Source organism: Cavia porcellus, unplaced genomic scaffold (assembly GCF_034190915.1).
Source record: "Cavia porcellus strain 051 isolate PalLab524CR breed Dunkin Hartley unplaced genomic scaffold, mCavPor4.1 scaffold_11, whole genome shotgun sequence".
Taxonomy (NCBI): Eukaryota; Metazoa; Chordata; class Mammalia; order Rodentia; family Caviidae; genus Cavia; species Cavia porcellus.
The window spans coordinates 36,258,688-36,328,792 of record NW_026947494.1 but is presented as its reverse complement, the minus strand read 5'-3'; positions in this window follow the sequence as shown (position 1 = coordinate 36,328,792).

The window sequence follows — 70,105 nt, the reverse complement described above, 5'->3', positions numbered from 1 at the left end:
AACAGTAAGAGATCAACACACGTTAATATATTCCACATGGTTATCTGAGAAGTCATTGCTCGAGCTACAAAATCAAGGCCAAACAGTTCCACAGTCAGTCCATGAAGCCATGAGCGCAACCTCTTCTTGTTGCTGAACCATCAGAGAATGACTAGTATGGTTATCTGTGTGGCACACTTAAAGGTACATACAGTGAGGGCTGCATAGCTACACGATGTTCTTTCCTTTGGAGCACTCTCTTTCCCTTTCTTTAGGACAATCTCTGTGGTAGATTTTGGATCTTCTTAGTCTTTCAGGTTTTGATTTATTTCATACACTAGAGCGGCGATACCACAGTTACAAATGTGAGTCTGATTGGGTTCACCTGTCGGTAGTGTAGCCTGGGGGGGCCGCTGTGGAATCCACTATGGAGATTCCGCACAAAACTAGGATTGGAAGACTCCTTCAGTCCGGCTCTTCCGCTCCTGGGTATGTCTCCCCAAAGTGGAAAATGTCATGTTGCAGCCATATAGGTAGACCCATGTTCATAGCGTAAGGATTTGTAAGAGCTCAATCTTGGCAACAACCAGCAATGCCCATCAACTGCAGAATGGATGACAGCTTTGTGCTGTTTTTATACAATGCAATATTACTGGGCTACACACCAAGGATGATCTTGAGGCTTTTCTAGGGAAATGGAGGCCACTTGAGACTGCACTTCAACTTGATGTAAATCCAAGAATTTCTAAGAGGACAATGACCAAAAGAAAAACAAGCCATTCTGTCCCTCTCCCCCCACCCCTCTGTCTCTCTATCTCTCTCTCTCTCTCTCTGTTGCTCTGTCTGTAATTATCTGTCTATCCGTCTGTCTGACTCTCTCTCTGTCTCTCTGTCTCTCTCTCTCTCTCTCTCTCTCTCTCTCTCTCTCTCTCTCTCTCTCTCTTTGTCAGTACTCAAAGATCATGGGAATTGTTTCCTCAGCTATTAAGCAGACTGCTTGGCATTCTGTCCTGGATAGAAAGAATGAATTCAGAACGATCATGTCTTCGCTGTTCTTACTCCTTGCGGGTCTTACCAGCAGCTCCTTATTGAATGAGACTTGGGGAGGATGAGGAGAAGGAGGAGGAGGGGCATAGGATACTGAAGATGGTGGGAGGACCTGGGGAAAGAACCCAGTTGTGCCTTAGCAGCTAGCTACCTCTCCGGGGCTCTATTGTGTTGTGCACGGTTTTCCTTGGAGCTAGGATGTGGCCACATTGCCCAGGGGATGTCCAAACTGCATTGTTGCAGTGTGCCATTCGGACCAATGCTGGGATTAGAGGGGGATGTGGCCTGCGGTACCCTATCTTCTGATCAACTCTCAAAGGAGGCAAGGAAAAGCAAAGAGCAAAATGGTCCCCTAGAGCCACCAATGTGGCTCTCTCAAATGTCCCCCAGGTGGTCACTGTTGTGCAGATGTAGTTTTTGATACTAAAGCAGGGTTCTTTAATGGAAAAACAAAGCAAAGCACAAGCAAAGGAAAACTAAAGCAAAGCAGAGCAGAGCAGTGCAAATCACAACAATGCAAAGCAAATGCCAAAACAATACCTGGCAGAGAAAGCCACCTTTGGCATGCCAGGGAATCCAGTAGCAGCCAGGGGAAAGAGTGGGAAAAGAGTGAAAATCCTAGGCATGCTTGTGGGCTAGACTAAGGGGAAGGGAGGAAGGGCTAGGAGGTCAAGGTTGGAGGAGACCATGGCAGGAGCCTGTGAAGCCTGGGAAGAGCAGAGAAAGCAGGATGGAATGGCTGGCTGCAGGAAGCACTGTGGTGAGCACTGAGCCAGCAAAGGCTTCCACACTGTTTTGCAGCTGAGAGAGCATGTAGGGGAAATGGAAAGGAGGCTGGTGCCCTCTTTGCAGCAGGGGCAAAGGGGCAGGGGCAGGGGCAGGGGGCAAAAGACAGGAGGCAGGAGGCAGGAGGCAGGGTGGCAGCTGGCTGGGAGCCCAAGGTAGAAGGAGCAGCAGGAGGCTAGTGGGATGAAGCAGAGAGCCTGGAAGAGAGGTCTTCTGTTGGGCGGGGGGCATGCAGAGCCCTGGAGCAGAAGAGAGGGGGCCAGGTGTGTTGAGGTCAGGTGGCCTGTGTGGGCAGCTGAGCTGTGGTGGCAGGTGCTTGAGTGAGTGTCTTGGCCAAGGTCCCAGTGAGGGGAGCAGTGGGCGCTGTGGTCCTTTGCTTGGCATGGCAATGAGTCTGAGTCCCGGTGTGGGGGACTCAGTCCCAGCGCAGCCTGCCAGTGTGGTCCCACGCCCCGTGGTGGCGTCCAGTGCAGTGGGGTCCCTTGGCGGCCAGGCCCCGCAGGTGGAGCGCCAGTGGGAGGCATGGTAGTGCAGAGGGGAGGCCCAGGAGGTGCGGAGCCTAGCCCTTGCTGAGGCAGGGAGCTAAGCTCCTGTGAGCTGGCCCAGAGGCATCAGGGCCCTGCTCCCCACCCCTGCTCCGCGCCCCAGCTCCCTCCTCCCTGTCCGCGCACCGCCCCCCCCCACTCTGAGCCTCCTGTCCCCCAGCCCCTGTTGGCAGCAAAAGCAGAGGCAGACACTGGAATGCCCAAGAAGCCAGGCGCGTGCGTCTTTATTGAGCGTGCAAGAGAAGGTGGGCAAGAGGGGACAGAGGCAGGAAGTGGTGCAAGGAGAGTGGCAGGGCAAAGGCTGAGGTGGGGCAGTCTAGCAGCAGAGGGGCGCTGGGTAGGCGCACAGGCTCCCCTGTGCTGGGCGGTGGGGTGGCAGGGCGGCGGGGCTGCAGGGCGGCAGGGCGGCGGGGCGGCGGGGCAGCGGGGTGGCGGGACTGCTGGGGGGCAGGGCCGCGGGGCGGCTGGGCAGCGGGGCGGCGGGGTGGCGGGACTGCTGGGGGGCAGGGCCGCGGGGCGGCGGGGCGGCTGGCGGCGGGGCTGCGGGGCGGCGGGGCTGCGGGGTTGCGGGGCTGCGGGGCGGCGGGGCGTCGGGGCGGCGGGGCGGTGCGGTGGCTGGGCAGCCTGGAGAAGGTGCGCTGATGGCCCAGCCCAGTGAGGCACGTGGCAGAGCTGGCCCCACCAGGTGGCTCTGGGCCCCGCGGGCTGCACTAGGTGGAGCTAGGCACTGCTGAGGCCGCCTCACAGGCAGTGCGGTGTGCCCGAGAAGGAGGAGAAGCCGGTGGTTGCTGTGAAGGCTGCGGTGGCACATCAGCGGGCTTTGGTGAAGGCAACCTCGGCAGAGAAGCCAGCCTCGGAGAAGCAGGCGGCGTGGGCGGCAGAGAAGCCGGTGGCGGCGGAGATGCCAGTGGCGGTGGAGAAGCCGGTGGAGGCGGAGAAGCCGGCGGTGGAGAAGGCAGCAGCCATGCAGAAGCACTTGTGGAGGTCTGCGAAGAAGCCAGAGGCCAGGCCTGCAGGACTTCTCTAGTGCTGCCACAGCCCTGTGCTTGGTCGGCTTGCAGGGGAGGGAACTGGCTGCCTGGGGAGTCTGGGCCAGGCTCCCCCTGGGCCTGGGCCACCAAAGAGCAGCTGGCAGGGCTCCTGCCTGCCGGCCCCCTGGCCCTTGCCTGGCTGCTGCCTGCTCTGTGCTGGTGGATGGGACACCAGTCTCTTAGAAGGCCACAGGGCACAGAAGACACTCCCTGGGCCCCGGCCACACCATACCAAGCAGGGTCCCCTAGCTTGGGGAAGACAGGGAGTGGCCAGGGCCCGGAATCCTCTTGGCTCAGGCCTGGCACAGCCCTGGCTGGCTCATCCTGCTGTGCTGGCACCGAATCCCAGGCAGCTCTCACACACATACACGTGGCCAAAGGCTTCTCCATACTTGACGCCTGCACTGGGCAGGGACCAACCAAAGGACTTGGGCTGGGCTTTCTTCCTGCTCAAGATGGGTCCCGGCGGACCCTGTGTGGCACAGATGGGCGTGAGCTCTTTGCCTTGCCAGCCTCCTTCCAAAGGCGCACCTGTGGACAGCAAGACAGGAGACATGAGGGTCCTGGTGGATGAACCCAGACACAGTGCAACTGATGCCCTCCTGGCCAGCCTGATGGACTGGACCAGGAAACCGCCTGGAGGCCCAAAGAAAGAAGCATGAGAGGGCAAAAAGGAGCAAAGGAAGGATGGCCTGAAGGAGGCCAGCCAGCCAGGAAGGGAAGGGAAGGGAGGAAGAAAAAGACAAGGAGGTGTCCCAGAAAGGAAAACAAACCAACAAGCAAGCAAACTCACTCTCACTGGGGCAAGTGTCTCCCATTCCACTGCTCAGGGCCAACAGCAAATACCGGGACCCCACAGCCAAAGGAGGCCAGTTTGGTTATCATTCCCAGTTGGGACAGCTCTCAGCTCTTAAGGAGCTGGCTCCAAGGTAGGGTGGCTGGCAGAGGGGCATGGAAGACTACAGAGAATGCAGGACCTGACGAGCACAAGGCAGCAAGGAGTACCCACCAACCAAGAAGCAGCAGCAGCAGCAGCCAGCTAGCAGCAACAGCAGCGAGGAGGACACACAAGTGGCAGGAGTCAGCTAAACTTCTTCCCCACCCTTTAGCTTCCATCCAGGCTTTTCAGGCCTATAGGGTGGCACCAATCACACCTAGGCTAATTCCCATCCCAGGACTGCTGGAGGACCGCACCACGCACCACGCCCTTAATTCCAGTGAGACAGGCCCTGGATCCACACAAGCATGCTAATCCCATGGTCTAGGCAGCCCTTTGTCCTTCAACTTGACTCCGCAGACGACTCTCACACTCTCCTTTGACTGGTTCTGCATCCCTGCCTGCAAAGGACCACCAGATTTGACAAACAGGGGCCCCCCATTCCTTGGAGTGGGACCCTGAGGGTCTCACCTACATCTCTTCTGCTGGGTAGCCACAGAGGTGGGGCTCACACTCTGGTCTTCACTTGAATAAGGGATGCTGCTGCTGAAGCCTCTCTCTGTGTGTGTGTGTGTGTGTGTGTGTGTGTGTGTGTGTGTGTGTGTGTGTTTGACTGTGTGAATAGCATGCTTTGTGCAGGTGGGGGCCACACTGAGCCTCATGGCTCAATTCTTTCATGTTCACTTGGAGTGACATTTTTTCTGCTATCAGCCACCATCCAGATTGAAGGTCTTTCTGGCCCTGCCTAAATGGATCCTAGGGAAAGACTAAGGGCTGGTCCCACCGCAGGTGGCACTTTCCTTCTATCCCAGTGCCTATGGGCCACAGGTGTTCACTAGCTCCTGATGTTTGATTTGTCTGGGCTCTGGGTCCTGCTCCTCCAAAGCAAAACCACTCCCAGGAGGAAGTCAGGCCAGAGCATTCCATCCCCAAGCACCCCTTGGTGTGATCTCACTTAGAGAGTGCAGGAAAAGGACCAAAGCTGGGGAGAAAAGGGATCAGAGACACAGGGAGCTGGTGTGTCTGCTTTGGCGGGTCTTACTGTCCTCATGTCTTGCCTTTGCTTTCTCATGTCTACCAGTGATTCTTGAACCTCCCCTCTCCCCCTCAAAACACACAGCACATGATTCCTCCTGTCTGTCCAGTGCCTCCTGCAGCTCCCAAGAATTTCTTTCCTTCCTTTTGCAAACTTTATTCGTACTTTTTATTTTTACAAAGCAAAACAGAAAAAAGGGTAGAAAGAGTGTAGAGCTTCAAAACATAACAGTAAGAGATCAACACACGTTAATATATTCCACATGGTTATCTGAGAAGTCATTGCTCGAGCTACAAAATCAAGGCCAAACAGTTCCACAGTCAGTCCATGAAGCCATGAGCGCAACCTCTTCTTGTTGCTGAACCATCAGAGAATGACTAGTATGGTTATCTGTGTGGCACACTTAAAGGTACATACAGTGAGGGCTGCATAGCTACACGATGTTCTTTCCTTTGGAGCACTCTCTTTCCCTTTCTTTAGGACAATCTCTGTGGTAGATTTTGGATCTTCTTAGTCTTTCAGGTTTTGATTTATTTCATACACTAGAGCGGCGATACCACAGTTACAAATGTGAGTCTGATTGGGTTCACCTGTCGGTAGTGTAGCCTGGGGGGGCCGCTGTGGAATCCACTATGGAGATTCCGCACAAAACTAGGATTGGAAGACTCCTTCAGTCCGGCTCTTCCGCTCCTGGGTATGTCTCCCCAAAGTGGAAAATGTCATGTTGCAGCCATATAGGTAGACCCATGTTCATAGCGTAAGGATTTGTAAGAGCTCAATCTTGGCAACAACCAGCAATGCCCATCAACTGCAGAATGGATGACAGCTTTGTGCTGTTTTTATACAATGCAATATTACTGGGCTACACACCAAGGATGATCTTGAGGCTTTTCTAGGGAAATGGAGGCCACTTGAGACTGCACTTCAACTTGATGTAAATCCAAGAATTTCTAAGAGGACAATGACCAAAAGAAAAACAAGCCATTCTGTCCCTCTCCCCCCACCCCTCTGTCTCTCTATCTCTCTCTCTCTCTCTCTGTTGCTCTGTCTGTAATTATCTGTCTATCCGTCTGTCTGACTCTCTCTCTGTCTCTCTGTCTCTCTCTCTCTCTCTCTCTCTCTCTCTCTCTCTCTCTCTCTCTCTCTCTTTGTCAGTACTCAAAGATCATGGGAATTGTTTCCTCAGCTATTAAGCAGACTGCTTGGCATTCTGTCCTGGATAGAAAGAATGAATTCAGAACGATCATGTCTTCGCTGTTCTTACTCCTTGCGGGTCTTACCAGCAGCTCCTTATTGAATGAGACTTGGGGAGGATGAGGAGAAGGAGGAGGAGGGGCATAGGATACTGAAGATGGTGGGAGGACCTGGGGAAAGAACCCAGTTGTGCCTTAGCAGCTAGCTACCTCTCCGGGGCTCTATTGTGTTGTGCACGGTTTTCCTTGGAGCTAGGATGTGGCCACATTGCCCAGGGGATGTCCAAACTGCATTGTTGCAGTGTGCCATTCGGACCAATGCTGGGATTAGAGGGGGATGTGGCCTGCGGTACCCTATCTTCTGATCAACTCTCAAAGGAGGCAAGGAAAAGCAAAGAGCAAAATGGTCCCCTAGAGCCACCAATGTGGCTCTCTCAAATGTCCCCCAGGTGGTCACTGTTGTGCAGATGTAGTTTTTGATACTAAAGCAGGGTTCTTTAATGGAAAAACAAAGCAAAGCACAAGCAAAGGAAAACTAAAGCAAAGCAGAGCAGAGCAGTGCAAATCACAACAATGCAAAGCAAATGCCAAAACAATACCTGGCAGAGAAAGCCACCTTTGGCATGCCAGGGAATCCAGTAGCAGCCAGGGGAAAGAGTGGGAAAAGAGTGAAAATCCTAGGCATGCTTGTGGGCTAGACTAAGGGGAAGGGAGGAAGGGCTAGGAGGTCAAGGTTGGAGGAGACCATGGCAGGAGCCTGTGAAGCCTGGGAAGAGCAGAGAAAGCAGGATGGAATGGCTGGCTGCAGGAAGCACTGTGGTGAGCACTGAGCCAGCAAAGGCTTCCACACTGTTTTGCAGCTGAGAGAGCATGTAGGGGAAATGGAAAGGAGGCTGGTGCCCTCTTTGCAGCAGGGGCAAAGGGGCAGGGGCAGGGGCAGGGGGCAAAAGACAGGAGGCAGGAGGCAGGAGGCAGGGTGGCAGCTGGCTGGGAGCCCAAGGTAGAAGGAGCAGCAGGAGGCTAGTGGGATGAAGCAGAGAGCCTGGAAGAGAGGTCTTCTGTTGGGCGGGGGGCATGCAGAGCCCTGGAGCAGAAGAGAGGGGGCCAGGTGTGTTGAGGTCAGGTGGCCTGTGTGGGCAGCTGAGCTGTGGTGGCAGGTGCTTGAGTGAGTGTCTTGGCCAAGGTCCCAGTGAGGGGAGCAGTGGGCGCTGTGGTCCTTTGCTTGGCATGGCAATGAGTCTGAGTCCCGGTGTGGGGGACTCAGTCCCAGCGCAGCCTGCCAGTGTGGTCCCACGCCCCGTGGTGGCGTCCAGTGCAGTGGGGTCCCTTGGCGGCCAGGCCCCGCAGGTGGAGCGCCAGTGGGAGGCATGGTAGTGCAGAGGGGAGGCCCAGGAGGTGCGGAGCCTAGCCCTTGCTGAGGCAGGGAGCTAAGCTCCTGTGAGCTGGCCCAGAGGCATCAGGGCCCTGCTCCCCACCCCTGCTCCGCGCCCCAGCTCCCTCCTCCCTGTCCGCGCACCGCCCCCCCCCACTCTGAGCCTCCTGTCCCCCAGCCCCTGTTGGCAGCAAAAGCAGAGGCAGACACTGGAATGCCCAAGAAGCCAGGCGCGTGCGTCTTTATTGAGCGTGCAAGAGAAGGTGGGCAAGAGGGGACAGAGGCAGGAAGTGGTGCAAGGAGAGTGGCAGGGCAAAGGCTGAGGTGGGGCAGTCTAGCAGCAGAGGGGCGCTGGGTAGGCGCACAGGCTCCCCTGTGCTGGGCGGTGGGGTGGCAGGGCGGCGGGGCTGCAGGGCGGCAGGGCGGCGGGGCGGCGGGGCAGCGGGGTGGCGGGACTGCTGGGGGGCAGGGCCGCGGGGCGGCTGGGCAGCGGGGCGGCGGGGTGGCGGGACTGCTGGGGGGCAGGGCCGCGGGGCGGCGGGGCGGCTGGCGGCGGGGCTGCGGGGCGGCGGGGCTGCGGGGTTGCGGGGCTGCGGGGCGGCGGGGCGTCGGGGCGGCGGGGCGGTGCGGTGGCTGGGCAGCCTGGAGAAGGTGCGCTGATGGCCCAGCCCAGTGAGGCACGTGGCAGAGCTGGCCCCACCAGGTGGCTCTGGGCCCCGCGGGCTGCACTAGGTGGAGCTAGGCACTGCCGAGGCCGCCTCACAGGCAGTGCGGTGTGCCCGAGAAGGAGGAGAAGCCGGTGGTTGCTGTGAAGGCTGCGGTGGCACATCAGCGGGCTTTGGTGAAGGCAACCTCGGCAGAGAAGCCAGCCTCGGAGAAGCAGGCGGCGTGGGCGGCAGAGAAGCCGGTGGCGGCGGAGATGCCAGTGGCGGTGGAGAAGCCGGTGGAGGCGGAGAAGCCGGCGGTGGAGAAGGCAGCAGCCATGCAGAAGCACTTGTGGAGGTCTGCGAAGAAGCCAGAGGCCAGGCCTGCAGGACTTCTCTAGTGCTGCCACAGCCCTGTGCTTGGTCGGCTTGCAGGGGAGGGAACTGGCTGCCTGGGGAGTCTGGGCCAGGCTCCCCCTGGGCCTGGGCCACCAAAGAGCAGCTGGCAGGGCTCCTGCCTGCCGGCCCCCTGGCCCTTGCCTGGCTGCTGCCTGCTCTGTGCTGGTGGATGGGACACCAGTCTCTTAGAAGGCCACAGGGCACAGAAGACACTCCCTGGGCCCCGGCCACACCATACCAAGCAGGGTCCCCTAGCTTGGGGAAGACAGGGAGTGGCCAGGGCCCGGAATCCTCTTGGCTCAGGCCTGGCACAGCCCTGGCTGGCTCATCCTGCTGTGCTGGCACCGAATCCCAGGCAGCTCTCACACACATACACGTGGCCAAAGGCTTCTCCATACTTGACGCCTGCACTGGGCAGGGACCAACCAAAGGACTTGGGCTGGGCTTTCTTCCTGCTCAAGATGGGTCCCGGCGGACCCTGTGTGGCACAGATGGGCGTGAGCTCTTTGCCTTGCCAGCCTCCTTCCAAAGGCGCACCTGTGGACAGCAAGACAGGAGACATGAGGGTCCTGGTGGATGAACCCAGACACAGTGCAACTGATGCCCTCCTGGCCAGCCTGATGGACTGGACCAGGAAACCGCCTGGAGGCCCAAAGAAAGAAGCATGAGAGGGCAAAAAGGAGCAAAGGAAGGATGGCCTGAAGGAGGCCAGCCAGCCAGGAAGGGAAGGGAAGGGAGGAAGAAAAAGACAAGGAGGTGTCCCAGAAAGGAAAACAAACCAACAAGCAAGCAAACTCACTCTCACTGGGGCAAGTGTCTCCCATTCCACTGCTCAGGGCCAACAGCAAATACCGGGACCCCACAGCCAAAGGAGGCCAGTTTGGTTATCATTCCCAGTTGGGACAGCTCTCAGCTCTTAAGGAGCTGGCTCCAAGGTAGGGTGGCTGGCAGAGGGGCATGGAAGACTACAGAGAATGCAGGACCTGACGAGCACAAGGCAGCAAGGAGTACCCACCAACCAAGAAGCAGCAGCAGCAGCAGCCAGCTAGCAGCAACAGCAGCGAGGAGGACACACAAGTGGCAGGAGTCAGCTAAACTTCTTCCCCACCCTTTAGCTTCCATCCAGGCTTTTCAGGCCTATAGGGTGGCACCAATCACACCTAGGCTAATTCCCATCCCAGGACTGCTGGAGGACCGCACCACGCACCACGCCCTTAATTCCAGTGAGACAGGCCCTGGATCCACACAAGCATGCTAATCCCATGGTCTAGGCAGCCCTTTGTCCTTCAACTTGACTCCGCAGACGACTCTCACACTCTCCTTTGACTGGTTCTGCATCCCTGCCTGCAAAGGACCACCAGATTTGACAAACAGGGGCCCCCCATTCCTTGGAGTGGGACCCTGAGGGTCTCACCTACATCTCTTCTGCTGGGTAGCCACAGAGGTGGGGCTCACACTCTGGTCTTCACTTGAATAAGGGATGCTGCTGCTGAAGCCTCTCTGTGTGTGTGTGTGTGTGTGTGTGTGTGTGTGTGTGTGTGTGTGTGTGTGTTTGACTGTGTGAATAGCATGCTTTGTGCAGGTGGGGGCCACACTGAGCCTCATGGCTCAATTCTTTCATGTTCACTTGGAGTGACATTTTTTCTGCTATCAGCCACCATCCAGATTGAAGGTCTTTCTGGCCCTGCCTAAATGGATCCTAGGGAAAGACTAAGGGCTGGTCCCACCGCAGGTGGCACTTTCCTTCTATCCCAGTGCCTATGGGCCACAGGTGTTCACTAGCTCCTGATGTTTGATTTGTCTGGGCTCTGGGTCCTGCTCCTCCAAAGCAAAACCACTCCCAGGAGGAAGTCAGGCCAGAGCATTCCATCCCCAAGCACCCCTTGGTGTGATCTCACTTAGAGAGTGCAGGAAAAGGACCAAAGCTGGGGAGAAAAGGGATCAGAGACACAGGGAGCTGGTGTGTCTGCTTTGGCGGGTCTTACTGTCCTCATGTCTTGCCTTTGCTTTCTCATGTCTACCAGTGATTCTTGAACCTCTCCTCTCCCCCTCAAAACACACAGCACATGATTCCTCCTGTCTGTCCAGTGCCTCCTGCAGCTCCCAAGAATTTCTTTCCTTCCTTTTGCAAACTTTATTCGTACTTTTTATTTTTACAAAGCAAAACAGAAAAAAGGGTAGAAAGAGTGTAGAGCTTCAAAACATAACAGTAAGAGATCAACACACGTTAATATATTCCACATGGTTATCTGAGAAGTCATTGCTCGAGCTACAAAATCAAGGCCAAACAGTTCCACAGTCAGTCCATGAAGCCATGAGCGCAACCTCTTCTTGTTGCTGAACCATCAGAGAATGACTAGTATGGTTATCTGTGTGGCACACTTAAAGGTACATACAGTGAGGGCTGCATAGCTACACGATGTTCTTTCCTTTGGAGCACTCTCTTTCCCTTTCTTTAGGACAATCTCTGTGGTAGATTTTGGATCTTCTTAGTCTTTCAGGTTTTGATTTATTTCATACACTAGAGCGGCGATACCACAGTTACAAATGTGAGTCTGATTGGGTTCACCTGTCGGTAGTGTAGCCTGGGGGGGCCGCTGTGGAATCCACTATGGAGATTCCGCACAAAACTAGGATTGGAAGACTCCTTCAGTCCGGCTCTTCCGCTCCTGGGTATGTCTCCCCAAAGTGGAAAATGTCATGTTGCAGCCATATAGGTAGACCCATGTTCATAGCGTAAGGATTTGTAAGAGCTCAATCTTGGCAACAACCAGCAATGCCCATCAACTGCAGAATGGATGACAGCTTTGTGCTGTTTTTATACAATGCAATATTACTGGGCTACACACCAAGGATGATCTTGAGGCTTTTCTAGGGAAATGGAGGCCACTTGAGACTGCACTTCAACTTGATGTAAATCCAAGAATTTCTAAGAGGACAATGACCAAAAGAAAAACAAGCCATTCTGTCCCTCTCCCCCCACCCCTCTGTCTCTCTATCTCTCTCTCTCTCTCTCTGTTGCTCTGTCTGTAATTATCTGTCTATCCGTCTGTCTGACTCTCTCTCTGTCTCTCTGTCTCTCTCTCTCTCTCTCTCTCTCTCTCTCTCTCTCTCTCTCTCTTTGTCAGTACTCAAAGATCATGGGAATTGTTTCCTCAGCTATTAAGCAGACTGCTTGGCATTCTGTCCTGGATAGAAAGAATGAATTCAGAACGATCATGTCTTCGCTGTTCTTACTCCTTGCGGGTCTTACCAGCAGCTCCTTATTGAATGAGACTTGGGGAGGATGAGGAGAAGGAGGAGGAGGGGCATAGGATACTGAAGATGGTGGGAGGACCTGGGGAAAGAACCCAGTTGTGCCTTAGCAGCTAGCTACCTCTCCGGGGCTCTATTGTGTTGTGCACGGTTTTCCTTGGAGCTAGGATGTGGCCACATTGCCCAGGGGATGTCCAAACTGCATTGTTGCAGTGTGCCATTCGGACCAATGCTGGGATTAGAGGGGGATGTGGCCTGCGGTACCCTATCTTCTGATCAACTCTCAAAGGAGGCAAGGAAAAGCAAAGAGCAAAATGGTCCCCTAGAGCCAACAATGTGGCTCTCTCAAATGTCCCCCAGGTGGTCACTGTTGTGCAGATGTAGTTTTTGATACTAAAGCAGGGTTCTTTAATGGAAAAACAAAGCAAAGCACAAGCAAAGGAAAACTAAAGCAAAGCAGAGCAGAGCAGTGCAAATCACAACAATGCAAAGCAAATGCCAAAACAATACCTGGCAGAGAAAGCCACCTTTGGCATGCCAGGGAATCCAGTAGCAGCCAGGGGAAAGAGTGGGAAAAGAGTGAAAATCCTAGGCATGCTTGTGGGCTAGACTAAGGGGAAGGGAGGAAGGGCTAGGAGGTCAAGGTTGGAGGAGACCATGGCAGGAGCCTGTGAAGCCTGGGAAGAGCAGAGAAAGCAGGATGGAATGGCTGGCTGCAGGAAGCACTGTGGTGAGCACTGAGCCAGCAAAGGCTTCCACACTGTTTTGCAGCTGAGAGAGCATGTAGGGGAAATGGAAAGGAGGCTGGTGCCCTCTTTGCAGCAGGGGCAAAGGGGCAGGGGCAGGGGCAGGGGGCAAAAGACAGGAGGCAGGAGGCAGGAGGCAGGGTGGCAGCTGGCTGGGAGCCCAAGGTAGAAGGAGCAGCAGGAGGCTAGTGGGATGAAGCAGAGAGCCTGGAAGAGAGGTCTTCTGTTGGGCGGGGGGCATGCAGAGCCCTGGAGCAGAAGAGAGGGGGCCAGGTGTGTTGAGGTCAGGTGGCCTGTGTGGGCAGCTGAGCTGTGGTGGCAGGTGCTTGAGTGAGTGTCTTGGCCAAGGTCCCAGTGAGGGGAGCAGTGGGCGCTGTGGTCCTTTGCTTGGCATGGCAATGAGTCTGAGTCCCGGTGTGGGGGACTCAGTCCCAGCGCAGCCTGCCAGTGTGGTCCCACGCCCCGTGGTGGCGTCCAGTGCAGTGGGGTCCCTTGGCGGCCCGGCCCCGCAGGTGGAGCGCCAGTGGGAGGCATGGTAGTGCAGAGGGGAGGCCCAGGAGGTGCGGAGCCTAGCCCTTGCTGAGGCAGGGAGCTAAGCTCCTGTGAGCTGGCCCAGAGGCATCAGGGCCCTGCTCCCCACCCCTGCTCCGCGCCCCAGCTCCCTCCTCCCTGTCCGCGCACCGCCCCCCCCCCACTCTGAGCCTCCTGTCCCCCAGCCCCTGTTGGCAGCAAAAGCAGAGGCAGACACTGGAATGCCCAAGAAGCCAGGCGCGTGCGTCTTTATTGAGCGTGCAAGAGAAGGTGGGCAAGAGGGGACAGAGGCAGGAAGTGGTGCAAGGAGAGTGGCAGGGCAAAGGCTGAGGTGGGGCAGTCTAGCAGCAGAGGGGCGCTGGGTAGGCGCACAGGCTCCCCTGTGCTGGGCGGTGGGGTGGCAGGGCGGCGGGGCTGCAGGGCGGCAGGGCGGCGGGGCGGCGGGGCGGCGGGGCAGCGGGGTGGCGGGACTGCTGGGGGGCAGGGCCGCGGGGCGGCTGGGCAGCGGGGCGGCGGGGTGGCGGGACTGCTGGGGGGCAGGGCCGCGGGGCGGCGGGGCGGCTGGCGGCGGGGCTGCGGGGCGGCGGGGCGTCGGGGCGGCGGGGCGGTGCGGTGGCTGGGCAGCCTGGAGAAGGTGCGCTGATGGCCCAGCCCAGTGAGGCACGTGGCAGAGCTGGCCCCACCAGGTGGCTCTGGGCCCCGCGGGCTGCACTAGGTGGAGCTAGGCACTGCCGAGGCCGCCTCACAGGCAGTGCGGTGTGCCCGAGAAGGAGGAGAAGCCGGTGGTTGCTGTGAAGGCTGCGGTGGCACATCAGCGGGCTTTGGTGAAGGCAACCTCGGCAGAGAAGCCAGCCTCGGAGAAGCAGGCGGCGTGGGCGGCAGAGAAGCCGGTGGCGGCGGAGATGCCAGTGGCGGTGGAGAAGCCGGTGGAGGCGGAGAAGCCGGCGGTGGAGAAGGCAGCAGCCATGCAGAAGCACTTGTGGAGGTCTGCGAAGAAGCCAGAGGCCAGGCCTGCAGGACTTCTCTAGTGCTGCCACAGCCCTGTGCTTGGTCCGCTTGCAGGGGAGGGAACTGGCTGCCTGGGGAGTCTGGGCCAGGCTCCCCCTGGGCCTGGGCCACCAAAGAGCAGCTGGCAGGGCTCCTGCCTGCCGTCCCCTGGCCCTTGCCTGGCTGCTGCCTGCTCTGTGCTGGTGGATGGGACACCAGTCTCTTAGAAGGCCACAGGGCACAGAAGACACTCCCTGGGCCCCGGCCACACCATACCAAGCAGGGTCCCCTAGCTTGGGGAAGACAGGGAGTGGCCAGGGCCCGGAATCCTCTTGGCTCAGGCCTGGCACAGCCCTGGCTGGCTCATCCTGCTGTGCTGGCACCGAATCCCAGGCAGCTCTCACACACATACACGTGGCCAAAGGCTTCTCCATACTTGACGCCTGCACTGGGCAGGGACCAACCAAAGGACTTGGGCTGGGCTTTCTTCCTGCTCAAGATGGGTCCCGGCGGACCCTGTGTGGCACAGATGGGCGTGAGCTCTTTGCCTTGCCAGCCTCCTTCCAAAGGCGCACCTGTGGACAGCAAGACAGGAGACATGAGGGTCCTGGTGGATGAACCCAGACACAGTGCAACTGATGCCCTCCTGGCCAGCCTGATGGACTGGACCAGGAAACCGCCTGGAGGCCCAAAGAAAGAAGCATGAGAGGGCAAAAAGGAGCAAAGGAAGGATGGCCTGAAGGAGGCCAGCCAGCCAGGAAGGGAAGGGAAGGGAGGAAGAAAAAGACAAGGAGGTGTCCCAGAAAGGAAAACAAACCAACAAGCAAGCAAACTCACTCTCACTGGGGCAAGTGTCTCCCATTCCACTGCTCAGGGCCAACAGCAAATACCGGGACCCCACAGCCAAAGGAGGCCAGTTTGGTTATCATTCCCAGTTGGGACAGCTCTCAGCTCTTAAGGAGCTGGCTCCAAGGTAGGGTGGCTGGCAGAGGGGCATGGAAGACTACAGAGAATGCAGGACCTGACGAGCACAAGGCAGCAAGGAGTACCCACCAACCAAGAAGCAGCAGCAGCAGCAGCCAGCTAGCAGCAACAGCAGCGAGGAGGACACACAAGTGGCAGGAGTCAGCTAAACTTCTTCCCCACCCTTTAGCTTCCATCCAGGCTTTTCAGGCCTATAGGGTGGCACCAATCACACCTAGGCTAATTCCCATCCCAGGACTGCTGGAGGACCGCACCACGCCCTTAATTCCAGTGAGACAGGCCCTGGATCCACACAAGCATGCTAATCCCATGGTCTAGGCAGCCCTTTGTCCTTCAACTTGACTCCGCAGACGACTCTCACACTCTCCTTTGACTGGTTCTGCATCCCTGCCTGCAAAGGACCACCAGATTTGACAAACAGGGGCCCCCCATTCCTTGGAGTGGGACCCTGAGGGTCTCACCTACATCTCTTCTGCTGGGTAGCCACAGAGGTGGGGCTCACACTCTGGTCTTCACTTGAATAAGGGATGCTGCTGCTGAAGCCTCTCTCTCTCTCTCTCTCTCTCTGTGTGTGTGTGTGTGTGTGTGTGTGTGTGTGTGTGTGTGTGTGTTTGACTGTGTGAATAGCATGCTTTGTGCAGGTGGGGGCCACACTGAGCCTCATGGCTCAATTCTTTCATGTTCACTTGGAGTGACATTTTTTCTGCTATCAGCCACCATCCAGATTGAAGGTCTTTCTGGCCCTGCCTAAATGGATCCTAGGGAAAGACTAAGGGCTGGTCCCACCGCAGGTGGCACTTTCCTTCTATCCCAGTGCCTATGGGCCACAGGTGTTCACTAGCTCCTGATGTTTGATTTGTCTGGGCTCTGGGTCCTGCTCCTCCAAAGCAAAACCACTCCCAGGAGGAAGTCAGGCCAGAGCATTCCATCCCCAAGCACCCCTTGGTGTGATCTCACTTAGAGAGTGCAGGAAAAGGACCAAAGCTGGGGAGAAAAGGGATCAGAGACACAGGGAGCTGGTGTGTCTGCTTTGGCGGGTCTTACTGTCCTCATGTCTTGCCTTTGCTTTCTCATGTCTACCAGTGATTCTTGAACCTCCCCTCTCCCCCTCAAAACACACAGCACATGATTCCTCCTGTCTGTCCAGTGCCTCCTGCAGCTCCCAAGAATTTCTTTCCTTCCTTTTGCAAACTTTATTCGTACTTTTTATTTTTACAAAGCAAAACAGAAAAAAGGGTAGAAAGAGTGTAGAGCTTCAAAACATAACAGTAAGAGATCAACACACGTTAATATATTCCACATGGTTATCTGAGAAGTCATTGCTCGAGCTACAAAATCAAGGCCAAACAGTTCCACAGTCAGTCCATGAAGCCATGAGCGCAACCTCTTCTTGTTGCTGAACCATCAGAGAATGACTAGTATGGTTATCTGTGTGGCACACTTAAACGTACATACAGTGAGGGCTGCATAGCTACACGATGTTCTTTCCTTTGGAGCACTCTCTTTCCCTTTCTTTAGGACAATCTCTGTGGTAGATTTTGGATCTTCTTAGTCTTTCAGGTTTTGATTTATTTCATACACTAGAGCGGCGATACCACAGTTACAAATGTGAGTCTGATTGGGTTCACCTGTCGGTAGTGTAGCCTGGGGGGGCCGCTGTGGAATCCACTATGGAGATTCCGCACAAAACTAGGATTGGAAGACTCCTTCAGTCCGGCTCTTCCGCTCCTGGGTATGTCTCCCCAAAGTGGAAAATGTCATGTTGCAGCCATATAGGTAGACCCATGTTCATAGCGTAAGGATTTGTAAGAGCTCAATCTTGGCAACAACCAGCAATGCCCATCAACTGCAGAATGGATGACAGCTTTGTGCTGTTTTTATACAATGCAATATTACTGGGCTACACACCAAGGATGATCTTGAGGCTTTTCTAGGGAAATGGAGGCCACTTGAGACTGCACTTCAACTTGATGTAAATCCAAGAATTTCTAAGAGGACAATGACCAAAAGAAAAACAAGCCATTCTGTCCCTCTCCCCCCACCCCTCTGTCTCTCTATCTCTCTCTCTCTCTCTCTGTTGCTCTGTCTGTAATTATCTGTCTATCCGTCTGTCTGACTCTCTCTCTGTCTCTCTGTCTCTCTCTCTCTCTCTCTCTCTCTCTCTCTCTCTCTCTCTCTCTCTCTTTGTCAGTACTCAAAGATCATGGGAATTGTTTCCTCAGCTATTAAGCAGACTGCTTGGCATTCTGTCCTGGATAGAAAGAATGAATTCAGAACGATCATGTCTTCGCTGTTCTTACTCCTTGCGGGTCTTACCAGCAGCTCCTTATTGAATGAGACTTGGGGAGGATGAGGAGAAGGAGGAGGAGGGGCATAGGATACTGAAGATGGTGGGAGGACCTGGGGAAAGAACCCAGTTGTGCCTTAGCAGCTAGCTACCTCTCCGGGGCTCTATTGTGTTGTGCACGGTTTTCCTTGGAGCTAGGATGTGGCCACATTGCCCAGGGGATGTCCAAACTGCATTGTTGCAGTGTGCCATTCGGACCAATGCTGGGATTAGAGGGGGATGTGGCCTGCGGTACCCTATCTTCTGATCAACTCTCAAAGGAGGCAAGGAAAAGCAAAGAGCAAAATGGTCCCCTAGAGCCACCAATGTGGCTCTCTCAAATGTCCCCCAGGTGGTCACTGTTGTGCAGATGTAGTTTTTGATACTAAAGCAGGGTTCTTTAATGGAAAAACAAAGCAAAGCACAAGCAAAGGAAAACTAAAGCAAAGCAGAGCAGAGCAGTGCAAATCACAACAATGCAAAGCAAATGCCAAAACAATACCTGGCAGAGAAAGCCACCTTTGGCATGCCAGGGAATCCAGTAGCAGCCAGGGGAAAGAGTGGGAAAAGAGTGAAAATCCTAGGCATGCTTGTGGGCTAGACTAAGGGGAAGGGAGGAAGGGCTAGGAGGTCAAGGTTGGAGGAGACCATGGCAGGAGCCTGTGAAGCCTGGGAAGAGCAGAGAAAGCAGGATGGAATGGCTGGCTGCAGGAAGCACTGTGGTGAGCACTGAGCCAGCAAAGGCTTCCACACTGTTTTGCAGCTGAGAGAGCATGTAGGGGAAATGGAAAGGAGGCTGGTGCCCTCTTTGCAGCAGGGGCAAAGGGGCAGGGGCAGGGGCAGGGGGCAAAAGACAGGAGGCAGGAGGCAGGAGGCAGGGTGGCAGCTGGCTGGGAGCCCAAGGTAGAAGGAGCAGCAGGAGGCTAGTGGGATGAAGCAGAGAGCCTGGAAGAGAGGTCTTCTGTTGGGCGGGGGGCATGCAGAGCCCTGGAGCAGAAGAGAGGGGGCCAGGTGTGTTGAGGTCAGGTGGCCTGTGTGGGCAGCTGAGCTGTGGTGGCAGGTGCTTGAGTGAGTGTCTTGGCCAAGGTCCCAGTGAGGGGAGCAGTGGGCGCTGTGGTCCTTTGCTTGGCATGGCAATGAGTCTGAGTCCCGGTGTGGGGGACTCAGTCCCAGCGCAGCCTGCCAGTGTGGTCCCACGCCCCGTGGTGGCGTCCAGTGCAGTGGGGTCCCTTGGCGGCCAGGCCCCGCAGGTGGAGCGCCAGTGGGAGGCATGGTAGTGCAGAGGGGAGGCCCAGGAGGTGCGGAGCCTAGCCCTTGCTGAGGCAGGGAGCTAAGCTCCTGTGAGCTGGCCCAGAGGCATCAGGGCCCTGCTCCCCACCCCTGCTCCGCGCCCCAGCTCCCTCCTCCCTGTCCGCGCACCGCCCCCCCCCACTCTGAGCCTCCTGTCCCCCAGCCCCTGTTGGCAGCAAAAGCAGAGGCAGACACTGGAATGCCCAAGAAGCCAGGCGCGTGCGTCTTTATTGAGCGTGCAAGAGAAGGTGGGCAAGAGGGGACAGAGGCAGGAAGTGGTGCAAGGAGAGTGGCAGGGCAAAGGCTGAGGTGGGGCAGTCTAGCAGCAGAGGGGCGCTGGGTAGGCGCACAGGCTCCCCTGTGCTGGGCGGTGGGGTGGCAGGGCGGCGGGGCTGCAGGGCGGCAGGGCGGCGGGGCGGCGGGGCAGCGGGGTGGCGGGACTGCTGGGGGGCAGGGCCGCGGGGCGGCTGGGCAGCGGGGCGGCGGGGTGGCGGGACTGCTGGGGGGCAGGGCCGCGGGGCGGCGGGGCGGCTGGCGGCGGGGCTGCGGGGCGGCGGGGCTGCGGGGTTGCGGGGCTGCGGGGCGGCGGGGCGTCGGGGCGGCGGGGCGGTGCGGTGGCTGGGCAGCCTGGAGAAGGTGCGCTGATGGCCCAGCCCAGTGAGGCACGTGGCAGAGCTGGCCCCACCAGGTGGCTCTGGGCCCCGCGGGCTGCACTAGGTGGAGCTAGGCACTGCCGAGGCCGCCTCACAGGCAGTGCGGTGTGCCCGAGAAGGAGGAGAAGCCGGTGGTTGCTGTGAAGGCTGCGGTGGCACATCAGCGGGCTTTGGTGAAGGCAACCTCGGCAGAGAAGCCAGCCTCGGAGAAGCAGGCGGCGTGGGCGGCAGAGAAGCCGGTGGCGGCGGAGATGCCAGTGGCGGTGGAGAAGCCGGTGGAGGCGGAGAAGCCGGCGGTGGAGAAGGCAGCAGCCATGCAGAAGCACTTGTGGAGGTCTGCGAAGAAGCCAGAGGCCAGGCCTGCAGGACTTCTCTAGTGCTGCCACAGCCCTGTGCTTGGTCGGCTTGCAGGGGAGGGAACTGGCTGCCTGGGGAGTCTGGGCCAGGCTCCCCCTGGGCCTGGGCCACCAAAGAGCAGCTGGCAGGGCTCCTGCCTGCCGGCCCCCTGGCCCTTGCCTGGCTGCTGCCTGCTCTGTGCTGGTGGATGGGACACCAGTCTCTTAGAAGGCCACAGGGCACAGAAGACACTCCCTGGGCCCCGGCCACACCATACCAAGCAGGGTCCCCTAGCTTGGGGAAGACAGGGAGTGGCCAGGGCCCGGAATCCTCTTGGCTCAGGCCTGGCACAGCCCTGGCTGGCTCATCCTGCTGTGCTGGCACCGAATCCCAGGCAGCTCTCACACACATACACGTGGCCAAAGGCTTCTCCATACTTGACGCCTGCACTGGGCAGGGACCAACCAAAGGACTTGGGCTGGGCTTTCTTCCTGCTCAAGATGGGTCCCGGCGGACCCTGTGTGGCACAGATGGGCGTGAGCTCTTTGCCTTGCCAGCCTCCTTCCAAAGGCGCACCTGTGGACAGCAAGACAGGAGACATGAGGGTCCTGGTGGATGAACCCAGACACAGTGCAACTGATGCCCTCCTGGCCAGCCTGATGGACTGGACCAGGAAACCGCCTGGAGGCCCAAAGAAAGAAGCATGAGAGGGCAAAAAGGAGCAAAGGAAGGATGGCCTGAAGGAGGCCAGCCAGCCAGGAAGGGAAGGGAAGGGAGGAAGAAAAAGACAAGGAGGTGTCCCAGAAAGGAAAACAAACCAACAAGCAAGCAAACTCACTCTCACTGGGGCAAGTGTCTCCCATTCCACTGCTCAGGGCCAACAGCAAATACCGGGACCCCACAGCCAAAGGAGGCCAGTTTGGTTATCATTCCCAGTTGGGACAGCTCTCAGCTCTTAAGGAGCTGGCTCCAAGGTAGGGTGGCTGGCAGAGGGGCATGGAAGACTACAGAGAATGCAGGACCTGACGAGCACAAGGCAGCAAGGAGTACCCACCAACCAAGAAGCAGCAGCAGCAGCAGCCAGCTAGCAGCAACAGCAGCGAGGAGGACACACAAGTGGCAGGAGTCAGCTAAACTTCTTCCCCACCCTTTAGCTTCCATCCAGGCTTTTCAGGCCTATAGGGTGGCACCAATCACACCTAGGCTAATTCCCATCCCAGGACTGCTGGAGGACCGCACCACGCACCACGCCCTTAATTCCAGTGAGACAGGCCCTGGATCCACACAAGCATGCTAATCCCATGGTCTAGGCAGCCCTTTGTCCTTCAACTTGACTCCGCAGACGACTCTCACACTCTCCTTTGACTGGTTCTGCATCCCTGCCTGCAAAGGACCACCAGATTTGACAAACAGGGGCCCCCCATTCCTTGGAGTGGGACCCTGAGGGTCTCACCTACATCTCTTCTGCTGGGTAGCCACAGAGGTGGGGCTCACACTCTGGTCTTCACTTGAATAAGGGATGCTGCTGCTGAAGCCTCTCTGTGTGTGTGTGTGTGTGTGTGTGTGTGTGTGTGTGTGTGTGTTTGACTGTGTGAATAGCATGCTTTGTGCAGGTGGGGGCCACACTGAGCCTCATGGCTCAATTCTTTCATGTTCACTTGGAGTGACATTTTTTCTGCTATCAGCCACCATCCAGATTGAAGGTCTTTCTGGCCCTGCCTAAATGGATCCTAGGGAAAGACTAAGGGCTGGTCCCACCGCAGGTGGCACTTTCCTTCTATCCCAGTGCCTATGGGCCACAGGTGTTCACTAGCTCCTGATGTTTGATTTGTCTGGGCTCTGGGTCCTGCTCCTCCAAAGCAAAACCACTCCCAGGAGGAAGTCAGGCCAGAGCATTCCATCCCCAAGCACCCCTTGGTGTGATCTCACTTAGAGAGTGCAGGAAAAGGACCAAAGCTGGGGAGAAAAGGGATCAGAGACACAGGGAGCTGGTGTGTCTGCTTTGGCGGGTCTTACTGTCCTCATGTCTTGCCTTTGCTTTCTCATGTCTACCAGTGATTCTTGAACCTCCCCTCTCCCCCTCAAAACACACAGCACATGATTCCTCCTGTCTGTCCAGTGCCTCCTGCAGCTCCCAAGAATTTCTTTCCTTCCTTTTGCAAACTTTATTCGTACTTTTTATTTTTACAAAGCAAAACAGAAAAAAGGGTAGAAAGAGTGTAGAGCTTCAAAACATAACAGTAAGAGATCAACACACGTTAATATATTCCACATGGTTATCTGAGAAGTCATTGCTCGAGCTACAAAATCAAGGCCAAACAGTTCCACAGTCAGTCCATGAAGCCATGAGCGCAACCTCTTCTTGTTGCTGAACCATCAGAGAATGACTAGTATGGTTATCTGTGTGGCACACTTAAACGTACATACAGTGAGGGCTGCATAGCTACACGATGTTCTTTCCTTTGGAGCACTCTCTTTCCCTTTCTTTAGGACAATCTCTGTGGTAGATTTTGGATCTTCTTAGTCTTTCAGGTTTTGATTTATTTCATACACTAGAGCGGCGATACCACAGTTACAAATGTGAGTCTGATTGGGTTCACCTGTCGGTAGTGTAGCCTGGGGGGGCCGCTGTGGAATCCACTATGGAGATTCCGCACAAAACTAGGATTGGAAGACTCCTTCAGTCCGGCTCTTCCGCTCCTGGGTATGTCTCCCCAAAGTGGAAAATGTCATGTTGCAGCCATATAGGTAGACCCATGTTCATAGCGTAAGGATTTGTAAGAGCTCAATCTTGGCAACAACCAGCAATGCCCATCAACTGCAGAATGGATGACAGCTTTGTGCTGTTTTTATACAATGCAATATTACTGGGCTACACACCAAGGATGATCTTGAGGCTTTTCTAGGGAAATGGAGGCCACTTGAGACTGCACTTCAACTTGATGTAAATCCAAGAATTTCTAAGAGGACAATGACCAAAAGAAAAACAAGCCATTCTGTCCCTCTCCCCCCACCCCTCTGTCTCTCTATCTCTCTCTCTCTCTCTCTGTTGCTCTGTCTGTAATTATCTGTCTATCCGTCTGTCTGACTCTCTCTCTGTCTCTCTGTCTCTCTCTCTCTCTCTCTCTCTCTCTCTCTCTCTCTCTCTCTCTCTCTCTTTGTCAGTACTCAAAGATCATGGGAATTGTTTCCTCAGCTATTAAGCAGACTGCTTGGCATTCTGTCCTGGATAGAAAGAATGAATTCAGAACGATCATGTCTTCGCTGTTCTTACTCCTTGCGGGTCTTACCAGCAGCTCCTTATTGAATGAGACTTGGGGAGGATGAGGAGAAGGAGGAGGAGGGGCATAGGATACTGAAGATGGTGGGAGGACCTGGGGAAAGAACCCAGTTGTGCCTTAGCAGCTAGCTACCTCTCCGGGGCTCTATTGTGTTGTGCACGGTTTTCCTTGGAGCTAGGATGTGGCCACATTGCCCAGGGGATGTCCAAACTGCATTGTTGCAGTGTGCCATTCGGACCAATGCTGGGATTAGAGGGGGATGTGGCCTGCGGTACCCTATCTTCTGATCAACTCTCAAAGGAGGCAAGGAAAAGCAAAGAGCAAAATGGTCCCCTAGAGCCACCAATGTGGCTCTCTCAAATGTCCCCCAGGTGGTCACTGTTGTGCAGATGTAGTTTTTGATACTAAAGCAGGGTTCTTTAATGGAAAAACAAAGCAAAGCACAAGCAAAGGAAAACTAAAGCAAAGCAGAGCAGAGCAGTGCAAATCACAACAATGCAAAGCAAATGCCAAAACAATACCTGGCAGAGAAAGCCACCTTTGGCATGCCAGGGAATCCAGTAGCAGCCAGGGGAAAGAGTGGGAAAAGAGTGAAAATCCTAGGCATGCTTGTGGGCTAGACTAAGGGGAAGGGAGGAAGGGCTAGGAGGTCAAGGTTGGAGGAGACCATGGCAGGAGCCTGTGAAGCCTGGGAAGAGCAGAGAAAGCAGGATGGAATGGCTGGCTGCAGGAAGCACTGTGGTGAGCACTGAGCCAGCAAAGGCTTCCACACTGTTTTGCAGCTGAGAGAGCATGTAGGGGAAATGGAAAGGAGGCTGGTGCCCTCTTTGCAGCAGGGGCAAAGGGGCAGGGGCAGGGGCAGGGGGCAAAAGACAGGAGGCAGGAGGCAGGAGGCAGGGTGGCAGCTGGCTGGGAGCCCAAGGTAGAAGGAGCAGCAGGAGGCTAGTGGGATGAAGCAGAGAGCCTGGAAGAGAGGTCTTCTGTTGGGCGGGGGGCATGCAGAGCCCTGGAGCAGAAGAGAGGGGGCCAGGTGTGTTGAGGTCAGGTGGCCTGTGTGGGCAGCTGAGCTGTGGTGGCAGGTGCTTGAGTGAGTGTCTTGGCCAAGGTCCCAGTGAGGGGAGCAGTGGGCGCTGTGGTCCTTTGCTTGGCATGGCAATGAGTCTGAGTCCCGGTGTGGGGGACTCAGTCCCAGCGCAGCCTGCCAGTGTGGTCCCACGCCCCGTGGTGGCGTCCAGTGCAGTGGGGTCCCTTGGCGGCCAGGCCCCGCAGGTGGAGCGCCAGTGGGAGGCATGGTAGTGCAGAGGGGAGGCCCAGGAGGTGCGGAGCCTAGCCCTTGCTGAGGCAGGGAGCTAAGCTCCTGTGAGCTGGCCCAGAGGCATCAGGGCCCTGCTCCCCACCCCTGCTCCGCGCCCCAGCTCCCTCCTCCCTGTCCGCGCACCGCCCCCCCCCACTCTGAGCCTCCTGTCCCCCAGCCCCTGTTGGCAGCAAAAGCAGAGGCAGACACTGGAATGCCCAAGAAGCCAGGCGCGTGCGTCTTTATTGAGCGTGCAAGAGAAGGTGGGCAAGAGGGGACAGAGGCAGGAAGTGGTGCAAGGAGAGTGGCAGGGCAAAGGCTGAGGTGGGGCAGTCTAGCAGCAGAGGGGCGCTGGGTAGGCGCACAGGCTCCCCTGTGCTGGGCGGTGGGGTGGCAGGGCGGCGGGGCTGCAGGGCGGCAGGGCGGCGGGGCGGCGGGGCAGCGGGGTGGCGGGACTGCTGGGGGGCAGGGCCGCGGGGCGGCTGGGCAGCGGGGCGGCGGGGTGGCGGGACTGCTGGGGGGCAGGGCCGCGGGGCGGCGGGGCGGCTGGCGGCGGGGCTGCGGGGCGGCGGGGCTGCGGGGTTGCGGGGCTGCGGGGCGGCGGGGCGTCGGGGCGGCGGGGCGGTGCGGTGGCTGGGCAGCCTGGAGAAGGTGCGCTGATGGCCCAGCCCAGTGAGGCACGTGGCAGAGCTGGCCCCACCAGGTGGCTCTGGGCCCCGCGGGCTGCACTAGGTGGAGCTAGGCACTGCCGAGGCCGCCTCACAGGCAGTGCGGTGTGCCCGAGAAGGAGGAGAAGCCGGTGGTTGCTGTGAAGGCTGCGGTGGCACATCAGCGGGCTTTGGTGAAGGCAACCTCGGCAGAGAAGCCAGCCTCGGAGAAGCAGGCGGCGTGGGCGGCAGAGAAGCCGGTGGCGGCGGAGATGCCAGTGGCGGTGGAGAAGCCGGTGGAGGCAGAGAAGCCGGCGGTGGAGAAGGCAGCAGCCATGCAGAAGCACTTGTGGAGGTCTGCGAAGAAGCCAGAGGCCAGGCCTGCAGGACTTCTCTAGTGCTGCCACAGCCCTGTGCTTGGTCGGCTTGCAGGGGAGGGAACTGGCTGCCTGGGGAGTCTGGGCCAGGCTCCCCCTGGGCCTGGGCCACCAAAGAGCAGCTGGCAGGGCTCCTGCCTGCCGGCCCCCTGGCCCTTGCCTGGCTGCTGCCTGCTCTGTGCTGGTGGATGGGACACCAGTCTCTTAGAAGGCCACAGGGCACAGAAGACACTCCCTGGGCCCCGGCCACACCATACCAAGCAGGGTCCCCTAGCTTGGGGAAGACAGGGAGTGGCCAGGGCCCGGAATCCTCTTGGCTCAGGCCTGGCACAGCCCTGGCTGGCTCATCCTGCTGTGCTGGCACCGAATCCCAGGCAGCTCTCACACACATACACGTGGCCAAAGGCTTCTCCATACTTGACGCCTGCACTGGGCAGGGACCAACCAAAGGACTTGGGCTGTGCTTTCTTCCTGCTCAAGATGGGTCCCGGCGGACCCTGTGTGGCACAGATGGGCGTGAGCTCTTTGCCTTGCCAGCCTCCTTCCAAAGGCGCACCTGTGGACAGCAAGACAGGAGACATGAGGGTCCTGGTGGATGAACCCAGACACAGTGCAACTGATGCCCTCCTGGCCAGCCTGATGGACTGGACCAGGAAACCGCCTGGAGGCCCAAAGAAAGAAGCATGAGAGGGCAAAAAGGAGCAAAGGAAGGATGGCCTGAAGGAGGCCAGCCAGCCAGGAAGGGAAGGGAAGGGAGGAAGAAAAAGACAAGGAGGTGTCCCAGAAAGGAAAACAAACCAACAAGCAAGCAAACTCACTCTCACTGGGGCAAGTGTCTCCCATTCCACTGCTCAGGGCCAACAGCAAATACCGGGACCCCACAGCCAAAGGAGGCCAGTTTGGTTATCATTCCCAGTTGGGACAGCTCTCAGCTCTTAAGGAGCTGGCTCCAAGGTAGGGTGGCTGGCAGAGGGGCATGGAAGACTACAGAGAATGCAGGACCTGACGAGCACAAGGCAGCAAGGAGTACCCACCAACCAAGAAGCAGCAGCAGCAGCAGCCAGCTAGCAGCAACAGCAGCGAGGAGGACACACAAGTGGCAGGAGTCAGCTAAACTTCTTCCCCACCCTTTAGCTTCCATCCAGGCTTTTCAGGCCTATAGGGTGGCACCAATCACACCTAGGCTAATTCCCATCCCAGGACTGCTGGAGGACCGCACCACGCCCTTAATTCCAGTGAGACAGGCCCTGGATCCACACAAGCATGCTAATCCCATGGTCTAGGCAGCCCTTTGTCCTTCAACTTGACTCCGCAGACGACTCTCACACTCTCCTTTGACTGGTTCTGCATCCCTGCCTGCAAAGGACCACCAGATTTGACAAACAGGGGCCCCCCATTCCTTGGAGTGGGACCCTGAGGGTCTCACCTACATCTCTTCTGCTGGGTAGCCACAGAGGTGGGGCTCACACTCTGGTCTTCACTTGAATAAGGGATGCTGCTGCTGAAGCCTCTCTGTGTGTGTGTGTGTGTGTGTGTGTGTGTGTGTGTGTGTGTGTGTGTGTGTGTTTGACTGTGTGAATAGCATGCTTTGTGCAGGTGGGGGCCACACTGAGCCTCATGGCTCAATTCTTTCATGTTCACTTGGAGTGACATTTTTTCTGCTATCAGCCACCATCCAGATTGAAGGTCTTTCTGGCCCTGCCTAAATGGATCCTAGGGAAAGACTAAGGGCTGGTCCCACCGCAGGTGGCACTTTCCTTCTATCCCAGTGCCTATGGGCCACAGGTGTTCACTAGCTCCTGATGTTTGATTTGTCTGGGCTCTGGGTCCTGCTCCTCCAAAGCAAAACCACTCCCAGGAGGAAGTCAGGCCAGAGCATTCCATCCCCAAGCACCCCTTGGTGTGATCTCACTTAGAGAGTGCAGGAAAAGGACCAAAGCTGGGGAGAAAAGGGATCAGAGACACAGGGAGCTGGTGTGTCTGCTTTGGCGGGTCTTACTGTCCTCATGTCTTGCCTTTGCTTTCTCATGTCTACCAGTGATTCTTGAACCTCCCCTCTCCCCCTCAAAACACACAGCACATGATTCCTCCTGTCTGTCCAGTGCCTCCTGCAGCTCCCAAGAATTTCTTTCCTTCCTTTTGCAAACTTTATTCGTACTTTTTATTTTTACAAAGCAAAACAGAAAAAAGGGTAGAAAGAGTGTAGAGCTTCAAAACATAACAGTAAGAGATCAACACACGTTAATATATTCCACATGGTTATCTGAGAAGTCATTGCTCGAGCTACAAAATCAAGGCCAAACAGTTCCACAGTCAGTCCATGAAGCCATGAGCGCAACCTCTTCTTGTTGCTGAACCATCAGAGAATGACTAGTATGGTTATCTGTGTGGCACACTTAAAGGTACATACAGTGAGGGCTGCATAGCTACACGATGTTCTTTCCTTTGGAGCACTCTCTTTCCCTTTCTTTAGGACAATCTCTGTGGTAGATTTTGGATCTTCTTAGTCTTTCAGGTTTTGATTTATTTCATACACTAGAGCGGCGATACCACAGTTACAAATGTGAGTCTGATTGGGTTCACCTGTCGGTAGTGTAGCCTGGGGGGGCCGCTGTGGAATCCACTATGGAGATTCCGCACAAAACTAGGATTGGAAGACTCCTTCAGTCCGGCTCTTCCGCTCCTGGGTATGTCTCCCCAAAGTGGAAAATGTCATGTTGCAGCCATATAGGTAGACCCATGTTCATAGCGTAAGGATTTGTAAGAGCTCAATCTTGGCAACAACCAGCAATGCCCATCAACTGCAGAATGGATGACAGCTTTGTGCTGTTTTTATACAATGCAATATTACTGGGCTACACACCAAGGATGATCTTGAGGCTTTTCTAGGGAAATGGAGGCCACTTGAGACTGCACTTCAACTTGATGTAAATCCAAGAATTTCTAAGAGGACAATGACCAAAAGAAAAACAAGCCATTCTGTCCCTCTCCCCCCACCCCTCTGTCTCTCTATCTCTCTCTCTCTCTCTCTGTTGCTCTGTCTGTAATTATCTGTCTATCCGTCTGTCTGACTCTCTCTCTGTCTCTCTGTCTCTCTCTCTCTCTCTCTCTCTCTCTCTCTCTCTCTCTCTCTCTCTCTCTTTGTCAGTACTCAAAGATCATGGGAATTGTTTCCTCAGCTATTAAGCAGACTGCTTGGCATTCTGTCCTGGATAGAAAGAATGAATTCAGAACGATCATGTCTTCGCTGTTCTTACTCCTTGCGGGTCTTACCAGCAGCTCCTTATTGAATGAGACTTGGGGAGGATGAGGAGAAGGAGGAGGAGGGGCATAGGATACTGAAGATGGTGGGAGGACCTGGGGAAAGAACCCAGTTGTGCCTTAGCAGCTAGCTACCTCTCCGGGGCTCTATTGTGTTGTGCACGGTTTTCCTTGGAGCTAGGATGTGGCCACATTGCCCAGGGGATGTCCAAACTGCATTGTTGCAGTGTGCCATTCGGACCAATGCTGGGATTAGAGGGGGATGTGGCCTGCGGTACCCTATCTTCTGATCAACTCTCAAAGGAGGCAAGGAAAAGCAAAGAGCAAAATGGTCCCCTAGAGCCACCAATGTGGCTCTCTCAAATGTCCCCCAGGTGGTCACTGTTGTGCAGATGTAGTTTTTGATACTAAAGCAGGGTTCTTTAATGGAAAAACAAAGCAAAGCACAAGCAAAGGAAAACTAAAGCAAAGCAGAGCAGAGCAGTGCAAATCACAACAATGCAAAGCAAATGCCAAAACAATACCTGGCAGAGAAAGCCACCTTTGGCATGCCAGGGAATCCAGTAGCAGCCAGGGGAAAGAGTGGGAAAAGAGTGAAAATCCTAGGCATGCTTGTGGGCTAGACTAAGGGGAAGGGAGGAAGGGCTAGGAGGTCAAGGTTGGAGGAGACCATGGCAGGAGCCTGTGAAGCCTGGGAAGAGCAGAGAAAGCAGGATGGAATGGCTGGCTGCAGGAAGCACTGTGGTGAGCACTGAGCCAGCAAAGGCTTCCACACTGTTTTGCAGCTGAGAGAGCATGTAGGGGAAATGGAAAGGAGGCTGGTGCCCTCTTTGCAGCAGGGGCAAAGGGGCAGGGGCAGGGGCAGGGGGCAAAAGACAGGAGGCAGGAGGCAGGAGGCAGGGTGGCAGCTGGCTGGGAGCCCAAGGTAGAAGGAGCAGCAGGAGGCTAGTGGGATGAAGCAGAGAGCCTGGAAGAGAGGTCTTCTGTTGGGCGGGGGGCATGCAGAGCCCTGGAGCAGAAGAGAGGGGGCCAGGTGTGTTGAGGTCAGGTGGCCTGTGTGGGCAGCTGAGCTGTGGTGGCAGGTGCTTGAGTGAGTGTCTTGGCCAAGGTCCCAGTGAGGGGAGCAGTGGGCGCTGTGGTCCTTTGCTTGGCATGGCAATGAGTCTGAGTCCCGGTGTGGGGGACTCAGTCCCAGCGCAGCCTGCCAGTGTGGTCCCACGCCCCGTGGTGGCGTCCAGTGCAGTGGGGTCCCTTGGCGGCCCGGCCCCGCAGGTGGAGCGCCAGTGGGAGGCATGGTAGTGCAGAGGGGAGGCCCAGGAGGTGCGGAGCCTAGCCCTTGCTGAGGCAGGGAGCTAAGCTCCTGTGAGCTGGCCCAGAGGCATCAGGGCCCTGCTCCCCACCCCTGCTCCGCGCCCCAGCTCCCTCCTCCCTGTCCGCGCACCGCCCCCCCCCCACTCTGAGCCTCCTGTCCCCCAGCCCCTGTTGGCAGCAAAAGCAGAGGCAGACACTGGAATGCCCAAGAAGCCAGGCGCGTGCGTCTTTATTGAGCATGCAAGAGAAGGTGGGCAAGAGGGGACAGAGGCAGGAAGTGGTGCAAGGAGAGTGGCAGGGCAAAGGCTGAGGTGGGGCAGTCTAGCAGCAGAGGGGCGCTGGGTAGGCGCACAGGCTCCCCTGTGCTGGGCGGTGGGGTGGCAGGGCGGCGGGGCTGCAGGGCGGCAGGGCGGCGGGGCGGCGGGGCAGCGGGGCAGCGGGGTGGCGGGACTGCTGGGGGGCAGGGCCGCGGGGCGGCTGGGCAGCGGGGCGGCGGGGTGGCGGGACTGCTGGGGGGCAGGGCCGCGGGGCGGCGGGGCGGCTGGCGGCGGGGCTGCGGGGCGGCGGGGCGTCGGGGCGGCGGGGCGGTGCGGTGGCTGGGCAGCCTGGAGAAGGTGCGCTGATGGCCCAGCCCAGTGAGGCACGTGGCAGAGCTGGCCCCACCAGGTGGCTCTGGGCCCCGCGGGCTGCACTAGGTGGAGCTAGGCACTGCTGAGGCCGCCTCACAGGCAGTGCGGTGTGCCCGAGAAGGAGGAGAAGCCGGTGGTTGCTGTGAAGGCTGCGGTGGCACATCAGCGGGCTTTGGTGAAGGCAACCTCGGCAGAGAAGCCAGCCTCGGAGAAGCAGGCGGCGTGGGCGGCAGAGAAGCCGGTGGCGGCGGAGATGCCAGTGGCGGTGGAGAAGCCGGTGGAGGCGGAGAAGCCGGCGGTGGAGAAGGCAGCAGCCATGCAGAAGCACTTGTGGAGGTCTGCGAAGAAGCCAGAGGCCAGGCCTGCAGGACTTCTCTAGTGCTGCCACAGCCCTGTGCTTGGTCGGCTTGCAGGGGAGGGAACTGGCTGCCTGGGGAGTCTGGGCCAGGCTCCCCCTGGGCCTGGGCCACCAAAGAGCAGCTGGCAGGGCTCCTGCCTGCCGGCCCCCTGGCCCTTGCCTGGCTGCTGCCTGCTCTGTGCTGGTGGATGGGACACCAGTCTCTTAGAAGGCCACAGGGCACAGAAGACACTCCCTGGGCCCCGGCCACACCATACCAAGCAGGGTCCCCTAGCTTGGGGAAGACAGGGAGTGGCCAGGGCCCGGAATCCTCTTGGCTCAGGCCTGGCACAGCCCTGGCTGGCTCATCCTGCTGTGCTGGCACCGAATCCCAGGCAGCTCTCACACACATACACGTGGCCAAAGGCTTCTCCATACTTGACGCCTGCACTGGGCAGGGACCAACCAAAGGACTTGGGCTGGGCTTTCTTCCTGCTCAAGATGGGTCCCGGCGGACCCTGTGTGGCACAGATGGGCGTGAGCTCTTTGCCTTGCCAGCCTCCTTCCAAAGGCGCACCTGTGGACAGCAAGACAGGAGACATGAGGGTCCTGGTGGATGAACCCAGACACAGTGCAACTGATGCCCTCCTGGCCAGCCTGATGGACTGGACCAGGAAACCGCCTGGAGGCCCAAAGAAAGAAGCATGAGAGGGCAAAAAGGAGCAAAGGAAGGATGGCCTGAAGGAGGCCAGCCAGCCAGGAAGGGAAGGGAAGGGAGGAAGAAAAAGACAAGGAGGTGTCCCAGAAAGGAAAACAAACCAACAAGCAAGCAAACTCACTCTCACTGGGGCAAGTGTCTCCCATTCCACTGCTCAGGGCCAACAGCAAATACCGGGACCCCACAGCCAAAGGAGGCCAGTTTGGTTATCATTCCCAGTTGGGACAGCTCTCAGCTCTTAAGGAGCTGGCTCCAAGGTAGGGTGGCTGGCAGAGGGGCATGGAAGACTACAGAGAATGCAGGACCTGACGAGCACAAGGCAGCAAGGAGTACCCACCAACCAAGAAGCAGCAGCAGCAGCAGCCAGCTAGCAGCAACAGCAGTGAGGAGGACACACAAGTGGCAGGAGTCAGCTAAACTTCTTCCCCACCCTTTAGCTTCCATCCAGGCTTTTCAGGCCTATAGGGTGGCACCAATCACACCTAGGCTAATTCCCATCCCAGGACTGCTGGAGGACCGCACCACGCCCTTAATTCCAGTGAGACAGGCCCTGGATCCACACAAGCATGCTAATCCCATGGTCTAGGCAGCCCTTTGTCCTTCAACTTGACTCCGCAGACGACTCTCACACTCTCCTTTGACTGGTTCTGCATCCCTGCCTGCAAAGGACCACCAGATTTGACAAACAGGGGCCCCCCATTCCTTGGAGTGGGACCCTGAGGGTCTCACCTACATCTCTTCTGCTGGGTAGCCACAGAGGTTGGGCTCACACTCTGGTCTTCACTTGAATAAGGGATGCTGCTGCTGAAGCCTCTCTCTCTCTCTCTCTCTCTGTGTGTGTGTGTGTGTGTGTGTGTGTGTGTTTGACTGTGTGAATAGCATGCTTTGTGCAGGTGGGGGCCACACTGAGCCTCATGGCTCAATTCTTTCATGTTCACTTGGAGTGACATTTTTTCTGCTATCAGCCACCATCCAGATTGAAGGTCTTTCTGGCCCTGCCTAAATGGATCCTAGGGAAAGACTAAGGGCTGGTCCCACCGCAGGTGGCACTTTCCTTCTATCCCAGTGCCTATGGGCCACAGGTGTTCACTAGCTCCTGATGTTTGATTTGTCTGGGCTCTGGGTCCTGCTCCTCCAAAGCAAAACCACTCCCAGGAGGAAGTCAGGCCAGAGCATTCCATCCCCAAGCACCCCTTGGTGTGATCTCACTTAGAGAGTGCAGGAAAAGGACCAAAGCTGGGGAGAAAAGGGATCAGAGACACAGGGAGCTGGTGTGTCTGCTTTGGCGGGTCTTACTGTCCTCATGTCTTGCCTTTGCTTTCTCATGTCTACCAGTGATTCTTGAACCTCCCCTCTCCCCCTCAAAACACACAGCACATGATTCCTCCTGTCTGTCCAGTGCCTCCTGCAGCTCCCAAGAATTTCTTTCCTTCCTTTTGCAAACTTTATTCGTACTTTTTATTTTTACAAAGCAAAACAGAAAAAAGGGTAGAAAGAGTGTAGAGCTTCAAAACATAACAGTAAGAGATCAACACACGTTAATATATTCCACATGGTTATCTGAGAAGTCATTGCTCGAGCTACAAAATCAAGGCCAAACAGTTCCACAGTCAGTCCATGAAGCCATGAGCGCAACCTCTTCTTGTTGCTGAACCATCAGAGAATGACTAGTATGGTTATCTGTGTGGCACACTTAAAGGTACATACAGTGAGGGCTGCATAGCTACACGATGTTCTTTCCTTTGGAGCACTCTCTTTCCCTTTCTTTAGGACAATCTCTGTGGTAGATTTTGGATCTTCTTAGTCTTTCAGGTTTTGATTTATTTCATACACTAGAGCGGCGATACCACAGTTACAAATGTGAGTCTGATTGGGTTCACCTGTCGGTAGTGTAGCCTGGGGGGGCCGCTGTGGAAACCACTATGGAGATTCCGCACAAAACTAGGATTGGAAGACTCCTTCAGTCTGGCTCTTCCGCTCCTGGGTATGTCTCCCCAAAGTGGAAAATGTCATGTTGCAGCCATATAGGTAGACCCATGTTCATAGCGTAAGGATTTGTAAGAGCTCAATCTTGGCAACAACCAGCAATGCCCATCAACTGCAGAATGGATGACAGCTTTGTGCTGTTTTTATACAATGCAATATTACTGGGCTACACACCAAGGATGATCTTGAGGCTTTTCTAGGGAAATGGAGGCCACTTGAGACTGCACTTCAACTTGATGTAAATCCAAGAATTTCTAAGAGGACAATGACCAAAAGAAAAACAAGCCATTCTGTCCCTCTCCCCCCACCCCTCTGTCTCTCTATCTCTGTCTCTCCCTCTCTCTGTTGCTCTGTCTGTAATTATCTGTCTATCCGTCTGTCTGACTCTCTCTCTGTCTCTCTCTCTCTCTCTCTCTCTCTCTCTCTCTCTCTCTCTCTCTCTTTGTCAGTACTCAAAGATCATGGGAATTGTTTCCTCAGCTATTAAGCAGACTGCTTGGCATTCTGTCCTGGATAGAAAGAATGAATTCAGAACGATCATGTCTTCGCTGTTCTTACTCCTTGCGGGTCTTACCAGCAGCTCCTTATTGAATGAGACTTGGGGAGGATGAGGAGAAGGAGGAGGAGGGGCATAGGATACTGAAGATGGTGGGAGGACCTGGGGAAAGAACCCAGTTGTGCCTTAGCAGCTAGCTACCTCTCCGGGGCTCTATTGTGTTGTGCACGGTTTTCCTTGGAGCTAGGATGTGGCCACATTGCCCAGGGGATGTCCAAACTGCATTGTTGCAGTGTGCCATTCGGACCAATGCTGGGATTAGAGGGGGATGTGGCCTGCGGTACCCTATCTTCTGATCAACTCTCAAAGGAGGCAAGGAAAAGCAAAGAGCAAAATGGTCCCCTAGAGCCACCAATGTGGCTCTCTCAAATGTCCCCCAGGTGGTCACTGTTGTGCAGATGTAGTATTTGATAGTAAAGCAGGGTTCTTTAGTGGAAAAACAAAGCAAAGCACAAGCAAAGGAAAACTAAAGCAAAGCAGAGCAGAGCAGTGCAAATCACAACAATGCAAAGCAAATGCCAAAACAATACCTGGCAGAGAAAGCCACCTTTGGCATGCCAGGGAATCCAGTAGCAGCCAGGGGAAAGAGTGGGAAAAGAGTGAAAATCCTAGGCATGCTTGTGGGCTAGACTAAGGGGAAGGGAGGAAGGGCTAGGAGGTCAAGGTTGGAGGAGACCATGGCAGGAGCCTGTGAAGCCTGGGAAGAGCAGAGAAAGCAGGATGGAATGGCTGGCTGCAGGAAGCACTGTGGTGAGCACTGAGCCAGCAAAGGCTTCCACACTGTTTTGCAGCTGAGAGAGCATGTAGGGGAAATGGAAAGGAGGCTGGTGCCCTCTTTGCAGCAGGGGCAAAGGGGCAGGGGCAGGGGCAGGGGGCAAAAGACAGGAGGCAGGAGGCAGGAGGCAGGGTGGCAGCTGGCTGGGAGCCCAAGGTAGAAGGAGCAGCAGGAGGCTAGTGGGATGAAGCAGAGAGCCTGGAAGAGAGGTCTTCTGTTGGGCGGGGGGCATGCAGAGCCCTGGAGCAGAAGAGAGGGGGCCAGGTGTGTTGAGGTCAGGTGGCCTGTGTGGGCAGCTGAGCTGTGGTGGCAGGTGCTTGAGTGAGTGTCTTGGCCAAGGTCCCAGTGAGGGGAGCAGTGGGCGCTGTGGTCCTTTGCTTGGCATGGCAATGAGTCTGAGTCCCGGTGTGGGGGACTCAGTCCCAGCGCAGCCTGCCAGTGTGGTCCCACGCCCCGTGGTGGCGTCCAGTGCAGTGGGGTCCCTTGGCGGCCCGGCCCCGCAGGTGGAGCGCCAGTGGGAGGCATGGTAGTGCAGAGGGGAGGCCCAGGAGGTGCGGAGCCTAGCCCTTGCTGAGGCAGGGAGCTAAGCTCCTGTGAGCTGGCCCAGAGGCATCAGGGCCCTGCTCCCCACCCCTGCTCCGCGCCCCAGCTCCCTCCTCCCTGTCCGCGCACCGCCCCCCCCCCACTCTGAGCCTCCTGTCCCCCAGCCCCTGTTGGCAGCAAAAGCAGAGGCAGACACTGGAATGCCCAAGAAGCCAGGCGCGTGCGTCTTTATTGAGCGTGCAAGAGAAGGTGGGCAAGAGGGGACAGAGGCAGGAAGTGGTGCAAGGAGAGTGGCAGGGCAAAGGCTGAGGTGGGGCAGTCTAGCAGCAGAGGGGCGCTGGGTAGGCGCACAGGCTCCCCTGTGCTGGGCGGTGGGGTGGCAGGGCGGCGGGGCTGCAGGGCGGCAGGGCGGCGGGGCGGCGGGGCGGCGGGGCAGCGGGGTGGCGGGACTGCTGGGGGGCAGGGCCGCGGGGCGGCTGGGCAGCGGGGCGGCGGGGTGGCGGGACTGCTGGGGGGCAGGGCCGCGGGGCGGCGGGGCGGCTGGCGGCGGGGCTGCGGGGCGGCGGGGCGTCGGGGCGGCAGGGCGGTGCGGTGGCTGGGCAGCCTGGAGAAGGTGCGCTGATGGCCCAGCCCAGTGAGGCACGTGGCAGAGCTGGCCCCACCAGGTGGCTCTGGGCCCCGCGGGCTGCACTAGGTGGAGCTAGGCACTGCCGAGGCCGCCTCACAGGCAGTGCGGTGTGCCCGAGAAGGAGGAGAAGCCGGTGGTTGCTGTGAAGGCTGCGGTGGCACATCAGCGGGCTTTGGTGAAGGCAACCTCGGCAGAGAAGCCAGCCTCGGAGAAGCAGGCGGCGTGGGCGGCAGAGAAGCCGGTGGCGGCAGAGATGCCGGTGGCAGTGGAGAAGCCGGTGGAGGCGGAGAAGCCAGCGGTGGAGAAGGCAGCAGCCATGCAGAAGCACTTGTGGAGGTCTGCGAAGAAGCCAGAGGCCAGGCCTGCAGGACTTCTCTAGTGCTGCCACAGCCCTGTGCTTGGTCCGCTTGCAGGGGAGGGAACTGGCTGCCTGGGGAGTCTGGGCCAGGCTCCCCCTGGGCCTGGGCCACCAAAGAGCAGCTGGCAGGGCTCCTGCCTGCCGTCCCCTGGCCCTTGCCTGGCTGCTGCCTGCTCTGTGCTGGTGGATGGGACACCAGTCTCTTAGAAGGCCACAGGGCACAGAAGACACTCCCTGGGCCCCGGCCACACCATACCAAGCAGGGTCCCCTAGCTTGGGGAAGACAGGGAGTGGCCAGGGCCCGGAATCCTCTTGGCTCAGGCCTGGCACAGCCCTGGCTGGCTCATCCTGCTGTGCTGGCACCGAATCCCAGGCAGCTCTCACACACATACACGTGGCCAAAGGCTTCTCCATACTTGACGCCTGCACTGGGCAGGGACCAACCAAAGGACTTGGGCTGGGCTTTCTTCCTGCTCAAGATGGGTCCCGGCGGACCCTGTGTGGCACAGATGGGCGTGAGCTCTTTGCCTTGCCAGCCTCCTTCCAAAGGCGCACCTGTGGACAGCAAGACAGGAGACATGAGGGTCCTGGTGGATGAACCCAGACACAGTGCAACTGATGCCCTCCTGGCCAGCCTGATGGACTGGACCAGGAAACCGCCTGGAGGCCCAAAGAAAGAAGCATGAGAGGGCAAAAAGGAGCAAAGGAAGGATGGCCTGAAGGAGGCCAGCCAGCCAGGAAGGGAAGGGAAGGGAGGAAGAAAAAGACAAGGAGGTGTCCCAGAAAGGAAAACAAACCAACAAGCAAGCAAACTCACTCTCACTGGGGCAAGTGTCTCCCATTCCACTGCTCAGGGCCAACAGCAAATACCGGGACCCCACAGCCAAAGGAGGCCAGTTTGGTTATCATTCCCAGTTGGGACAGCTCTCAGCTCTTAAGGAGCTGGCTCCAAGGTAGGGTGGCTGGCAGAGGGGCATGGAAGACTACAGAGAATGCAGGACCTGACGAGCACAAGGCAGCAAGGAGTACCCACCAACCAAGAAGCAGCAGCAGCAGCAGCCAGCTAGCAGCAACAGCAGCGAGGAGGACACACAAGTGGCAGGAGTCAGCTAAACTTCTTCCCCACCCTTTAGCTTCCATCCAGGCTTTTCAGGCCTATAGGGTGGCACCAATCACACCTAGGCTAATTCCCATCCCAGGACTGCTGGAGGACCGCACCACGCACCACGCCCTTAATTCCAGTGAGACAGGCCCTGGATCCACACAAGCATGCTAATCCCATGGTCTAGGCAGCCCTTTGTCCTTCAACTTGACTCCGCAGACGACTCTCACACTCTCCTTTGACTGGTTCTGCATCCCTGCCTGCAAAGGACCACCAGATTTGACAAACAGGGGCCCCCCATTCCTTGGAGTGGGACCCTGAGGGTCTCACCTACATCTCTTCTGCTGGGTAGCCACAGAGGTGGGGCTCACACTCTGGTCTTCACTTGAATAAGGGATGCTGCTGCTGAAGCCTCTCTCTCTCTCTCTCTCTCTGTGTGTGTGTGTGTGTGTGTGTGTGTGTGTTTGACTGTGTGAATAGCATGCTTTGTGCAGGTGGGGGCCACACTGAGCCTCATGGCTCAATTCTTTCATGTTCACTTGGAGTGACATTTTTTCTGCTATCAGCCACCATCCAGATTGAAGGTCTTTCTGGCCCTGCCTAAATGGATCCTAGGGAAAGACTAAGGGCTGGTCCCACCGCAGGTGGCACTTTCCTTCTATCCCAGTGCCTATGGGCCACAGGTGTTCACTAGCTCCTGATGTTTGATTTGTCTGGGCTCTGGGTCCTGCTCCTCCAAAGCAAAACCACTCCCAGGAGGAAGTCAGGCCAGAGCATTCCATCCCCAAGCACCCCTTGGTGTGATCTCACTTAGAGAGTGCAGGAAAAGGACCAAAGCTGGGGAGAAAAGGGATCAGAGACACAGGGAGCTGGTGTGTCTGCTTTGGCGGGTCTTACTGTCCTCATGTCTTGCCTTTGCTTTCTCATGTCTACCAGTGATTCTTGAACCTCCCCTCTCCCCCTCAAAACACACAGCACATGATTCCTCCTGTCTGTCCAGTGCCTCCTGCAGCTCCCAAGAATTTCTTTCCTTCCTTTTGCAAACTTTATTCGTACTTTTTATTTTTACAAAGCAAAACAGAAAAAAGGGTAGAAAGAGTGTAGAGCTTCAAAACATAACAGTAAGAGATCAACACACGTTAATATATTCCACATGGTTATCTGAGAAGTCATTGCTCGAGCTACAAAATCAAGGCCAAACAGTTCCACAGTCAGTCCATGAAGCCATGAGCGCAACCTCTTCTTGTTGCTGAACCATCAGAGAATGACTAGTATGGTTATCTGTGTGGCACACTTAAAGGTACATACAGTGAGGGCTGCATAGCTACACGATGTTCTTTCCTTTGGAGCACTCTCTTTCCCTTTCTTTAGGACAATCTCTGTGGTAGATTTTGGATCTTCTTAGTCTTTCAGGTTTTGATTTATTTCATACACTAGAGCGGCGATACCACAGTTACAAATGTGAGTCTGATTGGGTTCACCTGTCGGTAGTGTAGCCTGGGGGGGCCGCTGTGGAAACCACTATGGAGATTCCGCACAAAACTAGGATTGGAAGACTCCTTCAGTCTGGCTCTTCCGCTCCTGGGTATGTCTCCCCAAAGTGGAAAATGTCATGTTGCAGCCATATAGGTAGACCCATGTTCATAGCGTAAGGATTTGTAAGAGCTCAATCTTGGCAACAACCAGCAATGCCCATCAACTGCAGAATGGATGACAGCTTTGTGCTGTTTTTATACAATGCAATATTACTGGGCTACACACCAAGGATGATCTTGAGGCTTTTCTAGGGAAATGGAGGCCACTTGAGACTGCACTTCAACTTGATGTAAATCCAAGAATTTCTAAGAGGACAATGACCAAAAGAAAAACAAGCCATTCTGTCCCTCTCCCCCCACCCCTCTGTCTCTCTATCTCTGTCTCTCCCTCTCTCTGTTGCTCTGTCTGTAATTATCTGTCTATCCGTCTGTCTGACTCTCTCTCTGTCTCTCTCTCTCTCTCTCTCTCTCTCTCTCTCTCTCTCTCTCTCTCTCTTTGTCAGTACTCAAAGATCATGGGAATTGTTTCCTCAGCTATTAAGCAGACTGCTTGGCATTCTGTCCTGGATAGAAAGAATGAATTCAGAACGATCATGTCTTCGCTGTTCTTACTCCTTGCGGGTCTTACCAGCAGCTCCTTATTGAATGAGACTTGGGGAGGATGAGGAGAAGGAGGAGGAGGGGCATAGGATACTGAAGATGGTGGGAGGACCTGGGGAAAGAACCCAGTTGTGCCTTAGCAGCTAGCTACCTCTCCGGGGCTCTATTGTGTTGTGCACGGTTTTCCTTGGAGCTAGGATGTGGCCACATTGCCCAGGGGATGTCCAAACTGCATTGTTGCAGTGTGCCATTCGGACCAATGCTGGGATTAGAGGGGGATGTGGCCTGCGGTACCCTATCTTCTGATCAACTCTCAAAGGAGGCAAGGAAAAGCAAAGAGCAAAATGGTCCCCTAGAGCCACCAATGTGGCTCTCTCAAATGTCCCCCAGGTGGTCACTGTTGTGCAGATGTAGTATTTGATAGTAAAGCAGGGTTCTTTAGTGGAAAAACAAAGCAAAGCACAAGCAAAGGAAAACTAAAGCAAAGCAGAGCAGAGCAGTGCAAATCACAACAATGCAAAGCAAATGCCAAAACAATACCTGGCAGAGAAAGCCACCTTTGGCATGCCAGGGAATCCAGTAGCAGCCAGGGGAAAGAGTGGGAAAAGAGTGAAAATCCTAGGCATGCTTGTGGGCTAGACTAAGGGGAAGGGAGGAAGGGCTAGGAGGTCAAGGTTGGAGGAGACCATGGCAGGAGCCTGTGAAGCCTGGGAAGAGCAGAGAAAGCAGGATGGAATGGCTGGCTGCAGGAAGCACTGTGGTGAGCACTGAGCCAGCAAAGGCTTCCACACTGTTTTGCAGCTGAGAGAGCATGTAGGGGAAATGGAAAGGAGGCTGGTGCCCTCTTTGCAGCAGGGGCAAAGGGGCAGGGGCAGGGGCAGGGGGCAAAAGACAGGAGGCAGGAGGCAGGAGGCAGGGTGGCAGCTGGCTGGGAGCCCAAGGTAGAAGGAGCAGCAGGAGGCTAGTGGGATGAAGCAGAGAGCCTGGAAGAGAGGTCTTCTGTTGGGCGGGGGGCATGCAGAGCCCTGGAGCAGAAGAGAGGGGGCCAGGTGTGTTGAGGTCAGGTGGCCTGTGTGGGCAGCTGAGCTGTGGTGGCAGGTGCTTGAGTGAGTGTCTTGGCCAAGGTCCCAGTGAGGGGAGCAGTGGGCGCTGTGGTCCTTTGCTTGGCATGGCAATGAGTCTGAGTCCCGGTGTGGGGGACTCAGTCCCAGCGCAGCCTGCCAGTGTGGTCCCACGCCCCGTGGTGGCGTCCAGTGCAGTGGGGTCCCTTGGCGGCCCGGCCCCGCAGGTGGAGCGCCAGTGGGAGGCATGGTAGTGCAGAGGGGAGGCCCAGGAGGTGCGGAGCCTAGCCCTTGCTGAGGCAGGGAGCTAAGCTCCTGTGAGCTGGCCCAGAGGCATCAGGGCCCTGCTCCCCACCCCTGCTCCGCGCCCCAGCTCCCTCCTCCCTGTCCGCGCACCGCCCCCCCCCCACTCTGAGCCTCCTGTCCCCCAGCCCCTGTTGGCAGCAAAAGCAGAGGCAGACACTGGAATGCCCAAGAAGCCAGGCGCGTGCGTCTTTATTGAGCATGCAAGAGAAGGTGGGCAAGAGGGGACAGAGGCAGGAAGTGGTGCAAGGAGAGTGGCAGGGCAAAGGCTGAGGTGGGGCAGTCTAGCAGCAGAGGGGCGCTGGGTAGGCGCACAGGCTCCCCTGTGCTGGGCGGTGGGGTGGCAGGGCGGCGGGGCTGCAGGGCGGCAGGGCGGCGGGGCGGCGGGGCGGCGGGGCAGCGGGGTGGCGGGACTGCTGGGGGGCAGGGCCGCGGGGCGGCTGGGCAGCGGGGCGGCGGGGTGGCGGGACTGCTGGGGGGCAGGGCCGCGGGGCGGCGGGGCGGCTGGCGGCGGGGCTGCGGGGCGGCGGGGCGTCGGGGCGGCAGGGCGGTGCGGTGGCTGGGCAGCCTGGAGAAGGTGCGCTGATGGCCCAGCCCAGTGAGGCACGTGGCAGAGCTGGCCCCACCAGGTGGCTCTGGGCCCCGCGGGCTGCACTAGGTGGAGCTAGGCACTGCCGAGGCCGCCTCACAGGCAGTGCGGTGTGCCCGAGAAGGAGGAGAAGCCGGTGGTTGCTGTGAAGGCTGCGGTGGCACATCAGCGGGCTTTGGTGAAGGCAACCTCGGCAGAGAAGCCAGCCTCGGAGAAGCAGGCGGCGTGGGCGGCAGAGAAGCCGGTGGCGGCAGAGATGCCGGTGGCAGTGGAGAAGCCGGTGGAGGCGGAGAAGCCAGCGGTGGAGAAGGCAGCAGCCATGCAGAAGCACTTGTGGAGGTCTGCGAAGAAGCCAGAGGCCAGGCCTGCAGGACTTCTCTAGTGCTGCCACAGCCCTGTGCTTGGTCCGCTTGCAGGGGAGGGAACTGGCTGCCTGGGGAGTCTGGGCCAGGCTCCCCCTGGGCCTGGGCCACCAAAGAGCAGCTGGCAGGGCTCCTGCCTGCCGTCCCCTGGCCCTTGCCTGGCTGCTGCCTGCTCTGTGCTGGTGGATGGGACACCAGTCTCTTAGAAGGCCACAGGGCACAGAAGACACTCCCTGGGCCCCGGCCACACCATACCAAGCAGGGTCCCCTAGCTTGGGGAAGACAGGGAGTGGCCAGGGCCCGGAATCCTCTTGGCTCAGGCCTGGCACAGCCCTGGCTGGCTCATCCTGCTGTGCTGGCACCGAATCCCAGGCAGCTCTCACACACATACACGTGGCCAAAGGCTTCTCCATACTTGACGCCTGCACTGGGCAGGGACCAACCAAAGGACTTGGGCTGGGCTTTCTTCCTGCTCAAGATGGGTCCCGGCGGACCCTGTGTGGCACAGATGGGCGTGAGCTCTTTGCCTTGCCAGCCTCCTTCCAAAGGCGCACCTGTGGACAGCAAGACAGGAGACATGAGGGTCCTGGTGGATGAACCCAGACACAGTGCAACTGATGCCCTCCTGGCCAGCCTGATGGACTGGACCAGGAAACCGCCTGGAGGCCCAAAGAAAGAAGCATGAGAGGGCAAAAAGGAGCAAAGGAAGGATGGCCTGAAGGAGGCCAGCCAGCCAGGAAGGGAAGGGAAGGGAGGAAGAAAAAGACAAGGAGGTGTCCCAGAAAGGAAAACAAACCAACAAGCAAGCAAACTCACTCTCACTGGGGCAAGTGTCTCCCATTCCACTGCTCAGGGCCAACAGCAAATACCGGGACCCCACAGCCAAAGGAGGCCAGTTTGGTTATCATTCCCAGTTGGGACAGCTCTCAGCTCTTAAGGAGCTGGCTCCAAGGTAGGGTGGCTGGCAGAGGGGCATGGAAGACTACAGAGAATGCAGGACCTGACGAGCACAAGGCAGCAAGGAGTACCCACCAACCAAGAAGCAGCAGCAGCAGCAGCCAGCTAGCAGCAACAGCAGCGAGGAGGACACACAAGTGGCAGGAGTCAGCTAAACTTCTTCCCCACCCTTTAGCTTCCATCCAGGCTTTTCAGGCCTATAGGGTGGCACCAATCACACCTAGGCTAATTCCCATCCCAGGACTGCTGGAGGACCGCACCACGCACCACGCCCTTAATTCCAGTGAGACAGGCCCTGGATCCACACAAGCATGCTAATCCCATGGTCTAGGCAGCCCTTTGTCCTTCAACTTGACTCCGCAGACGACTCTCACACTCTCCTTTGACTGGTTCTGCATCCCTGCCTGCAAAGGACCACCAGATTTGACAAACAGGGGCCCCCCATTCCTTGGAGTGGGACCCTGAGGGTCTCACCTACATCTCTTCTGCTGGGTAGCCACAGAGGTGGGGCTCACACTCTGGTCTTCACTTGAATAAGGGATGCTGCTGCTGAAGCCTCTCTGTGTGTGTGTGTGTGTGTGTGTGTGTGTGTGTGTGTGTGTGTGTGTGTTTGACTGTGTGAATAGCATGCTTTGTGCAGGTGGGGGCCACACTGAGCCTCATGGCTCAATTCTTTCATGTTCACTTGGAGTGACATTTTTTCTGCTATCAGCCACCATCCAGATTGAAGGTCTTTCTGGCCCTGCCTAAATGGATCCTAGGGAAAGACTAAGGGCTGGTCCCACCGCAGGTGGCACTTTCCTTCTATCCCAGTGCCTATGGGCCACAGGTGTTCACTAGCTCCTGATGTTTGATTTGTCTGGGCTCTGGGTCCTGCTCCTCCAAAGCAAAACCACTCCCAGGAGGAAGTCAGGCCAGAGCATTCCATCCCCAAGCACCCCTTGGTGTGATCTCACTTAGAGAGTGCAGGAAAAGGACCAAAGCTGGGGAGAAAAGGGATCAGAGACACAGGGAGCTGGTGTGTCTGCTTTGGCGGGTCTTACTGTCCTCATGTCTTGCCTTTGCTTTCTCATGTCTACCAGTGATTCTTGAACCTCCCCTCTCCCCCTCAAAACACACAGCACATGATTCCTCCTGTCTGTCCAGTGCCTCCTGCAGCTCCCAAGAATTTCTTTCCTTCCTTTTGCAAACTTTATTCGTACTTTTTATTTTTACAAAGCAAAACAGAAAAAAGGGTAGAAAGAGTGTAGAGCTTCAAAACATAACAGTAAGAGATCAACACACGTTAATATATTCCACATGGTTATCTGAGAAGTCATTGCTCGAGCTACAAAATCAAGGCCAAACAGTTCCACAGTCAGTCCATGAAGCCATGAGCGCAACCTCTTCTTGTTGCTGAACCATCAGAGAATGACTAGTATGGTTATCTGTGTGGCACACTTAAAGGTACATACAGTGAGGGCTGCATAGCTACACGATGTTCTTTCCTTTGGAGCACTCTCTTTCCCTTTCTTTAGGACAATCTCTGTGGTAGATTTTGGATCTTCTTAGTCTTTCAGGTTTTGATTTATTTCATACACTAGAGCGGCGATACCACAGTTACAAATGTGAGTCTGATTGGGTTCACCTGTCGGTAGTGTAGCCTGGGGGGGCCGCTGTGGAATCCACTATGGAGATTCCGCACAAAACTAGGATTGGAAGACTCCTTCAGTCCGGCTCTTCCGCTCCTGGGTATGTCTCCCCAAAGTGGAAAATGTCATGTTGCAGCCATATAGGTAGACCCATGTTCATAGCGTAAGGATTTGTAAGAGCTCAATCTTGGCAACAACCAGCAATGCCCATCAACTGCAGAATGGATGACAGCTTTGTGCTGTTTTTATACAATGCAATATTACTGGGCTACACACCAAGGATGATCTTGAGGCTTTTCTAGGGAAATGGAGGCCACTTGAGACTGCACTTCAACTTGATGTAAATCCAAGAATTTCTAAGAGGACAATGACCAAAAGAAAAACAAGCCATTCTGTCCCTCTCCCCCCACCCCTCTGTCTCTCTATCTCTCTCTCTCTCTCTCTGTTGCTCTGTCTGTAATTATCTGTCTATCCGTCTGTCTGACTCTCTCTCTGTCTCTCTGTCTCTCTCTCTCTCTCTCTCTCTCTCTCTCTCTCTCTCTCTCTCTGTCAGTACTCAAAGATCATGGGAATTGTTTCCTCAGCTATTAAGCAGACTGCTTGGCATTCTGTCCTGGATAGAAAGAATGAATTCAGAACGATCATGTCTTCGCTGTTCTTACTCCTTGCGGGTCTTACCAGCAGCTCCTTATTGAATGAGACTTGGGGAGGATGAGGAGAAGGAGGAGGAGGGGCATAGGATACTGAAGATGGTGGGAGGACCTGGGGAAAGAACCCAGTTGTGCCTTAGCAGCTAGCTACCTCTCCGGGGCTCTATTGTGTTGTGCACGGTTTTCCTTGGAGCTAGGATGTGGCCACATTGCCCAGGGGATGTCCAAACTGCATTGTTGCAGTGTGCCATTCGGACCAATGCTGGGATTAGAGGGGGATGTGGCCTGCGGTACCCTATCTTCTGATCAACTCTCAAAGGAGGCAAGGAAAAGCAAAGAGCAAAATGGTCCCCTAGAGCCACCAATGTGGCTCTCTCAAATGTCCCCCAGGTGGTCACTGTTGTGCAGATGTAGTTTTTGATACTAAAGCAGGGTTCTTTAATGGAAAAACAAAGCAAAGCACAAGCAAAGGAAAACTAAAGCAAAGCAGAGCAGAGCAGTGCAAATCACAACAATGCAAAGCAAATGCCAAAACAATACCTGGCAGAGAAAGCCACCTTTGGCATGCCAGGGAATCCAGTAGCAGCCAGGGGAAAGAGTGGGAAAAGAGTGAAAATCCTAGGCATGCTTGTGGGCTAGACTAAGGGGAAGGGAGGAAGGGCTAGGAGGTCAAGGTTGGAGGAGACCATGGCAGGAGCCTGTGAAGCCTGGGAAGAGCAGAGAAAGCAGGATGGAATGGCTGGCTGCAGGAAGCACTGTGGTGAGCACTGAGCCAGCAAAGGCTTCCACACTGTTTTGCAGCTGAGAGAGCATGTAGGGGAAATGGAAAGGAGGCTGGTGCCCTCTTTGCAGCAGGGGCAAAGGGGCAGGGGCAGGGGGCAAAAGACAGGAGGCAGGAGGCAGGAGGCAGGGTTGCAGCTGGCTGGGAGCCCAAGGTAGAAGGAGCAGCAGGAGGCTAGTGGGATGAAGCAGAGAGCCTGGAAGAGAGGTCTTCTGTTGGGCGGGGGGCATGCAGAGCCCTGGAGCAGAAGAGAGGGGGCCAGGTGTGTTGAGGTCAGGTGGCCTGTGTGGGCAGCTGAGCTGTGGTGGCAGGTGCTTGAGTGAGTGTCTTGGCCAAGGTCCCAGTGAGGGGAGCAGTGGGCGCTGTGGTCCTTTGCTTGGCATGGCAATGAGTCTGAGTCCCGGTGTGGGGGACTCAGTCCCAGCGCAGCCTGCCAGTGTGGTCCCACGCCCCGTGGTGGCGTCCAGTGCAGTGGGGTCCCTTGGCGGCCCGGCCCCGCAGGTGGAGCGCCAGTGGGAGGCATGGTAGTGCAGAGGGGAGGCCCAGGAGGTGCGGAGCCTAGCCCTTGCTGAGGCAGGGAGCTAAGCTCCTGTGAGCTGGCCCAGAGGCATCAGGGCCCTGCTCCCCACCCCTGCTCCCTCCTCCCTGTCCGCGCACCGCCCCCCCCCCACTCTGAGCCTCCTGTCCCCCAGCCCCTGTTGGCAGCAAAAGCAGAGGCAGACACTGGAATGCCCAAGAAGCCAGGCGCGTGCGTCTTTATTGAGCATGCAAGAGAAGGTGGGCAAGAGGGGACAGAGGCAGGAAGTGGTGCAAGGAGAGTGGCAGGGCAAAGGCTGAGGTGGGGCAGTCTAGCAGCAGAGGGGCCCTGGGTAGGCACACAGACTCCCCTGTGCTGGGCTGCGGGGCTGCGGGGCTGCGGTCTGCGGGGCTGCGGGGCTGCGGGGCTGCGGGGCGGCGGGGCGGCGGGGCGCGGGGCTGCGGGGCTGCGGGGCTTCGGGGCTGCGGGTCGGCAGGGCTCCGGGGCGGCGGGGCTGCTGGGCGGCGGGGCGGCTGGCGGCGGGGCAGCTGGCGGCGGGGCTGCGGGGCGGAGGGGCGGCGGGGCGGCGGGGCGGCTGGCGGCGGGGCGGCTGGCGGCGGGGCGGCGGGGCGGCTGGCTGCGGGGCGGCGGGGCGGTGGGGTGGCTGGGCAGCCTGGCGAAGGTGCGCTGATGGCCCAGCCCAGTGAGGCACGTGCAGAGCTGGCCCCACCAGGTGGCTCTGGGCCCCGCGGGCTGCACTAGGTGGAGCTAGGCACTGCCAAGGCCGCCTCACAGGCAGTGCGGTGTGCCCCAGAAGGAGGAGAAGCTGGTGGTTGCTGTGAAGGCTGCGGTGGCACATCAGCGGGCTTTGGTGAAGGCAACCTCGGCAGAGAAGCCAGCCTCCGAGAAGCAGGCGGCGTGGGCGGCAGAGAAGCCGGTGGCTGCGGAGATGCTGGTGGCGGTGGAGAAGCCGGTGGAGTCGGAGAAGCCGGTGGTGGAGAAGGCAGCAGCCATGCAGAAGCACTTGTGGAGGTCTGCGAAGAAGCCAGAGGCCAGGCCTGCAGGACTTCTCTAGTGCTGCCACAGCCCTGTGCTTGGTCGGCTTGCAGGGGAGGGAACTGGCTGCCTGGGGAGTCTGGGCCAGGCTCCCCCTGGGCCTGGGCCACCAAAGAGCAGCTGGCAGGGCTCCTGCCTGCCGGCCCCCTGGCCCTTGCCTGGCTGCTGCCTGCTCTGTGCTGGTGGATGGGACACCAGTCTCTTAGAAGGCCACAGGGCACAGAAGACACTCCCTGGGCCCAGGCCACACCATACCAAGCAGGGTCCCCTAGCTTGGGGAAGACAGGGAGTGGCCAGGGCCAGGAATCCTCTTGGCTCAGGCCTGGCAGAGCCCTGGCTGGCTCATCCTGTTGTGCTGGCACCGAATCCCAGGCAGCTCTCACACACATACACGTGGCCAAAGGCTTCTCCATGCTTGACGCCTGGACTGGGCAGGGACCAACCAAAGGACTTGGGCTGGGCTTTCTTCCTGCTCAAGATGGGTCCCGGCGGACCCTGTGTGGCACAGTTGGGCGTGAGCTCTTTGCCTTGCCAGCCTCCTTCCAAAGGCGCACCTGTGGACAGCAAGACAGGAGACATGAGGGTCCTGGTGGATGAACCCAGACACAGTGCAACTGATGCCCTCCTGGCCAGCCTGATGGACTGGACCAGGAAACCGCCTGGAGGCCCAAAGAAAGAAGCATGAGAGGGCAAAAAGGAGCAAAGGAAGGATGGCCTGAAGGAGGCCAGCCAGCCAGGAAGGGAAGGGAAGGGAGGAAGAAAAAGACAAGGAGGTGTCCCAGAAAGGAAAAGAAACCAACAAGCAAGCAAACTCACTCTCACTGGGGCAAGTGTCTCCCATTCCACTGCTCAGGGCCAACAGCAAATACCGGGACCCCACAGCCAAAGGAGGCCAGTTTGGTTATCATTCCCAGTTGGGACAGCTCTCAGCTCTTAAGGAGCTGGCTCCAAGGTAGGGTGGCTGGCAGAGGGGCATGGAAGACTACAGAGAATGCAGGACCTGACAAGCACAAGGCAGCAAGGAGTACCCACCAACCAAGAAGCAGCAGCAGCAGCAGACAGCTAGCAGCATCAGCATCGAGGAGGACACACAAGTGGCAGGAGTCAGCTAAACTTCTTCCCCACCCTTTAGCTTCCATCCAGGCTTTTCAGGCCTATAGGGTGGCACCAATCACACCTAGGCTAATTCCCATCCCAGGACTGCTGGAGGACCGCACCACGCACCACGCCCTTAATTCCAGTGAGACAGGCCCTGGATCCACACAAGCATGCTAATCCCATGGTCTAGGCAGCCCTTTGTCCTTCAACTTGACTCCACAGACAACTCTCACACTCTGCTTTGACTGGTTCCGCATCCCTGCCTGCAAAGGACCACCAGATTTGACAAACAGGGGCCCCCCATTCCTTGGAGTGGGACCCTGAGGGTCTCACCTACATCTCTTCTGCTGGTTAGCCACAGAGGTGGGGCTCACACTCTGGTCTTCACTTGAATAAGGGATGCTGCTGCTGAAGCCTCTCTCTCTCTCTCTCTCTCTCTGTGTGTGTGTGTGTGTGTGTGTGTGTGTGTGTTTGACTGTGTGAATAGCATGCTTGGTGCAGGTGGGGGCCACACTGAGCCTCATGGCTCAATTCTTTCATGTTCACTTGGAGTGACATTTTTTCTGCTACCAGCCACCATCCAGATTGAAGGTGTTTCTGGCCCTGCCTAAATGGATCCTAGGGAAAGACTAAGGGCTGGTCCCACCGCAGGTGGCACTTTCCTTCTATCCCAGTGCCTATGGGACACAGGTGTTCACTAGCTCCTAATGTTTGATTTGTCTGGGCTCTGGGTCCTGCTCCTCCAAAGCAAAACCACTCCCAGGAGGAAGTCAGGCCAGAGCATTCCATCCCCAAGCACCCCTTGGTGTGATCTCACTTAGAGAGTGCAGGAAAAGGACCAAAGCTGGGGAGAAAAGGGATCAGAGACACAGGGAGCTGGTGTGTCTGCTTTGGCGGGTCTTACTGTCCTCATGTCTTGCCTTTGCTTTCTCATGTCTACCAGTGATTCTTGAACCTCCCCTCTCCCCCTCAAAACACACAGCACATGATTCCTCCTGTCTGTCCAGTGCCTCCTGCAGCTCCCAAGAATTTCTTTCCTCCTTTTTGCAAACTTTATTCGTATTTTTTATTTTTACAAAGCAAAACAGAAAAAAGGGTAGAAAGAGTGTAGAGCTTCAAAACATAACAGTCAGAGATCAACACACGTTAATATATTCTACATGGTTATCTGAGAAGTCATTGCTCGAGCTACAAAATCAAGGCCAAACAGTTCCACAGTCAGTCCATGAAGCCATGATAGCACAACCTCTTCTTGTTGCTGAACCATCAGAGAATGACTAGTATGGTTATCTGTGTGGCACACTTAAACGTACATACAGTGAGGGCTGCATAGCTAAGCGATGTTCTTTCCTTTGGAGCACTCTCTTTCCCTTTCTTTAGGACAATCTCTGTGGTAGATTTTGGATCTTCTTAGTCTTTCAGGTTTTGATTTATTTCATACACTAGAGCGGCGATACCACAGTTACAAATGTGAGTCTGATTGGGTTCACCAGTCGGTAGTGTAGCCTTGGGGGGCCGCTGTGGAAACCACTATGGAGATTCCGCACAAAACTAGGATTGGAAGACTCCATCAGTCCGGCTCTTCCGCTCCTGGGTATGTCCCCCCAAAGTGGAAAATGTCATGTTGCAGCCATATAGGTAGACCCATGTTCATAGCGTAAGGATTTGTAAGAGCTCAATCTTGGCAACAACCAGCAATGCCCATCAACTGCAGAATGGATGACAGCTTTGTGCTGTTTTTATACAATGCAATATTACTGGGCTACACACCAAGGATGATCTTGAGGCTTTTCTAGGGAAATGGAGGCCACTTGAGACTGCACTTCAACTTGATGTAAATCCAAGAATTTCTAAGAGGACAATGACCAAAAGAAAAACAAGCCATTCTGTCCCTCTCCCCCCACCCCTCTGTCTCTCTATCTCTGTCTCTCCCTCTCTCTGTTGCTCTGTCTGTAATTATCTGTCTATCCGTCTGTCTGACTCTCTCTCTGTCTCTCTCTCTCTCTGTCTCTCTCTCTCTCTCTCTCTCTCTCTCTCTCTCTCTCTCTCTCTCTCTCTCTCGCTTTGTCAGTACTCAAAGATCATGGGAATTGTTTCCTCAGCTATTAAGCAGACTGCTTGGTATTCTGTCCTGGATAGAAAGAATGAATTCAGAACGATCATGTCTTCGCTGTTCTTACTCCTTGCGGGTCTTACCAGCAGCTCCTTATTGAATGAGACTTGGGGAGGATGAGGAGAAGGAGGAGGAGGGGCATAGGATACTGAAGATGGTGGGAGGACCTGGGGAAAGAACCCAGTTGTGCCTTAGCAGCTAGCTACCTCTCCGGGGCTCTATTGTGTTGTGCACGGTTTTCCTTGGAGCTAGGATGTGGCCACATTGCCCAGGGGATGTCCAAACTGCATTGTTGCAGTGTGCCATTCGGACCAATGCTGGGATTAGAGGGGGATGTGGCCTGCGGTACCCTATCTTCTGATCAACTCTCAAAGGAGGCAAGGAAAAGCAAAGAGCAAAATGGTCCCCTAGAGCCACCAATGTGGCTCTCTCAAATGTCCCCCAGGTGGTCACTGTTGTGCAGATGTAGTCTTTGATACTAAAGCAGGGTTCTTTAATGGAAAAACAAAGCAAAGCACAAGCAAAGGAAAACTAAAGCAAAGCAGAGCAGAGCAGTGCAAATCACAACAATGCAAAGCAAATGCCAAAACAATACCTGGCAGAGAAAGCCACCTTTGGCATGCCAGGGAATCCAGTAGCAGCCAGGGGAAAGAGTGGGAAAAGAGTGAAAATCCTAGGCATGCTTGTGGGCTAGACTAAGGGGAAGGGAGGAAGGGCCAGGAGGTCAAGTTTGGAGGAGACCATGGCAGGAGCCTGTGAAGCCTGAGAAGAGCAGAGAAAGCAGGATGGAATGGCTGGCTGCAGGAAGCACTGTGGTGAGCACTGAGCCAGCAAAGGCTTCCACACTGTTTTGCAGCTGAGAGAGCATGTAGGGGAAATGGAAAGGAGGCTGGTGCCCTCTTTGCAGCAGGGGCAAAGGGGCAGGGGCAGGGGGCAAAAGACAGGAGGCAGGAGGCAGGAGGCAGGGTTGCAGCTGGCTGGGAGCCCAAGGTAGAAGGAGCAGCAGGAGGCTAGTGGGATGAAGCAGAGAGCCTGGAAGAGAGGTCTTCTGTTGGGCGGGGGGCATGCCTAGCCCTGGAGCAGAAGAGAGGGGGCCAGGTGTGTTGAGGTCAGGTGGCCTGTGTGGGCAGCTGAGCTGTGGTGGCAGGTGCTTGAGTGAGTGTCTTGGCCAAGGTCCCAGTGAGGGGAGCAGTGGGCGCTGTGGTCCTTTGCTTGGCATGGCAATGAGTCTGAGTCCCGGTGTGGGGGACTCAGTCCCAGCGCAGCCTGCCAGTGTGGTCCCACGCCCCGTGGTGGCGTCCAGTGCAGTGGGGTCCCTTGGGGGCCAGGCCCCGCAGGTGGAGCGCCAGTGGGAGGCATGGTAGTGCAGAGGGGCAGCCCAGGAGGTGAGGAGGGAGCCTAGTCCTTGCTGAGGCAGGGAGCTAAGCTCCTGTGAGCTGGCCCAGAGGCATCAGGGTCCTGCTCTCCACCCCAGCTTGGCGCCCCAGCTCCCTCCTCCCTGTCCGCGCTCCCCCCCCCCTGCAACTCTGAGCCTCCTGTCCCCCAGCCCCTGTTGGCAGCAAAAGCAGAGGCAGACACTGGAATGCCCAAGAAGCCAGGTGCGTGCCTCTTTATTGAGCTTGCAAGAGAAGGTGGGCAAGAGGGGACAGAGGCAGGAAGTGGTGCAAGGAGAGTGGCAGGGCAAAGGCTGAGGTGGGGCAGTCTAGCAGCAGAGGGGCGCTGGGTAGGCACACAGACTCCCCTGTGCTGGGCTGCGGGGCTGCGGGGCTGCGGGTCTGCGGGGCTGCGGGGCTGCGGGGCTGCGGGGCTGCGGGGCGGCGGGGCGGCGGGGCGGCGGGGCTGCGGGGCTTCGGGGCTGCGGGTCGGCAGGGCTGCGGGGCGGCGGGGCTGCTGGGCGGCAGGGCGGCTGGCGGCGGGGCAGCTGGCGGCGGGGCTGCGGGGCGGCGGGGCGGCGGGGCGGCGGGGCTGCGGGGCGGCGGGGCGGCTGGCGGCGGGGCGCCTGGCGGCGGGGCGGCGGGGCGGCTGGCTGCGGGGCGGCGGGGCGGCGGGGCGGCGGGGCGGTGGGGTGGCTGGGCAGCCTGGCGAAGGTGCACTGATGGCCCAGCCCAGTGAGGCACGCGGCAGAGCTGGCCCCACCAGGTGGCTCTGGGCCCCGCGGGCTGCACTAGGTGGCGCTAGGCACTGCGGAGGCCGCCTCACAGGCAGTGCGGTGTGCCCCAGAAGGAGGAGAAGCTGGTGGTTGCTGTGAAGGCTGCGGTGGCACATCAGCGGGCTTTGGTGAAGGCAACCTCGGCAGAGAAGCCAGCCTCGGAGAAGCAGGCGGCGTGGGCGGCAGAGAAGCCGGTGGCGGCGGAGATGCCAGTGGCAGCGGAGAAGCAGCAGCTGGAGAAGGCAGCAGCCATGCAGAAGCACTTGTGGAGGTCTGCGAAGAAGCCAGAGGCCAGGCCTGCAGGACTTCTCTAGTGCTGCCACAGCCCTGTGCTTGGTCGGCTTGTAGGGGAGGGAACTGGCTGCCTGGGGGGTCTGGGCCAGGCTCCCCCTGGGCCTGGGCCACCAAAGAGCAGCTGGCAGGGCTCCTGCCTGCCAGCCCCTTGGCCCTTGCCTGGCTGCTGCCTGCTCTGTGCTGGTGGATGGGACACCAGTCTCTTAGAAGGCCACAGGGCACAGAAGACACTCCCTGGGCCCAGGCCACACCATACCAAGCAGGGTCCCCTAGCTTGGGGAAGACAGGGAGTGGCCAGGGCCAGGAATCCTCTTGGCTCAGGCCTGGCACAGCCCTGGCTGGCTCATCCTGTTGTGCTGGCACCGAATCCCAGGCAGCTCTCACACACATACACGTGGCCAAAGGCTTCTCCATGCTTGACGCCTGGACTGGGCAGGGACCAACCAAAGGACTTGGGCTGGGCTTTCTTCCTGCTCAAGATGGGTCCCGGCGGACCCTGTGTGGCACAGATGGGCGTGAGCTCTTTGCCTTGCCAGCCTCCTTCCAAAGGCGCACCTGTGGACAGCAAGACAGGAGACATGAGGGTCCAGGTGGATGAACCCAGACACAGTGCAACTGATGCCCTCCTGGCCAGCCTGATGCATTGGACCAGGAAACGGCCTAGAGGCCCAAAGAAAGAAGCATGAGAGGGCAAAAAGGAGCAAAGGAAGGATGGCCTGAAGGAGGCCAGCCAGCCAGGAAGGGAAGGGAAGGGAAGGGAGGAAGAAAAAGACAAGGAGGTGTCCCAGAAAGGAAAAGAAACCAACAAGCAAGCAAACTCACTCTCACTGGGGCAAGTGTCTCCCATTCCACTGCTCAGGGCCAACAGCAAATACCGGGACCCCACAGCCAAAGGAGGCCAGTTTGGTTATCATTCCCAGTTGGGACAGCTCTCAGCTCTTAAGGAGCTGGCTCCAAGGTAGGGTGGCTGGCAGAGGGGCATGGAAGACTACAGAGAATGCAGGACCTGACGAGCACAAGGCAGCAAGGAGTACCCACCAACCAAGAAGCAGCAGCAGCAGCAGACAGCTAGCAGCATCAGCATCCAGGAGGACACACAAGTGGCAGGAGTCAGCTAAACTTCTTCCCCACCCTTTAGCTTCCATCCAGGCTTTTCAGGCCTATAGGGTGGCACCAATCACACCTAGGCTAATTCCCATCCCAGGACTGCTGGAGGACCGCACCACGCACCACGCCCTTAATTCCAGTGAGACAGGCCCTGGATCCACACAAGCATGCTAATCCCATGGTCTAGGCAGCCCTTTGTCCTTCAACTTGACTCCACAGACAACTCTCACACTCTGCTTTGACTGGTTCCGCATCCCTGCCTGCAAAGGACCACCAGATTTGACAAACAGGGGCCCCCCATTCCTTGGAGTGGGACCCTGAGGGTCTCACCTACATCTCTTCTGCTGGTTAGCCACAGAGGTGGGGCTCACACTCTGGTCTTCACTTGAATAAGGGATGCTGCTGCTGAAGCCTCTGTGTGTGTGTGTGTGTGTGTGTGTGTGTGTGTGTTTGACTGTGTGAATAGCATGCTTGGTGCAGGTGGGGGCCACACTGAGCCTCATGGCTCAATTCTTTCATGTTCACTTGGAGTGACATTTTTTCTGCTACCAGCCACCATCCAGATTGAAGGTGTTTCTGGCCCTGCCTAAATGGATCCTAGGGAAAGACTAAGGGCTGGTCCCACCGCAGGTGGCACTTTCCTTCTATCCCAGTGCCTATGGGACACAGGTGTTCACTAGCTCCTAATGTTTGATTTGTCTGGGCTCTGGGTCCTGCTCCTCCAAAGCAAAACCACTCCCAGGAGGAAGTCAGGCCAGAGCATTCCATCCCCAAGCACCCCTTGGTGTGATCTCACTTAGAGAGTGCAGGAAAAGGACCAAAGCTGGGGAGAAAAGGGATCAGAGACACAGGGAGCTGGTGTGTCTGCTTTGGCGGGTCTTACTGTCCTCATGTCTTGCCTTTGCTTTCTCATGTCTACCAGTGATTCTTGAACCTCCCCTCTCCCCCTCAAAACACACAGCACATGATTCCTCCTGTCTGTCCAGTGCCTCCTGCAGCTCCCAAGAATTTCTTTCCTCCTTTTTGCAAACTTTATTCGTATTTTTTATTTTTACAAAGCAAAACAGAAAAAAGGGTAGAAAGAGTGTAGAGCTTCAAAACATAACAGTAAGAGATCAACACACGTTAATATATTCCACATGGTTATCTGAGAAGTCATTGCTCGAGCTACAAAATCAAGGCCAAACAGTTCCACAGTCAGTCCATGAAGCCATGAGCGCAACCTCTTCTTGTTGCTGAACCATCAGAGAATGACTAGTATGGTTATCTGTGTGGCACACTTAAACGTACATACAGTGAGGGCTGCATAGCTACACGATGTTCTTTCCTTTGGAGCACTCTCTTTCCCTTTCTTTAGGACAATCTCTGTGGTAGATTTTGGATCTTCTTAGTCTTTCAGGTTTTGATTTATTTCATACACTAGAGCGGCGATACCACAGTTACAAATGAGAGTCTGATTGGGTTCCCCTGTCGGTAGTGTAGCCTGGGGGGGCTGCTGTGGAAACCACTATGGAGATTCCGCACAAAACTAGGATTGGAAGACTCCTTCAGTCCAGCTCTTCCGCTCCTGGGTATGTCCCCCCAAATTGGAAAATGTCATGTTGCAGTCATATAGGTAGACCCATGTTCATAGCGTAAGGATTTGTAAGAGCTCAATCTTGGCAACAACCAGCAATGCCCATCAACTGCAGAAGGGATGACAGCTTTGTGCTGTTTTTATACAATGCAGTATTACTGGGCTACACACCAAGGATGATCTTGAGGCTTTTCTAGGGAAATGGAGGCCACTTGAGACTGCACTTCAACTTGATGTAAATCCAAGAATTTCTAAGAGGACAATTACCAAACGGAAAACAAGCCATTCTGTCTCTCTCCCCCCACCCCTCTGTCTCTCTATCTCTGTTTCTCCCTCTCTCTGTTGCTCTGTCTGTAATTATCTATCTGTCTATCCCTCTGTCTGACTCTCTCTCTCTCTCTCTCTCTCTCTCTCTCTCTCTCTCTCTCTCTCTGTGTTTGTGTGTGTCTCTCTCTCTCTCTCTGTGAAAGACCTGGAGAGAAACCCGTGTGATTGTGCATCAACTTCCCCATCCCTGCGTTTCGGCCCCAAGACTAAATGGACATTTTGGAAACACACCAATCCTCATGTCATTGTGTGGTTCGGGGTACTGCTTCCTCTCCGCCCCTTTGTGGAGGCCTTTGTGGCATGTGTGGTGAAGGGTAGGGCCGAGCCCTTGGAAAAGTCCACTGCCCTAGACCCCTGGCCGGCATTGGAGCACTGTTGGATGAAAGGCCACTCAATGGTTCTTGCTGTGGCTTTGGCTGCCTAAGGGCAGCACCTGAGCTCACTGTCTCACAGCACAGGGTTTGTCGAATTTGTCTTTAGCTTGCTGAATCCTGGAAGGCTGTGCGGGTTCTTTCTCCATTTTTGATGCCAGCCTTGGTAGAAAGGAAAAAGCAAATTCCTCTTGGAAAGTGGGTGTGCTGGCCCCTGTTGTGGTTTCAGCACTCTGGGCATGGGAGGCAGGAGCAGGCAGTTTAGAATCCTACTGAGAGGTTGTCTCCAAAGGAAGTGTCATCAAAGACCCGGGGAGGATGTGTTCCAGGGGCAAGGCTGTGGGTTCACTGCCCAGTAGCCTCAGAGAGAAGCACGGAGAATAGGAGGAGAAGGGGCAAGAGGAGAACAAGGAGCAGAAAGAGGACAGGCAGAAGGAGGAGAGGGGGAGGAACTGAAGGCAAGGAGCTGTCCTCACCAGCAAACAAAGTCAAAGCACCAGAGCAGAGCACAGCACAAAGGCAACAGGACCATGGAAATAGTGACTTTCCTAGTAGACATAAGTTCCCTAGTGAACTGGTCTCCATTGGATGACAATGACAAAGACAAAGAGGAACTGAAACAAACTTGACACCCTAAGAATATCACTGAAATTCAAAAAGACTTAGGTGGATTGCCAGGGAGGTTAAGGAAAAGTTACAAATACCCAAATCAGAAATGCAAGTAGAAACACAATCCATGACACAGAATGAAGGGAAAAAGGAAAAGTGACTTGTTACTGGAGCACTGTTTGAACACCTACGTGGCGCACAGGGATATGTGTATACACATAGCGAGGCACACCAACTGGGGACCTCAAATGAAATGATGTAATGAGTGAACACTAGGAATCTACCATGGCTGATGAGAAAGAGAAGGGGACACAGGGAAGCATCAGGCCCCTGAGGCCAGTGGGCAAACACACCAACACCTACACCAACAGTGCCACAAATCCCCCAGTAGAGAACATCTGTCAGTAATCTGTGTAGAAGTGAAGAGAATGAAGCTGTGATCTGGCATGTCACATCTTGGGGCCAGGGATATAGCTCAACGCTAGAAACCTCATCTCACCTCGGGGGAGAATTTGCCTTTGCACAACCTCCAGACGAGAGCAGGAAGAAGGAAATGAGAGCTCTACGCCAGGCATTCAGGTAGACTTTTGTGATTCTAGCTGCTCAGGAGTTAATGCAAGAGCATCTCACATTTTGGTGACCAGCCTGCGTACGAAAAGGCAGATCCACAGCCCAGGGGATGTATTTCAGAGAGAAGAAACTTAGGCAGCATGCCCAAGAGAGGGACGCTCTAGGTTCACATCTTCAGAGGCAATATTCAGAAGCATCAATACCAACAGTGACACTCCTGAAATGCAACAGTCCGGGATGCCATGGCTTCTCCAGTGTATACTGAAACCCTTTGAAGAAACACCGTTGCCAGTCATTCTCAAGTGCTCTCATCCATGTAAGAGAAAGAAAGAACAACATTCAAAGAGCGTCAGGACTCCCAGAACTCGATATTCCCAAACGGAACACTCTCACTATGTCAGAACTCAAAGCTCATGTTAATTGTTTCCTCAGATATTAAGCAGACTCTTTAGCATTCTATCCTATAAAGGACCCCAAATTCAGATCTATCATTTCTTTGCTTTTCTTACTCCTTTAGGTCTTAACCATCTGCTTTTTATTGAATGAAACATTGGAAGGAGGAGGAACAGGACAAGGAGTAGGCTGCTGCTGAAGATGGCTGGAGGTACTGTAGATAGATCCAAGTTGTGCCTTATCGGCTAGCTACCTCTCCAGCCCTTTTATTGTGTTCTTCATATTTTCATTTGAGGTAGAATATGGCCACATTGCCCAGGGATGTCCAAACTGCATTGTTCCAGTGTCCCATTCCACCTGTGCTGGGATTAAACAGGGGAATTGCCACGGCATGTCATCTTCTGATCAATTGTGAAAGGAGGCAAATAAAGCAAAAAGAAAAATGGTCTCCTAGAGCCACTAATGTGGCTCTCTCAAATGTCCAGGTGGTCACTGTTGTGGGTATGTAGTTTATGATGCTGAAGCACCATTCTTTAGTGGAAAAAACGAAAGCACAAGAAAGTGTAAGCTCAAGCCAATTAGAGCAAAGCAGAGCAAATCACAACAATGCAAAGCATATGCCAAAAGAAAAAATGGCAGAGAAAGCCACCTTTGGCATGCCAATGAATCCAGTAGCAGCCATGGGTGTGGGAAAAGAGTGAAAATCCTAGGCATGCTTGTGGGATAGACTAAGAGAAAGGGAGGAAGGGCTAGGAGGTCAAGGTTGGAGGAGACCATGGCAGGAGGCTGTGAAGCCTTGGAAGAACAGAAAAAGCAGGCTGGAATGGCTGCACGAAGCACTGTGGTGAGCACTGAGCCAGCAAAGGCTTCCACACTGTTTTGCAGTTGAGGGGGCATGTAAGGCTATTGTGATTGAGGGTGTTGCCCAGTTTGCTGTAGGTGGAAGAGGGCGGTCGGAGGGTCCAGGACGCAGCCAGCAGAAGCAGGAGGCCAGGGGCTGAGGGGCAGCTGTGTGGGAGCCCATGTTAGAAAGAGCAGCAGGAGGCTGGAGGGATGAAGCAGAGAGCCTGGATCGTGCTCCTAATCCGGGCTGGCCTTGGGCACTGGCCTTGACCAGGGCAGTGAGACCAAGTTGGTTCTGGTATGTGGGAAGTTTAGCTTTTCTGGTCCTTGCTTGTTTCAGGCTCCTGTTCAAGCTCCTGATTGGAGAAAACCTGTCTGCTTTCTCCTTGCTGTCCCTTTCTGTCCTGTACTGTCCTGTCCTGCAGAGTTCCTGTCCCTTCCCTTCCTGTCCAGCCTCTTCAATTCCCATCCTTTCTGGTGGTGTTCCATCCAGTCCTGTCCCTTGCCTGTCCTCCCTGGGTGTGACACTAAAGTCCTAGGCCTAGTGGCTTGGATGGGAGCTACAGGAGGTCCAGAGCCTAGCCTTTTCTGAACCAGGGACCTGAGAGGGCAGATGATCTGGGCCTCAGCCCTCTGTGCTTAGCACCACAGCCCCCTGCTGGTAGAGAACCCAGAGGCTAACACTGGAGTGAGCAAGAAGCCAGATGCGTATGTTTTTTTTGAGTGTGCGACAGAAATGTGGACCAGTGGGTGTGGAGGCGCAAGATCGTGAAAGGGGAGTGGCTGGAGAAAGGCAAAGTTGGGGAGGATTTGGGGGGCAGAGGGGCGCCGTGCAGGGCTGCGGGGCTGGGATGCTAAGGCGCTGCTAGGCTGCGGGGAGTTGGTGGCTATGTATAGTGCTTTGCGGAGTGAGTTGTGGGTCTTGATTCCTTTTTTCTGAGCTGCATTGTGGTGGAGGAGTTGAAGTGGTCGCAGTTGAAGAGGGCGGCAGAGAAGTGATGGTCAGAGAATTCTGCTGGGCAATTTTGGAAGAAGAGGGCATAAAGTTAAGCAGGAGTCCTCTCCTGTCACTATATGAATCTTAGGGATACTCATTTCAAAGGAGACTGTTGGTGTTTGCGCCAGGCTCTCCAGGGGAATAGACAGCTCCTGGATTCTCCAGTGGACCTTTCAGCAGGAAGTGCAGGTGCGTCGTGCTCCTGGAGGGCGGCCCTGTGCCCCTTCCCCAGTAGCAGGTCTGTGTGCTCTTGTGGAGGGGACACACCTCTCTTAGATACCCACAGGGGGCTGAGGACAGCTCCTGGCCCCAGATCTTTCTGTTCCATGAAATGTCACCTAGCTTTGGGAAGAGAGGGAGCGACCAGGGCTGGGAATCCTCTTGACTCACGTTTGGTGGCCTCCAGGGCTGCTGAGCCTCTGTTGCAGAATCCCAGGCGGCTCTTACACACAGGGGGAAAGTCTTCTCCATAGGTTAGTCCTGAACTGGACAGGGAGGAACACAAAGACTTCGACTTGGTTTTCTTCCTGGTGATTTGCAGCCCAGAGAGAATGTGTAGTGCAATGATAGTATGATCTTTTTTCCCTTGCAGGTTCCTTTTGAATGGGGATCCCTGGACGTGAAGAGACAAGACAATCGCTTTGTATGAGATTAGTTAGGGTTGTACTGATTCCATACATTCGAGGCTGAAGTTTTTTTAAAAGTAAAATCCCTAGCATGAAAAAATAAAAAAAGATGAGCAAGAAGATTGGAATGAATACAGGAAAGAAGGAAGGAACAAAGGAGGCTGGGAAAGAGGAAGAGAAAAGGGGAGGAAGAAATGGACAGGTGCAAAAGGAATAAAAAAAGAAAAAGAAATTGGGGCAAACGTCTCAGTTACATTTCTCATGGCTGAAAGGAAATACCTGACCACCACCACCACCACCCCCCCCAAACAAAAGGAGAAAATGTTAGCTGTCACTCACAGTGCAGAGAGGTCTGTTCATAATAAGCTGGTCCAAACTAGGGTGGCTTGGCAGAAGGGTTTCACAGAAGAGAGAGAGTACAGGGCCTCACAAGAAGCCAACAAGGAGCACCAGCAAGCAACATCAGCTGTAGTGACAGTAATGTGGAAGCATCAGCACCATGGAAGGAGAAATAGAAGCAAGTCTGCCTTCTTGCCATAGCTTAATGTTCTCTTCAGGCTACCTGCCTTTGGGGTGGTGCAACTCTGAGCTAGGCTAATTGCCACTAGTGGCTTGACAGTACCACATGCCCTGAATGCCAGTATTACATGCCCTGCATTTAAGCAACTATGCTAGACAATCATCTAAGTATGTCTCATTCAGTCTGACACCACAGTTAACTGTGGTATTGTCTGTTGATTTACACTGCTTCCTGGAACTGACCAGCAGATTTTACACAGGACACTGCATTGGTTGGAGTGGGACATCTTTGCATCAAAGTTTTCTGCTGGACACCTACAGAGGTGAAACTCACACCCTGGGCTTCACTTAAAGTGCATTGGATGTGTGTGTGAATAACATGTGTTCTGCAAGTGGGGGCCACCCTGGTTCCTGAATTCACTCCTCTTCCTTTGAACATGTATTTTACATATTCAACACTGTGAAGACTGAAGATCTTTGTTTTCTGGTGATTTTCATGAGAATCATGGGCTTGTATCTGGGGATCTACTGACATAACACATTTACTCACTTAAAGTATTTCATTTTCTGTGTCCTACTTCTCCAAGTTAAACTGAGTTAGAATACAGTGGTAGTTTTCTTACTTTCCCTTGTTACTGGGAGAAAATACCAAATCCACAAAATTAAAGAGGGAAAGTTTTGCTTATCTTGTTTTCAGAGGTTTCACTGCTCGATTGGTTATCTCTAAGGCAGAGGAGGAACATTTCAGGGTAGTAAAAAAACATCAAAAGCAATGAGAGAGAGAAAGTGAAGAAAAAGACACACATGGAGAAAGAGAGAGAGAGGAAGAGAGAAAGACAGCCCTTTCTGTCTCATATTTTATGCAAGCCATCTACCTTAAGATTGGTGTAGCACTCACACCCAAAATCTCAGTATTTGAACTGTGAATCAATCATAACCTGGATATTCAACCTCCTTGGAAAAGTCTGCCCTGCATATCTGCATGAGGCTTTCAGAAGAATTCCAGACACAAACCATACATAACATTTTGACCCTGGCCCCCATACATACCTTTATGAAAAAGGTGTTTGTTCCATCTCTAAGAATTGCCAAAATTCTAACAGTTTCAGGATTGCTGAAAATTCCAAGTACCAAGTCTCCTCTGAGGTTTAAGGAAAACTGTTCGCTGTGAGCCTATGTATAAATGAGAAAAATCTTAAATATTTCCGACAATCAGTGGAACAAAATAGCCATTTCCATTTCAAAAGTTAAAAATGGGGTTACAAAGCATGAAACCAAAGCAAGTCCAAAATCCAGCAGGGCAAACATTAAGTCTTGTAGTTCCATGTGCATCATGTGCCAAGATGTAAACTCCAAAGGGCTTGTGTGCCTCTGGTGCTATGGTTCTGCTGATGGTTTTAGCTCCTGTGGCTTTTCTCCTGCCTGGGCTTGCTCTGCTCCTTCCTTTCAGTTTTCCTCAGAAGATCCACATTTCTGTCTTCTCCAATCTTCTGGGATTTCCATTATACCTTTGGTTTCATACTTACAACTTATTTTACTGTCCTCTCAGTAGCGCAATGCCTGGCCTCCCACGCCTTCTGAAATCTAAGTGGGAGCTTTCCTGAACTCATAACTGTTCCGTTCTGCATGTGCCCCAAACCAGTGCCACATTCATGGTGCCAAAGTCTGTTGCCAGCTGAAGCAGTAGCTAGGCTTCCGTCATTCTTTGCTGTGGTGGTTTAGTGCCTTGATCACTGAGCACTCAGTCCAATTCTGAGAATCAATTTCTCTATGCTGCTCCCATGCTAGAACATGGTTCTCTAGGCTCTCTTCTCAAAGCAAATTCTTTCACTTTTGCAATTTTGAGGCTGCAAAGGGTGGAGTCCTGCTGCTTCTTGTAATACCCTCAGGTATTTTCTATTTTCCTGCTCCTTCTCAGCAATCAAGATCTCTGCTCTATCTTTTCAGTGCACAGCTTTTACTGGAGCTTCCTTTCCAGCCAAACTCACAATGTTTTAAATCATTCCGCTGGGCTTAGTTCTTGATTCTCAACACAAATCTAGCTGAAATTGCTGAACAGTAGCCATGCTACTGCCTCAACATTTGACTGCCTTGAAATTTCTTCTGCCAAATTAATTAGTCTGCCACCCTTAATTTCAGTCTCAGACAAAGTCTCTGGACATGAACAAAATGTAGTCAAACTTATGCCAAGTCATCACAATATTGCCTGGAGTCCAACAAACAATGCAATTCTACTTCCCAGCAGAAACCTCTGGAGACTGATCTTTACTGGCAGGATTTTTATCAGCCCTCTGATTTTCTGAGTTCTTACCAGAATCTTCCATGCAGTACAGCCTAGAGTCCCAAGTCTGCATTTTTAGTCGGCATTTCAAAATCATTCCAAACTCTTTCCTTAGGCCAGTCCCAAAGGCTCCAGAAGCACATGGTCAGGTATAGTCACAGAAATGACCCTAGTTGTCTGGTACCAAATTATGTCTTAGTTACTTTTCTTCATAGGTAGGATAAAATACCTGACACCCAAATTTTAAAAATAGAAAGGTTTATGTAGCTTACAGTTTGTAAAGGTTTCAGCCTGCAGTCAGATGGCTCCAAGTCAGAGTGGAACATGGCAGAGGGGCCACAGTTCATGACAAGAGAGGTTGCAAATACAATGAGAGAGAGAGAGAGAGAGAGAGAGAGAGAGAGAGAGAGAGAGAGAGAGAGAGACAGAGAGAGACAGAGACAAAGACAGAGAAAGAGAGAAACAGAGAGAGACTTTTTTTGTCCCTTATATGCAGGCTAACTGCCCTAGGATTTCAGCCATGGTTCTAGCATTGGACCATGAATCAACCACAAACTCTAGATTCAGCTGCCTCTTAAAAGTTTTCCCCTGTGACTGCATGAGGCTTTTGTAAGACAACCAGATACAAACCATAACAGTAGTCAGTCACAAGCCTCCCTAATATTATCTCATTCTAAGACTGGAGGAACAGGAGAAAAGTAGGAAAGTGAGTTGATAATGCAGAGCTAAAATATTTTCTTTTGGGGTGTCTTAGTATCATAATATTTTCAGTTTGCTTTTTTTGTTCTACCAGAGATTCTTGGACCTCTCCTCCTCCACTAAAGACAGAAAGATTAAGTTTTCTGTCTTTCCAGTGCTGATAAGTTCAAAAGAATTTCAAAAAGGCCATTTAAATTTGGGTAAATGCATACTGCTGAGGGGAGACCCTCAGGTGGTATGATGGGTGTGACCTATTTTTGTTTGCATATTCCTTTTGATAGGAAATCTCCTGACACGAAGATACAACAGAATTCTTTTGGATGAGGTCATTTAAGGTTGAACCTATATCATAGATTGTGGTTTGATGGCTTTTCAAACTGAAGTCTTTATTCTTATAGGATCTACAAATGATATAAAGGAAATATAGCTCCCAATCTGCTAGATATCAGATATTCTGAGTTCGTGTTGCCCAAAATTGAATAATTGATTCTAAGGAACAACAGAGGTTGAGAGAACATTTTTATTGACACAGACCAGTCCTTCCAGGCAGAGGCATACCTGAATGAGTAGCCAGGAAGCCCACTTATCAAAGTAAGTTTTATTAAACAAAATCATGATGGGTATAAAGTCATGAGATGCATATAATGTGGAGCAAAACTGATCAGTCAATAATATTACAAGTATAGCTATTTAGAAATACTGATCCAATGAGGAAGCAAGTCATGTAGCAAATGTATATGGAAAAAACAATGCCTGTTTTAGGAGACATGAATAAGGCAGTCCTGTTCACCCACCTGGGTGACTGATGTTTATCTAGACTTTATTGGACAAGTGATACCAATTATAGTAAATCACTCATCCTTTGGGGAAATATGTAGACCTGGTCGCTCCATCTTTATTGTGAGACCTTGCCTTTACAGCTATGCCTCCAGTCACAGTTGTAATGTATTCTCACCTTCCACACTGACTCCCTTAAAGGCCTAGCCCTATCTGACTGTCTATAATATTTCTACCTAACTTAGCTCTTGTATATAAGTCCCTTCTCCAAAGAGATAACCTTAACTGCTGTAAGAAGGCAAGGGACAATGCTTGTTCTGGCTACTTCTGTGTGAAGGGTGTTCAAGTTGTGATTGGCAGTCTGAGGTACTCCACAGAGGCTCTGTTTAAATTCCTTCATTAGATGCCAGGTGTTCTCATCTCAGGTTGGCATATAGCTTTAGGTCTGGGAGCAGACAAGAATAAAGAAACAGTTAAATATGCATGGACTAAATGATAAGGGCAAGAAGACCATGATGAACAGAATATTTCCATCAGAAAGCACCAGTAATAGCCTCCCACAATGAAAGTAAAGATCCAGTGAATTTCAGGATCCTATACAACATTAACCTGTCATTTAATATTTTAAAGTCACTGAGATATTAGCAGAATGATCAGGGATGTACACACAGCATTCAGCTTTTACAACTGCACAAGTACCCCGTTGGGTTGTTTTAGAATGTCTAATGGTGTCTGATTTTGGAGGATAGTTTGCCTCATTTCTTTTACTTCTTTGTTTAGGGGAAAGAGTCTATTCAAAGTGTCATTTAAGGACCATTGAGTAGAATAAGTCAAGGCCTCAATGTGTTCATGACATCCTCTAATACTAAAGAGAGGATGAAGATAGAAGCCAGATGATCATATCAGTGAAACACACTCCTAGACCATCAATGATATAGATGGGGTAAGTTTGCAGGTTGGTTGATTTTTTTGACACCCTTGCCTTGTAATCAACAGAAGTCCCAGTGTGCATCCCTCTATGTATCCAGGGGTATCCGTGGCCACAAACTGGTTCCATAGGGCCAATGAATGTTATTTGGGGCTTCCCATCTAATTCCAAAATGATTAAGCCAGTCAATTGCAAGCCAGTCTTTAACCTGTAAAGTTATTTTGTGTATACAGGGCTTGGGGGGTGGGGAGTGTCCATCCCAAGTATTTAGTAGACCCACTACTGTGTACCCAGCCTTTCTTGTTCCATTTTCCATGAAGGAACTAACTGCCTTCACAAGGTCATCAAATCAGTGTCAGTGAAAGATGTGTCTAACAAGTCTTCCCTAACTGCCTACACATAAAAAATTACCTGTTCGTGTCTTTAGGCCTCAATTCCTTCTTTTTCTGGTAGAAAAGTGGCAGGGTTTAAGGAGGCACACAACTTTATTTGAATGGCTGGCCTGTCTAGAAGTAGAACCTGGTATTTAAGAAGTTGGTTGTCTGGTAGCCATAGGCTGCCTTTAAAAGAAAGAAGTCCTGTCGTGCTGTGATATGCATATACAGTGAGATATTTGCCTAAAGTCAGTTTGGATGCTAGGAGAGGTACAGCAGCCATTGCTTTAAGGCCTTCAGGCCATTCCTTTGCTACAATGTCTAATTTATGATACAGATACCTATGGGTTGTTGAGCAGGTCCTGATCCTGCGTAAGCACTCCCAAAATCATGTTCCACCTTTCATCACTATACAGATTGAAACACAGCCCTACCAGTAAGCTCAGTTCGGGGTACTCAGAAGCACTTGCTTAAGTTTCTGCAATGCAGTTTGTGAATCCGTCTCATGCTAAAATATGGATATTTGCCTTTTGGGCTTCCTTTCTAAACTGATAGATTGGTCATGTAGTCTCACCACTCCCTGTTACTGAAAGGAGAGAAAAATAAGCCTACAATTCCAAGAATCCTCTTCACTGTCTTATGGGTCTTGAGCTGCAGGAAGGAAAGAATTGGTTTAATTGTCTCTTCCCCCAGCATTCCAGTTCCCTTAGATATGAAGGCTCAAGTATTTAACCTCAGGTCTTAGAAGGCATTATCTCTGGTGAGGGAAAATACTAGGATCTTTGAAATGTATTTGCAATGGACAGCTCTTCTTACTCTACCTATTCTACCTTTAGTTGCCCACACTTCTGGATTTATGTCTATTTCCAAGAGGAGGAGGCAGTGTAGCTGACCTAGGGACATTAAAGTGTCCGGCAAGACAAGCTATCTCTTCCTAGGAAGGGAACTGAACTTTCAGGCATAATTTTAAAAGGAATGAGGGAAAAGAAAGCCATCCTGCTTACAGCCTAAGGATTGTGAGAAATACTTGCCTCCTCTCCAGTGATTCCTTTCACTGAAGGATGACAGCTGCAAAGAAGGTCAGGGTTGCAAAGAAAGACCAACAGGCATGCTCCAGTGTCCAGCAATAGGCTGGTTTCTTCCCCCTCCATAATCATGATTACCTGAGCTACACTGTAGAGATGGTAAGTCTGGCCAGAAGGAGAAGGCAGAATGCCCTACGCCCTTCAGTCTGGCTGGATCAACTGGTAACGTAGATTTGATCCTTGGGACTTCCACTTCTGGGGACGGTACAACTTTCAGTGGTCACCATTTTAATTAGGGCATGGCTCAAGGGACCTCTGTCATGATATTTTTTATCACAGGCTCTCCTAAGGTGATCTGGATTTCCACAGCAATAGCATATGGGCTTAGTTGTTGAGCCCTGGGAATAAGATTTAGAGTCTATTCCTTTTAAGGCTGCAACCAAGGCATCCACTTACTCTTGATTTCTTTGTTTCCTCCTCTTTGCCTCCTCCTGGTCCCTATTATACAATACTGAGGAGGCAATTCTTACTAAATGGACTATCTGGAGAAGAAACCTTCTTTTGTAGCATTTTCTGAGTATCCATGGCTGACTGGTTAATACACTTGCCTTTAAGAATAATCTGTCCAGTTGGATGTGGTGGCATATGCCTATAATCCTAGCACTCAGGAGGCTGAGACAGGAAGATTGCTGCAAGTGTGAAGCCAACCTGGGTTACACAGTGAGTTCAAGGCCAGCCTGAACCATATAGTGAAACCCTGCCTCAAAAAACATACAAACACACAGACACACACAAATAATCTGCCCTATCAAATAGGAATCAGGAATATATGTTTCATCAGTGTCTCTTGTAAATCATTTAAGAAGGTTAAAGGGTTCTCATCTTTTTCCTGGAGAATAGTTGATAATTTAAAATAATTGAAAGCCTCAGCTCTCAGCCTTCTTACACCTTCAAGAATATCTCTTATTCCAATATTCTGTCTGGCTGATAGGCCAGTAGGGATCTTGAGTAGAGACTGCTTGGGCTTCAGTAGAAACTAGCTCTTCCCCTGCTCTCTTCTGGTCTTCTAAAACTCACAATATGATATTTATTTTCAAATATAATATCAGGGCTGGGAATTTAGCTCAGCGGTACTTGCCTGTAAAGTGCAAGGTCGTGAGTTTGATCTCTGATACAAAAAAAAAAAAAAAGAATTCCAAATATAATATCAGATTTTAATGTTGTTTGTCTCTCATTAGAAGTCAATGTTTGATATAAGAATAACATTACATCTTTCCAATCTAATTTATAGGTCTGAGTAACTCCCCTAACAACCTCAATGTACTTATTAGCGTCATCTGAAAACTTTCCAAGATCTTGTTTGGTCTATTGGAGGTCACTAAGAGAGAAGGACACATGGACACAAATAATGCCAAACTCTCAACTTACTTCCTGTATAAGGGATCCTGTCTTTGAACAGAATCAGTTAAAGGTGGATATAGCTCAGTAGCAGGTTCGCTTGCTGCTGACTTAGAAGCCTTACCCTTAGGATACCATGGAAAACTGAGGGGAACCTCAGGCTCTGAAGGGCTAGTGGGAGGAACCTCAGGCTCAGTAATAGTGTATGAGCCTTTGATTAAGGTTGCCTTGGAAACTCCATCCTCAGGTCAAAAGGCAAGGAAGGGGAGTCTCAGGCTCATTGATAGCTGATGTATCTAATTATGCTTTAAGGGCCAGAGGTGTCTGGTTTTCCCGTGGCTTACAACAAAACCAAGTAAGGATTGTTTCTTAATACAAAGAAAATCTGAACATAAGGTCGTTCTTACCATTTTCCCTCTTTCTAACAATAAAATTCTAGTTGTGAAATAGCATCATAATCAGTATTTCCCTATGCGTTCCATTTAGCCTCTCGGGAGTAGGAAAGCCATGCATAGGTGCAGAAAAATACTAAACAGCTCTTTCTCAATATGTGAGAGCCAATTTCCAGTGTTTAAGAATACATTTAAAAGGGGTAAAAGAATTTAACTTTGTGTTACGCATCTGTAGCGTAAGAGGAGAAACAGGCATCCCTTTTAAGTTCTACTTGGTTTTTATATTCTCTCAAGATATCTGTCAAGTGACCTGCTCCAGAGTAACTGACTGCTATCTGGAGAGTTTCTCTGGAAACTCACACTCCTAACTCCAGCATGTATTACCAAAAGCACAAGCTACAGTTGATTACAGCTGTAACAGTCATGTTTAAAGAAGGAAGCACTGCTAGCAAAATTAAAGCAATAATCAAGAAATCTGAACTACTGCTTCCTAATTGTTTAAGGAGAAAAAAATCAAAGGGCAAATTGGAAGTAGTCAGAGCACCTCTCATCCAGCCCATGGGATCATTTCTAGAGATAGTTAAGAGTCAAGTAATGGCTTGGAAAAATCCTGCCCTAGGCTCTAGGGAGAAGAAGATTCCAAAATATTTGTGTTGTCTACCTAGTTACGTAGGCAATCTTCCTTAGCAGCAAGACAAGGCTAAGTTTTACTCGAAA